The sequence below is a fragment of the Protopterus annectens genome, chromosome 2.part1 (genome assembly GCF_019279795.1).
Source record: "Protopterus annectens isolate FY-2018-M chromosome 2.part1, PAN1.0, whole genome shotgun sequence".
In the NCBI taxonomy this organism is placed as follows: Eukaryota; Metazoa; Chordata; order Ceratodontiformes; family Protopteridae; genus Protopterus; species Protopterus annectens.
The window spans coordinates 1,302,951,544-1,303,023,632 of NC_056729.1; positions in this window are offsets into that span (position 1 = coordinate 1,302,951,544).

Genomic DNA, 72,089 nt, shown 5'->3' on the forward strand with positions numbered 1-72,089 from the left:
GTCCCCACCCTTTGGAAATCTTTCTTTACTATCCCTCTTCATAAAGGTGGAAACTCCACTGACCCCTCAAAGTACCGGCCCATTGCCATTCTGTCCCCCCTCTCCAAGATACCCTCTCCGAGATATTAGAAAAATGCATTCACTCGCAGCTTCTCAATCACCTCCTCATGCACCACTTACATACCCCTACCCAACATGGATTATGTCCTCAACACAGCACCACCACTGCCCTCCTCTCTTTCACTCATATATTTGCAGAGGCCCTAGACAACAATAAACTCATTTTCTGTATCTTCCTAGATTTCTCCAAAGCCTTTGATATTGTCTCTCATCCTCTACTACTATCCAAACTTGCAAATCTCCACCTATCCCCCTGCAGCACTTGCCCAATTTAATAGTTACCTATCAGGCAGGGAACAATCTGTCAAATGGCTCTCATACTCCTCACCTTTCATTTCCATCTCCACTGGTGTTCTCCAAGGCTCCATCTTGGGACCCCTTTTATTTAACATCTTCACCAATGATCTTTACACCTCATGCAAAACATCCTCCCTTATTCAGTATGCCAATGACTCTACACTTATATCCATCTCAAATAACATTCGTGAACTACACTCCCTGACCCAACAAGCCCTACTATCCACTGAACAATGGCTCTCTCACAACGTACTGATCCTAAATCCCAAAAAGACCAAACTCCTACTTTTCCTTCCCTGTTCTCTTTCTCATCACAAAACCTCCTTTTTTATTACATCTTCTAACAATACAACTATCCAGCCTGACACCCACACAAAACTCCTAGGTGTCATTATCGATGACGAACAAAAGTTCAACCTACACATACTCGAGTGTATAAAAAAAAAAAAACAGAAACTAGGTCTGCTATATTGGAACAAAAAATTCCTAACCCCTGAATCTAGACTTACCCTGGGCCAGGCACTCCTCCTCTCCTCCCTCTTAAATGCCACCCCAGTTCTTACCAATATCCAGGCCTCCACTCTAAACAAACTCCAACAGACTTACCATAAAATAGCCAGATTCATTAGTAACTCACCATACAACTGACACCACTGCATTTCTTTAAACTCTCTTCAATGGCTTGAACTTCCCCAATTTCTGCTATCTTATCAATTTCATATGCTACGCTCTATTCTTTATAAAACCTCCTTCTGTCCATCTATATCTTCCTTAGTCTCCATCAACATCCCATCCAGGACCCTCCGTACTTCTAACCAACAATTACTTGATGTCTACCACCCAAAAAAGTCAGTAGGCAAACTACTCTACAAACACTCCCTTGCCCATACTTGGAACAAACTTCCCTTTGACTTACGTTCAATCTCCCACACCTCACACTTTAAAAATGAACTAAAAGCTTATTTTCTCAATTCCAGGACCTGCCCTTGCCATACCCCCACCTAGTCTACCTTCCCTTTATATACCCTCAAAAGGTCCATACTTAGTAACTCATTACACCTCTCTGTCCAGTGTGTTTACTATGCATTTGCATAATTTTATACAAACAAAAAATTTTATTGTTGACCTTTTGAACTATATCATTGTAAAATTATGTTACTAAGCTTCTTTTTAATTCAACTTTAACTTTATGCATGTAAGCCAACATATGTGAATATTTTTGCTATAACTGCTATTATATTAATATTGTTTAAAATTGTACTTGTTTAAAAATGTACTACTGGAGCTTTTCTCCTCGGGTCTCCACTGAAAATGGGCCACAAGCCCAGTTGAACAAACAAACAAATAAATAAATAAATAAAGTAAATATAACAACACTACTCACACCCTGTCTGTAGTTCTGGAACCTTATACAAATATAGAACAAACCTTTAAATGCCAAACAAAGTAAACGAGAAAACGAGCAGGCAACGGATTCTTCAACACTTTATTCTTGTAAGCGCTTTCACTGACACCAGTTTATCAGCTTCTTCAGACTAAATAAAACAATTGCTCCCAGTCTCCCAATTTAAAACTTTTTCATAAAGTTCAAAGCCAATGAACTGATAGCACAAAAATGATGTCATCATATACATTCAAAATTAAAGCAACATTGCCTATTTTTAAAGTTTAAAGTGCTATCTGCTATAAAAAAAAACATTTCCATTATGGGAAAAAAAGAAAAAAAACTTTTACAAACGTTATTTAAAATCTAAAATGACCATGTATGTCTAAGTCAACAAGTTCTACACCACCTAAAGAATATTAGCACTCTCATTGTACAAAAGCCATACAAAAATGCATACATATTAAACTCTAAACTCTAGTAAATTATACACCACAATATTAAAATCTGATCATGCATTAGATTCACAAAAATAACCAAACGAAAACGCTAAATGTAAAGTTGCTTTATTTAGTCTGAAGAAGCTGATACACTGGTGTAAGTGAAAGTGCTTACAAGAATAAAGTGTTGAAGAATCCATTGCCTGCTCATTTTTTTGTTTACCTTATACAAATATGTAGCTGCCCTGAGTCTGCAAGACCTCTTGCAAGAAGTATTGCTACCTGCTGTCTGTAACACTGCTGCCCACACACAGGAAGGATGTCCACAGAGGTCATGGATAGATGTTTGGGTGAGATGGTGGGCCTCATCGACCGTGGATTGTCTGTGCTGGAACATGTGGTGGGAGTTGGGCGATGGCAGCATGGACGTAGGGCAGCAACACCAACATCTGGCTTTTGATATGGACATGCAAAGTTGCTCTCATAGTGGCAGTACCAGCCCCAGCACTGCAGGGGGGAGCTGTCCACACCACACCACAGCAGGCCATATGCACATGGCTCTGGCCATTTCCAGGAGGGACCGTCATTATCAGGCTAGAGTAGCACATCGAGGCCTGTACCTGGACGTGCTCATGAAACCTCTGGCAGGGATGGTCTGCATGTCCGTGGCCAGAGGCGGTGAACTGCACACCCTGCCAGGCTGCAGCTTTCCAAGAAACTCCTGCATAGAGCAACCACATGGCAGAACTGTGAGAATGCATACCCACACACTACACAAATACACCCAGGGCAACCCCATACCTACACACACCACATCACCATGCCCATATCAGCAACTTACACCTCACGCACACACATGGTGTGAAATGTATGGCCCACTCTAGGTCTTTGGCAAACCAACAACACACCCTGTGCATATGATACCTGTGCCATATCCCTGTCATCCATAACATTGATGCAGGGACAGGCTAATATGGTTCTGATGCACACAGTGACTGTACAACAGTGTACCAATGTACTGCTGTGTAACATGTTGTCAGCAGTAATGTTTAATGCTTACATGTCAGGTAGTGTAGCTGTCCAGCCATGATGCATTATAGCTGTTAGTAACACTGACTGATTGTGGTCTCCCTAATGTTATCCATTTGTGTTGTAGGTGTACATGTGTTAGCAGGAGGATGGTCTGCTGTCATATCTCACAAAGAGTATGGCATTGTGGTGACACCATGGCTGTGTCATATCCTGGGCACAGTTGATCACATGTCACAGGTCTGTATAACAGTCACTGCCTATGCCACATGGACAGGTGACCCCCTGGGACATGTATATTCAGCAACCTAAAGTAGATACCTCCACATACACACACACACACTCTTACTTGGCAATGCTGGGACTAGACCTCTACCTAGGTATGTAGTGCTACTGATGTGTGTGGCTTTAATTGCACACACCACATAGCGTTTAGGATGAGATGCATTCCAGGTTACATGTTACATGCAGAACATCCCCAGGCATGTACAGTATAGTAATGGGGGATGTAATGGTTGTATATGGATAATACATAGTGTGACTCACCATCATATAGACATTAACAGACACATAACAGGCAGACACACATCCAAGATACCTGGGTCTATCATTGCTAACTAACTTGTCAGTGTGTGTCCAATGTGTTACAGGTAGGGTGAACACAGCACATGCATAACTGGGCTGGATTGTGTTATCAGTTACCATCATGGCTGATGGTGACAGTGGTCACCATACAGTGGAACATGGGACATGTACTGGGGGTACCATGGTGTAATGACAGTGTACACAGCACCCACACCCCACTGTTGATATTGTATGCACTGGAACCCATGATGACACTCTGACATACCCACCATCACACATTGACGAGAACTGCAATACATCTAATTGTCCATCCCAAGAGTGGTACTACAGAGAGTGGTACTGCAGAGATATACATCTAATGCACATGCCACAGGCATGTAGGTGATGCATTGTCATGCCTCTCCTATGGGCAGCAACATCACTATCTGTAATACTGTGTGGCAATGCATATTGTAATAGGAGTATGTGGCCTCGGAATGCTGTACCCTACAAATATACACACATGTACACATACACACACTACCGATCAAAGATCACTTGAGAAACAGGTCAAGGAAAGGGAGCCTACAGTGGCTTGCAAGTATGGAGAGAAATCAATCAATGATAAAAAGGAGACGCCAATAACCGCAGGTTTGATATTTAACATTTCATCTATTAATTTAACCGATGAACAAACTTTATTACTAAACAAAGGTCTATCCTTTATTCCCTCAAAGAAGGCAGACCATGCCGAAATGCTTAAAGGCTTAAGACTTTTAGGAAGACAACTGACTCTAAAACTATTTTCTCTAACAGTAATGGTAATCCTACAAGTCTTTACAAAAAACCTAGTACATATAGCCCGATTATTGATCCAATTGTTCAATCATTTATTAATGTCTGTGAAACAGAATTTAGACAACTGTTTTTTGAAGGAACCAAGTGCAAGTTTTATAATATGACTAATAGTGATATTTTAGCTTTGAATGAATTAAGGAATATACAGTCAGTTGTTATCAAGCCAGCTGATACAGGTGGAGGCATTGTAGTCTTAGATAAAGAGTTGTACCTTAAACAAATGATGCTCTTATTAAATGATACTGATACCTATCAATGTATTTCGAAGCCCATTGCTAACAGCATTATGGAAAAAGTGTCATTCTTAGTATTTGATCTTTTAATGACGGAGCTTATAGATGATGACTTGTTTAAATTGTTTAACATAGCCCATCCATTAATTCCATCAATATATGGGCTACCTAAAATACATAAGAACTACAGTACACCACCTATGAGACCTATTGTAGCAGGCCATGGCTGGTGTACTGAGCCCTTATCCATCTTCTTAGAAAATAATTTACACATTGTTCTAGATACTTGCCACACTGTTTTGAAAGACTCTAAGTCATTTCTTGAGAGACTTCATGCTCACCTGCTAACTATTGACAGTGACTACATTTTTGTTACATTAGATGTTGAGTCACTTTTTACTTGTATTCCTAATGATACAGGTATCGACATGGTTAGAGAATTTTTAACTGTTAATACCTGTTTATTAAATACTAAAATGATGTTAATATGTGCACTTCTAGAAATTTTTCTTGAAAATAACATCTTTGTTTTTGAAAATGATATATATTTACAAAAAGTTGGAGTAGCGATGGGCACAGCCTGTGCCAACACATACGCCAGCCTTGTCTTAGCACATTGGGAGCACACATATATTCTTACACCCACTAACCAATACTTTGATCATATTTTTTGGTATGTGCGCTTTGTGGATGACATTTTTTTGTTATGGAAAGGAGACTTAGTAGAGTCGGATCACTTTGTTAAATTTATGCACAATACCACATATTTTCTTAAATTTACATGTAATCATTCTGATAGCCAGATTGAATTTCTTGATGTGCTACTTACTAAATAAGTACTCAGCGATGTTTCTAATAGTATTTACAAGAAGCCCACAAAAAAGAACACCCTTTTCCATAAAGAGAGTATGCATCCCAGACGTATTTCTAAAAATATGCTTAAAGGGCAAATTTTCAGGGTGTTACGGTTGCATAATAATGACATAGATGTTAGTAAAGCTCTTACAGAACTTAAATCAGAATTTAAAGAGAAAGGACATTCAGAAAGTGATATAGATAATATTATTGAAGAAGCATGGACATATAGATCCACTAGATGCAAACCATTCTTTGATACTGCTAGTGAAATGATAGCCAAATCTTTATCTCATTCCTTAGATTTAGAGTGTCCCTACAATAGTCTAGTAATATTGATAGTTACTGCAGTATTATTAAGAAACACTGGAACATTTTAAGTGCCATTCCTAATTATATGAACATATTTGGCAATATTCCATCATTTTCTTTAGGAATAATAAATCACTTAAACAGCACCTTTGTTACAAATCTACGCACTTTACAGGACCAATTTCTAGTAGGATAGGCACTTTTACATGTAGAAATTGTTCTGCTTGTAAGTATATTTATAGTCATGCTCTTTATACATACCCCACTTGTCATTTTAAAATTTCCTTACACCATTATGCTGACTGTAAAACTGAAAATGTTATTTATTTTGCTTTCTGTCAAATATGCCATGCATATTATGTGGGGAAAACCAACAGGTTATTTAAAGATAGAATTTTAGATCATAACAGAGACATTAGAAACAGGAAAGCAACTAATGCACTAGCTACTCATGTCATGCACACGGATTATTCACATTTCTAAGTTTTTAGTTTTACAAATTATTAACAATGCTATTAGAGGTGGTGATCTAGAAAATCGGACAGAAGCTGCTGAACAAAAATGGATTCTCCTACTTAATGCAGAAAAACCTTCTGGCTTAAATAATATGTCCTCCCTGAAACCTTTCTTAAAAGCACAACCTCTTAAACACAAACATTAAATATGTATTATATACTTTCTGTAAAATATTTTTGAAATTTTTAGATAATTTTAAATATATATTTATTTACTTGTTAATCTATTATACATGAACTTCACTATGTATTGCTTTACAAAGTTTTATTCTCAGGTGCTTTTGATGAGTATTTATGTCTTTAAATGCCTAATTGTACCACATGATATATGCAGAGCACTATATAAGCAAATGGTTTTAGCTTTATTATTGTCTGATGAAGCGGCCTGTGAGTTGTGAAAGCACTTAATTTATTTTTTATTTTGTTACATATTAAAGTTTCTGCTTTGTAGGTTGTGTGCAGTTTCTATTTTTATTCTTACTTTACATTTTGCTGCACACAACTGCACTCTGCACACGTATGTTTTGCTCTTACATACACACACTTGCTGGAACACAGTGGGTAACCCATAGCTATCAACCCATTTGTACAACAGTGTTGTGCTGGTACTGTAAGGGTCAGGCAGCCTTTAGGGAGCAGAGCATAACAGGGTACATGTAATATCTGGTACAGCAGTAGCCACATCTAACTATGGCAATGGGTGTTGCGGTGGCTGTGAAGGGCATCGTGGTATTCCCAACTACAGATGTACTAACACACAGACACTGATATCCTCAGTAATGCACATGTACACATTTGTCAGTACTGGGGTGCATCATTGCAGGTGGTCTTAGGTGTGTACCTGGCTATTGTCCATGGAGAGATTGGAAGTGTAGGAGATGTGTGTACAGTGGTATTGTGCCACCTGCCATGTGCCAGCAGGAAATCTATCTAAAGACACCACTGTGGTGACCCTCAGGGTCAGTGTGACATGCATCAGCCAATCCTCTGGGTGCTTCCTGCAAATGGTCTGTGAGGTGATCCAGTTGATATGTATGCAACATGTATTACAAAACATGGTTAGTGTCTGCATTGGAGACCTGTACCCAAGCATGTTCTATTGACTGTTGCAGTGTAGTGGAGGTACCCATGGCATGCGGTGCATACAGGGTGTTGTGTCCTATCTCTGCCAGTTATAACACAGCTGGGCAGACATGTCAGTGTCAATCAAGGATAGGTTGCTTGTACGTATCCAAGCTGGATACCTGACATCTGCACATCTGTACAGGGACTGACAGACATCAGCTTGCCAACTAGCTATGCAGTAGGATGAATGTGTCGACAGACGTCTGACACCAATATGTATGTCATTACTACATGTTGGCAGCCCTCACTGACATGTGCTATACAAACATCAGTCTACAGTTAATTTCCACATGTCAGATCATTATCCAGTAGCAAATATCTAGTGTGACACAGCTCACACACCAGGGACATGATAGTGAGGACTCAGAGTCCATCTATGCATGCAGGGGTGCTTTGTTGCTGGTACTACAATTACAACACATAGAACAAACACATAAAAACATAAAATAAAAAAAAATACAAAATACAAAAACAGGAGCCCTGACTTATTGGGCCCTGGGCATGCAAGATGGTCCCTGGTACAAGAAGGATCCTGGAGACAGTTCAAGTCAAGTAATGTTCTTTTGTTGTTTAGTCCTTGCAGATCATAGTTTTCAATCTCATCTTCCTCCAAGCACTGTTCTGTGTTTGTTCCATGTGTTCTACATGTTTTGTGTTGGTCAGATAAGTATTGTTGTTTGTAAGTCCTAAAGTTTTTAACACTTTCTCCACAGGCCAGAACCAGTCCTTCTAAGGGCTGCCAAGGTCCTTGTCAGGACCCACTGAGATTTCACCACAGAGCCCAGCCTTGATCAACAAGGGGGCACACCAGTCCTTCTAAGGACTAAATGTTAATAAGTAAGGGACCAGCTTTACTTGACTAATAAGGTCCTTATTAGGACCAGCAAGAGATCTGTACAGCACAAGAAGTCCTTGTGAGGACTAAAAGGGTCCTTCTTAGGACCACTACTCCACAAAGGCTCTTCTTAGAGCCAAAAAGCCCTGTCAAGGGCTAAAACAGCCCTCTTCAGGGTTACAACAGCCCTCCTTAGGGCCAACAGACTTCCTCAGCATGACCACAGGTCCTCCACAGGACCACTTCCTCAAACAACAGGTGAGTCCCAAGCAGGACTTAAGACAGCTGAGTATTTATTAGGACTTAGACGTGAACTTCTGGGAGATATACACTATTCCAGTTAGAGTGTTCTTCCTTCTTGATTTTATACCCACTACACGGAGTGGGCTACACTCGAAGAGCAAAGAGATACCACCCAACTTGATTTCCTTTTAACATGACAAGGATATGGATATATACATATACATATGTAGCTATATGTCTAAATGTACACACGCATATATATTTTCATATATATGTATTTATACACATCTGTATAGTGGATTATATATATATATATATATATATATATATATATATATATATATATATATATATATATATATATATATACACATATATGTGTGTACATCATATATGTACAGATATATCTATGTATATATATATATATATATATATATATATATATATATATATGTAGATATCTATACATATATATCATTTTATGTCAATATATATGTAGATATCTATAACTATATGTGCATATATATCTATACAGATATATCTTTTTATGTCAATATATATATGTAGATATCAATAACTATATGTGCATATATATCTATATATCTGTATACGTGTAGACATATATAGATGTGTATGTATACATATATATGTATATATATATATATATATATATATATATATATATATATATGTGTTTGTATATGTATATATATATGTACATATTATATATATATATCCATATATGTATATATATGTGTTTGTATATGTATATATATGTACATATTATATATATATATATATATCCATACTAATAGTCTCAACTCTTGCAAGGGGATTCATAGATTCATAGTTTCAGATATATCTATCTATATATATATATATATATATATATATATCTATCTATATATATATATATATGTGCTCGTCCATCTTAACAGTGGAGAGTATTAGTTTAGAGAATAATATTAGACGTAAAATTTATTTTTGCAAGGGAAACTGTCAGACCCAATATGTTGTCTATTTAGGAAAGTGTACCTCCTGTTCAAGCTTTTATGTTGGAAAAACGGAGAGAAAATTACGTAATAGAATTTACGACCATTTATATTGCATAAAAAAGAAAGACATGAACAATGCACTATATAGACATCTAAGTGGTAGTGCATGTTGTGATTCTTTCAAATTTTCCATTCTTGAAGTGGTCAAGAATAATCCCGGGGGGGTAACATTAAGGCAATATTGGGGGAAAAAGAGATTAAATGGCAGATTAAACTCAATGCGGCTAGTCCACCAGGTATTAATGAATATATTCCTACTAAGCCCCTTATAAGGAATTAACCAAGTTATAGGCTAGTCATAAAAATAAATAGATAAACTCATATATCATAAGAGATAAAGTTTTTTATTTTCTACTAGTAGATATTTATACACTTCTGTGGATTGTGGCTTGTTCTGGGAACTGTTTTTGGTGTTGTTTCATTATAACTATATGTGCATATATATCTATACAGATATATCTTTTTATGTCAATATATATATGTAGATATCAATAACTATATGTGCATATATATCTATATATCTGTATACGTGTAGACATATATAGATGTATATATGTATATATATATATATATGTATATATATATATATATATATATATATATATATATATATATATATATATATATATATATATATATATATATATATATATATATATATATATATATATATATGTGTGTGTTTGTATATGTATATATATGTACATATTATATATATATATCCATATATGTATGTAGATATGTATATGTCTATATATCTATATAGATATATGGAAATATATATATTTACATATATGTTTATCATATGTCCAGAACCTGGAATGAACCCCTACCTCAGCACTAATAGTCTCAACTCTTGCAAGGGGATTCATAGATTCATAGTTTCAGATATATCTATCTATATATATATATATATATATATATATATATATATATATATATATATATATACATAGATATATATATATATATATATATATAAAAATGCACACACACGCACACATATATATATATATATATATATATATATATATATATATATATATATATATATGTTTACCATATGTCCAGAACATGGAGTGGAGACCTACCTCAGCACTAATAGTCTCAATATCTTAATGCAAGTGAATTCATACGTTCATAGTTTCATAGGTAGGTACTGGGCTATCGGCCCTAGGGCCTATACAAGCCTAGCCAAACAAGTACCCTGGCTTTCGCCACCCTTGAAAATGATTTTTCTGTGCTCCTGTCGAGCAGAGCCACAGAGGTGATCCCCGGGGTGAATTTCCTATTTCCCATCCAATCATCAAGATGTTTCTTGAAGAGTGCTAATGAGGAGCTTTGTTTGATATAGATAGGTAGTTTGTTCCAGAGTATGGGAAGTCTCTGGGACAGGAATCTATCCCTCCAGCATGTTCTGTTTATTGTGGTGACAAGGTTTAGGTCTTTAGAGTGTGTAGCTTGGAGGGATTAGGATTTCTTTAAGTTGAGCATGTCCAACAGCTCTGGGTTTGACATAGCTTTGTATGTTAGGCAGAGATCGCCTCTGAGTAGGCAATATGCGACAGAGTAAAGATGGAGTTTTTTGAGACGGTCTGCATAGGGCATCTGTTGAGGCCAGTAATCCTTTTCGTGAGGTATTTCTGAGGCCTTTCCAGTTGTTGTAGATATCTTGTGATGTACATACTAAAAGGGGTGTTGTACTCTATAATGGGTCTAATGAGTGACGAGTAGAGGGGAACAATGACCTCTTTTTTTCCTGGATGAGAAAACTTTTGTGATGAGGTGTGCCACATAGAAGGACTTCCTGACTACTGAGGCGATGTGATTTTCAAAGGAGGGACTACTGTCCACCTGTGTCCCAAGGTCTCTTATCACACATTTGGTGTTAAGTAGACTACCACCTATGTGGTAGTTCATGGGTGCAGAGCTTTTACCAAAGGGGATGACAATGCACTTTTTGGCATTGAGCTTAACACCATGGGTTTGACACCAGGTATCTGTCTCAGTGAGGCCTTTTTGTAGGATGTCCACATCATTAGGAGTTTCAGTTATGGCTCCTAGTTTGCAGTCACCTGTAAACTTTGTTAGCCAAAGACCTTCTGTGTTAGCCTGTACTTCAGAAAAGTAGATACCAAAGAGGAGAGGACCCAGGACTGAACCCTGTGGTACTCCACTTGTCACTGGTCTGAAGTCGGATTTGGAGTCTGCTACTTTCACAGTGTGGTTCTGTCAGTGAGCCAGTTGGCAACCCATCTTGTGACATAGGTATTTATACCTAGTTTAGTGAGTTTATCTATAATTCCAGAGTGGGGGATGGTGTCAAAAGCCTTGACGAGATCTAGATAGGCTGTGTGAACCACCTTACCCTCATCTACTGCTTTGGTGACTGCTTCAAAGAAATCAATCAAGTTTAGGAGACATGATCTGCCTTTTACAAACCCGAATTGGGTGGGGTCCAGAGTTTGAAGGTTACCAATGTCTTTGTTTGTAAGTTCCATGATGATACATTCCATGGCCTTGCAGACCAGGCTCATTAGGTTAATGGGCTGGTAGTTCCCCGGGTCTGTGGTGGCTCCCCCTTTGTGGAGTGGGATAACCATCGATGTGCGACATTCAGTGGGCACAAAGCCTGAGGTGAGGCTATGATTGAACATGGTGCTTAGGTGGGGTGCCAGTTCATTCTGTAGTTCATGTAGAACGCAGCCTGGGATGTTGTTAGGTCCCATGAATGCTGTGTTCTTGGCTTTGCAGAGTGTGGTTTTTACCTGTGCAGCCATGATTACAGTAGCTTTGCATTCTTCTGGTATAGAGATGGGCCCTTTAGGGGGTGAGGGAGGTGTAAAGTTAGCACTGAACCTATCTTCCATGATGCTGGCAATATCAGTTGGTTCTGTATATTTAGTGCCATTGCACTGTAATTCAGAGCAGATCTGATTTTGCTATTGAGATTCTTGACACATCTAAAGAATGTTTTGTGGTTGTCTTTAGAATCATTGGCAATTTTGTTTTCATAACTAGCTTTGGAGGATTTTATGAGGGATCTCAGCTTCCTACTGAGGCTGACCCGGGAGTTCTTCCAGTCATGGGATTTTATTCTTTTTTGCAACAGTTTCTTTCTTCTGTTGTAGAGTTAGTTTATGGCAGGGGACCACCAGATTGGCTTCCTTTATTTGGAGGATAGCATCTTGGTTCTGTTAGGGATAGCATGATCCATGCACTCGTATAAGTGCGTATGAAGTGCATTTGTGTGGGATTCAGCAGTCTTACCTCTATTGTCCTTCTGCATGGGTGTTGTGACGTTTGCCACTTCTGTCTTAAGAAGCATGAAGTTGACTTTGGAGAAATTTTTTACAGTGGTTTCCCTAATGGGAGGTGAGGGTGGGATATGGATGTCTAGGCTGATTAGCTTGTGGTCAGATCTGACCAACAAGGAATTGACCTCTGGTATGGAATACCAGTCGCCCATGTTGGTAATGACCAGATCTAGGGTATTGCTGCCCCTGGTGGGGATGTGATTAATTTGATCCAAGGTGTTGGAATTTATGAACTCCAGAAAATGTTGAGTAAAAGAGGTGGCACATGAGTAGTTTCCCAGTTAATGGTAGGGTAGGTGAAATCGCCCATTATTAGGGTATTGGGTTGTACCCTAAAATTTTCCAGTGTATAAAGAAATGAGGAGTGGGAATCCTGGGGCATAGTGGGGGATCTGTAGCAAGTTACAATTTGGACTGTGGTCTTGCCCAGAGTTAGTTACACTTGGATAATCTCGGATGCATTATGCTGAGCAACTAGCCTGGAAGTGTGGATATTCTTAATGAATATGGACACAACTCCACCTTTAGTGTTTCGGTCCAGGTTAGGTGGCCAAAAGGTGTGGTATGAATTATAGCCTGGTAATGCAGAGGTGCTCTCTGGAGCCTTGAACTCGGTCTCTGTCACTGCACAGATGTCAATGTTCTCCATTTTAAGGAGTGCCTGGAGTGAATGCATTTTGAGGTTTAGACTGCTAGCATTGAGTAGCATTACCCTCAGATTTTGCTTGCTTGTACCTGTTATGGTGGTGAATTTGTCATTTGAACCTTGCCTAAAAAGGCAATATAGGGGTGGCAAGAGCCTTACCCAGTATCCGGAATCCTAAGGGCGACAGGTGCAGGCCATCTCTGGCAAAGCATTGCGGTCTGCTGATCATGTCATCCCAAGCAGACAGATACTGGATCCCCTTAGAATGACACCAGAAACTTAGCCAATTGTTGAAGTCAATTATTTTGTCCTTGTACTATGGTATCATTCTGTGTGATGGCAGGATGCTACTCAGGGCTAGGGTCATACCTGCCTGAGCTACAAGATCAGAGCGTTCCTTCATGCCTCTTTTCATGCAGTCCAGGGAGGTATGGCTCAGGTCATTCACACCAACATGGACAGTGACAGAGTCACATTTGTACTTGTTCTGGAGTGACCCGTGTCCATGCATTATGTGACAGATCCTGCCATCCGACAGGCAGCTGACAGTTACTTTCTCCTTGTTTAGCCTGGTGAGTAGAACATCAGTGTGCCTAACAGGGGTCCAGGGAAGTGAATAGTGTGGGAAGAAATAGCCAGGGAATTGTTATGGCTAGGCTTGTATAGGCCCTAGGGCCGATAGCCTAGTACCAACCTATGAACCTATGAACCTATAGAGTCACCTATGACTAGAGTTTTGGGTATGTTGTTATGCTTTATAGGCTGTGGTTGAGTGGCACACTGAGTTTGTGGGCTATGTGTCATTTGGGTTGTGTTGGGGGGGGTGGAGCTTGCATGCGTTTCTGCTTTGGAGGTCTCTGCTGCTTGAGCAGATTTTTATTGAGAGCTCCATGAATGTAGGTGTGTGTATTGTGTTGCTATGTGTGTGTTTTGGTGGTGTTGATTGTATTTGCAATACACATACTGTCGACAATCACCATAAGTACATGGACCCCACTACTGTACAAACAACTACAGCATGCCCAGGTTATGCCCTCAGAAATAACCCCTGGATGTCATGTATGTATTGCAGATATATATATATATATATATATATATATATATATATATATATATATATATATATGTATGTAGACTGTTGCTACTGTAACAGGGGTTGTCTTAACAGACATGTTGTGTGTGGGAGGTCACATCTGCTATTGCCATGTATGCCATCGGTTATTGACAGACATCCTAAGGACATCATAGTACAATACTACTGATAGCACAGTAATGATCCTGTGGACTACAGCAGAGATATGACCAATATATGTAGACAGTCTGGTACTCTCTGGTGAGTCCAGAGATATACACAGATCCCCTTCATGTGAGACATGTGGACCAAGCCTGACAATGTGGATGTTAACAGCCATGTACATGGGTATATCACGTAAATACTGGACTACATATGCCCACACAGTTTATGCATTCATACACTACTGTTTGTCCTGACACATAATAAATAGTGGTGCAGAGATCACATAGCCACATATTACCCAGTAGTTAGTGACATACATCTGTACATAATCCCACTGCTTTGTCAGAAATACACAACAGTTATGGTGGTCCGGCAGCAGTACTTCATGCAAATATCTGGACAAAACATCACACTGGGTAATTACACTAGGCTGCTAGGCATGTAACAAAGCACTGTGCAAACTACAGCCAGACTGCCACAACACTGGCCTACATTTCGTATGGGGGAATACAAATGTACCTGCAAATATAGCAGGCTCTACAAGCATGTCACAGCACAGAGTAATAGACACTTGTGTGAAAGTGCATACCGACAACCAATGTGAACAGAGCCACAGCCACATATGCTACGCAAGCTTAATATTACACTATATGGTCTGCCTGATCAACACCATCCTCATATGTACCACTCACACACTAACCCTACATATACTGGGTCAAGACACAGTGTCGTCCAATGCCTGTCTGTGGTATGGGACACGTGTGTGTGTTTGGCCCTACAAACATGTGAGCTGATAGGGTACCAGACACTGGAGCAACATGTAACATTAGATAGAACAGGAACAAGAAAAATGACATCTACCACAGTCTGTACACAAGCCAAGCTACGTATTTGCAATATAAATACTGTCGACAATCACCATAAGTACGCGGACCCCACTACTGTACACACAACCACAGAATGTGTAGGTTATGTCCTCAGAAATAACCCCTACTATACATAACATGTCTAGTAGTCTGATATCTGAATGGCTTGTTATCAGGTATGATGTCAATAAATAATGGTGTACAGAACATATGCACCTCTTACTGCATGACATATGTACAAAGGATGACAAACTTGTGGCTGGAGCCACAAACACAGAGCCAATATATTGGCATGTTGCTGTGATACCCTCATACATTTACTACTGTAACAGGGTTTGTTGTGACATATGTCTTATGAGGGATGTGAAGTCAGTAGCTGTTATGGCTGTTACTATGTACTGACTGCAATCCTCAGACTATGCTTCTGGAGTTCTAAGATAGCTGATCTGTGAGTAACACAAGAATCATAAGACTCCAAACCCTGCCCAGTCCGCAGATAACCCTACAGGTGGGAGTTTCCTCAAACACATAATGCTATCATGACAGGTATTAAATCATGTAGGCCAGCCATATCCACACGAACCCTGTTAAACCAATATTACTCCAAATGCAGAATAGCAACACTTACATTCTGTAGTCATGTCTGGAACATTCTCCTCCTGTTTTTTGGCCTGTCTCCACAGTGTATGTTGTTAGAGGTATATCCCAATATCATCTGTGATGTTATTTGCCAAACACTGACATGAGGCCCTGCTCACAGTGAATGAAAAGGCCCGACACCCACATGATGTTCCTAGGTATTGGAGTGTGTTTTCATGAAATTGGCTATGGGAATGTTACCACAGCTGTTTAACATGCAATCAGCTAGTGGGGGACTGTAATTCATGCAGAGGCCATCAGATGATCATGAGCATCACTTACAAAACACAAGCTGCTGCCTAAGCAAAGCAGGTGTGCTTCTCCATATCCACCAGAGAGGGAGTGAGGCAGACAGAGACAAAGTAAGATATGGAGGGGGTGGGAGACTAAAACCTAAGCATATTTGTGTCACACACTTACCAGTACAAGGTTTCAAACCACTGCTTATGTATTGCTATCACATGCCCATACAGTTAATGCATGCGCCACAGAACTTACATGTTGAGGAGCTGTCCAAAGGTTCATCTGATGATGAGTGACATCTGCAACAGTGATAAAGGAGGGATAAGGTAGGTGTAGTACACATGCCTGTCCACATGAACAGGTGGCAGAGTTGACACAGCCACACTCTCTCAGGGACTCACACACATTATCACAGTTGGCAGGGTCAGGATTAGACTTCCTGACTAGCTAGTTTGCCACAATACAGTTATATGCAGGTATCACATGCACCACAGGGGTTATCAGGATGATATATGGGCAAAGGGTATGTGAAGGTGTCTGACATCAGAAGGTATGCTTCAGTAGGCCAAAGGGAGGTGTAATGAGTGTGAATGGCACACACACACACACACACACACACACACACACACACACACACACACACACACACACACAAAGACACAGGTTGCCAGTACTGACATGCATGGGTGCATTGCTTCACAGGTGTGTAGAGGTTGACTGTGCCAGAATGCTGTACAAGGCTAGGTAAAGGGTATACCTTGGCCTCAGGCCACATGAAAATGGTCTGCAGTGTGGCTCAGGGGAGTAGTGTCTGGATTGGCCCACACAGGTAGGTATTGTATTCACCATCCAGTCATCTGGGTTACTTTTGTGGGTGGCCAGTGCTGTGCAATGCTTGCCATGTACGTGTTCTATAGTCCATGACATGGACGGTGTCTGGGATGTGCACACATCCCGCATGCATGTTCTGTGACATGTGGAATTGTACCTGGGATGTCTGGGGCATGTTGTGTACACAGATTGTTATCATCAGATGTGCCATTCCTGGCCTTATTTGGTGGTAACTGGCAATGGACACCAGGTTGACCGTGCACCTACATTGACAGCATGATACAGGTATTCCCTGGTGTCAGTGGCATCTGTCCATACAGGGCATATGTATAAGGCATGGTATGTCCTTTGTGGGTTACATTTGCTGGCACTACTGTTGTTGCAGGCGTCCAGTGGGGAACATAGTAAAGGAATACTGTATGCAATTATGTGCCTGTTGTAGTGATGTGACAGTGCAATTATGTGCCTGTTGTAGTGATGGGACAGGGTGCCATGCCCTCTGTAGTCCACTGCAATCACACCATGTTTACTATCTGAAGGTAATATGCAGGAACTACCAACATAGTGGTTGTTGCCTAGCCGAGTGTGTTTGTGTATGAGACATGGGTTGAGACTGTTCTCTGGGTAATACAATGGTTTCCTAAATTGTTCGCCAGGCCTTGATGTCACATGTAGGGGTATGGATTGTCAACCCCAGCCTCTCTGTTATCCTTGTAAGGTGGACGTTGTGACATATAATAGGCCCGCCATATAAGAAATTTGCAAAACCCACTCCACAATGAGTCCAGTTGTTATACACTCACAGCCACCTCCACACAGGATACAAGTGACAAACACACACCAAGTCTCAAAGTTGCCAAGTCTGGGATTGGAGCTCCTACCTAACTAGTACATTACTCTACAGCATTACGCAGTTGCAGCATGTGCCACAGAGATTACTGGGCTATCTTTTCCCCAAAGGTGTATGTATTAGTGAGTGACATCAGCAGACTTGCCAAAGAAAGACAATGGAGTTTGTAGTGACTGTGAATGGCCTCGACACTATTTCTCCCTACACACACAAACAAACACACAAACAAACATCCACATTTGCCATGTCTGGGAATAGAACTCTTACCTAGCTAGTATATCAAACTACAGCATTACGCAGTTATAGGATGCACGAGAGATTACTGGGCTTTTCCTTCCCCAAGGGTGTATTTCAAATTGAATGACATCAGCAGACTTGCCAAAGAAGGGACATGGAGGCTGTAGTGACTGTGAATGGTCTCAAAAGCATTACTCCCTACACAGGCAAACAGACAAACATCCATACTTGCCCATGTCTGGGAATAGAACTCCCACCTAATTGATTTATCACACTACAGCATTACACAGTTATAGGATGCACCACAGATATTACTGGGCTATTGTTTCCCCAAAGGTGTATTTCAAAGTGAATGACATCAGCAGGCATGCCAAAGTAGGGTATTTGAAATTGTAGTGAGCTTGACTGGCCTAAAAAGCATTGATCTCTACACAGAAAAACACACACAGAAAATTGCCACATCTGGGATTAGAACTCCTACCTAACTAGTACATCACACGACAGCATTACAAAGTTATAGGACATGCCACAGAGATTACTGGGTTACTACTTCCCCAAAGGTGTATTTCAAGGTGAAGACATCAGCAGGCTTGCCATAGTAGGGCAATGGGGAGTGCAGTGTGTGTGCATGGTCCATAACCCATTCATCTAGAGGCAGACACACAACACTCAGGCACACACAGGTTAATATTCCACAGGGACGTGTATACAACTGCTCGATGACTACTGACTTGTACAATCATGTTACACAGTTAGCATAAGCACCACAGATAATAGAGTGCTGAGGGATACCAGAGGCAAATGTCTACGGTGATTGACATTTGCACATCTTGTGGTTTTAGCCAATTGGATATGTGCTGGGTGGGACAAGCCTCATGATGGAATGCTGTTTGTCACTGTCACTCTCTTCTACACATCTATGTATGTGTATTTTTGGCCTATTATAGTGTGTTGTCCTTGGATATATGTGTGTATTCCTATCCAATGTGTGTGCAAAGCATGACTGGTGTGTACTGAGGAGTGTATGCACTAACATATGCAACTGTCAGATATATATGGTCCACTGTTGTTGCCAGACATGGGCTTCATTTCTGTAAGTGTGTGAGCATACCCAGTATGTCCTTTCAGTCTTTTGTTGTCTGCCATGGCCTTCATTTCTCTAAGTGTGGGAGCATGTCCAGTATGATCTTCTGTACTGAATGTTTGAATCCATTCCAGGTAGATTGTACTCCAGTGCAGACTTTTGTGTTCTACACCTATAACTAGCAAACTGTTTCTGCAAGATATCTGTAGATTGGTTGACAATATGGGGTCAAAATGGGCAAAGGATAGTAGGTTACTGTAGGTAATTGTATCTGTGCTGCTTCTGCTACATGGTCCTGGTGTTAGCAGGGATATTAAGACATATGTACTGTTATACACTGTGATGTTTTATGTCATCAAGTACTGTCAGGTATATATATTTGCTTGCAGTGATGTCCTGGGGAACACAGGGTGAATGCAACTGTGTCCAGTATTGTGGTCAGCAGCCTACATATTCTTGCAAAATCATTCCATTGTGGAGGGGAAGCTGCAGGCACTTGCTGCTGGGTCTGTGTACGTGGTTCACCACCTTGGTACAGTGGTGGCAGAGGATCCCATGCTTGTACATCCATCGATGTGACAGTATGGCCATATCCTGCTGTGGCCATACCTCACAGCTGTACAGATTCACACAGGTTACCCAGAGGCAGGGTCATAATTCTGGATATTATCCCTCCACATTGTGGCTTATGAGCAGGTTTGTAGCCACCCATTCTTGTGTTTGCAACCAGGGATAGTATGTGCACATGGCTGAGTTTTGGATTTCACACACTCCATGACGCCCATGCTCCCACACCCCTCTATTATTTTATCCTCTTCCATACATTATGCAAACATTATCTATGTTCCCCATAGTTATCACCTCATCCCAGCAGTAATTTGGTGTTGGTCCACAATTCATGCAGTAGGACATGGTGGACATGTTACTGTGATTTGTCCACATGGCCTTGCATTTGGGTTTTATGGACTGTGTTATGTTGTTATTTGGATGTCCATGACATAACATACATTGGAAGTACAGGTGAGACACAGGCCTTTGGCAGAGGACTTTAGGCCATTTGGTAGTGATGCAGGCCAGCTGTAGGAGGCCGTTGCATTCTGTCACTCCTACAGTCCCATACTGCAATACACAATATTCCCCTTGGGTGACAGGGTAGGTGTGCAAGGTGTTCATGCCAATACTTTCTGTCAGTATTAATCCAGTGGTGTGGATGCTGGCAGGGTGCTGCTTACAGCTAGGGACACACCTGCATGGGACACCTGCTCTGCATGCTGCATTCTTTCGCTATTGCCATACACAGGTGGGGGTCATATTGTACTCATTCCCAACAGCAGACCGGAGAGATACCTGTGGATGGTGGTGGGGTGAGTTGGGTGCATTTGTGCTATGGACACTACTTGCATCTGACTCACAGATATGAATGGGGCATTCCACTTATGCTGGCTTTTACAGGGATATCAGCTGTTTCTTAATACTTCATTCCTATGACCTTTGTGGTCTGCCAGTATTTGGCCAGACAACATCGATATTCCCTACTGCAAGCCCAATTAATGTGCTGCAAACCTGTATGTACAATTCCAAGGGTGTGTCTATTTGACAGTTACATATTACATACTGTCTGTCTGGGGTACTTCCCCGTGTACTGCTTGTATATCTGGGCCGACATTCATGCCATGTCCATCTTTCAGATGGTCACATATTAGTTCCAAACATTTACTATGGCTTACTGCTGGAATGTGTTTTGCTGGGAAGCATTGTGTTTAGCACTGCAGTTGTGAGAACTTGGCCCTGTCATCGGCAGCACTGAGCAATGGCCACTAGGACAAACCTCACCATTAATACATACTGACCACTCTCACACAATATTCAACACACACCAACCTAGCACACACAGACCTGCATCTTGTATACATGCTACAATCTATCCTGCTACCTTGGCCAGCTAAGATAAAAATAAATAAATAAACTGTAAGCCTGTTTCCTACCTTTCCTGTAACTAGTGTAGTCCAGATAAAGATTTGTTGTATCCAGGACTGTATGTAAGCTTCTGAGCTCAAGCCTTTCTGTGTTGGAGGGAAGCATTCTAGCTTGTCAGTGGGAGTGGTAAGCACTATGTAATCTGTCTACCACATAAAGAGTGGTTCTGGCCCAGAAATTGTAATTATTAGCTGTCAGGGCAATCTTTTCCATCTCTCTCAACTTTCTGATTTGAAAGCCTGCATTTGCACTTGTTTCTTTCCTGTAACTAGTCTAGTGCAGATACAGCTTATTAGCTTTAGCACTTGAATTTGCTTATTCGTGCTCAGCACTTATTCAGAAAATGTTGTAAGCACTAAATAAGCTACTAATTAGTATAGCACTCAACCTTCCTCATTACCTAGAGAAAAACAGTTTTTGCACTTACTTTTTTCACTTGCTTATTGAAAAGCAGCTCTTGTACTCACTTTCCTCACATATCTAGAGGAAAATAGTTTTTTATTCAGGCATGTCCAAGGGTTAGCTCCCACTGTTCTCTCCTGTCTATCTGATGAATCTGGGCATCTTGGGCTAATGTAGAAATTGCCTCATGTACACAGACAACCCTCTCCTCCTACCACTCAACACTACAACCTGTGAGAGATGCACTTATCTAGCCAAACTGGAGGTAAATCTCTCTCCAACCAAGACTGAACTTGACATTCAAGAGTAGAAGGTAAACACATGTACCACTCCACACATCACATAGTCTCACTAAATCTACACCACCGAAATCCACACATAGAAACACAAAAACATTTGCGGAGGCTCTCATTAATAATCTGCCCAAGCAACAGAGACTTCCAAAGCAAAAACACAAGCAACTTCCACCCCCGTGACACACCCAAATGACACATAGCCCACAGACTCAGTGTGCCACTCAACCACAACCTATAAGACTAAACAATGTATCCAACACACTAGTCATAGGTGACTCTATAGTCAGGCACACTGATGTCCCACTCACCAGGCTAAACAAGAAGGTTACTGTCAGCTGCCTGTCGGGTGCCAGGATCCACCACATAACCCACAAACTCAGGTCACTCCACAACAAGTACAAATATGACTCTGTCATTGTCCATGCTGTGGTGAATGACCTGAGATGTACCTCACTGGACTACATGAAAAGAGACATGGAAGAACTCTCCGATCTTGCAGCCCAGGCAGGTATGACCCCAGCTCTGAGTAGCATTCTGCCATCACCCAGAATGATACAACAGTACATGGACAAAATGATTGACTTTAGCAATTGTCTAAGCTTCTGGTGTCATTCTAAGGGGATCCAGCATCTGTCTGCTTGTGATGACATGGTTGATAGAGATGGCCTGCACCTGTCGCCCATAGGATTCCGGATACTGGGTAAGGCTCTTGCCACCCCTATTGTACCTTTTTTTAGGCAAGGTTCAAATGACAAACTTGCCACCGTAACAGGAACAGGCAAGAAAAAACTGAGGGTAATGCTACTCAATGCTAGAAGTTTAAATCTTAAAATACACTCACTCGAGGCACTCCTCAAAATGGAGAACATCGATATCTGTGCAGTGACTGAGACCTGGTTCAGGGCTCCACAGAGCACCCCTGCACTACCAGGCTATAACTCATACCACACTTTTTGGCCATGTAACCTGGACTGGAACACCAAAGGTGGAGGTGTGTCCATATTCCTTAAGGATATCCACACCTCCAGGCTAGTTGCTCAGCATAATGTGTCCGAGGTTATCCAAGTGCAACTATCTCTGGGCAAAACTTCAATCCAAATTGTAGCTTGCTACAGATCCCCCACCATGCCCCAGAATTTCCACTCCTCTTTTCATGATGTACTGGAAAATATTAGGGTTCAGCCAAACACCCTAATAATGCATGATTTCAACTACCCCACCATTAACTGGGAAAACTACTCGTGTACCAACTCTTTCACACAATGCCTTCTGGAATTCATAAACTCCCATGCCCTAGATCAACTTATCCACACCCCCACCAAGGGTAACAATATCCTAGACCTAGTCATTACCAACATGAGTGACCGGTGTTCCACACCTGAACTCCTTGTTGGTCCGATCCAACCATAAGTTAATCATCCTTAATATCCACATCCGCCCCCACCTCCCATTAAGGAAAGCATGGTAAAAAAATTCTCCAAAGCCAACTTCACGCTTCTTAAGACAGAAGTGGTGAACTTCATGACACCCATGCAGATGGACAACACAGTTACAACTGCTGAATCCTACACAAATACACTCTATAAGCACTTACACGAGTGCATGGATTGTGCTATCTCAAACAGAACCAAGATGCTATCCTCCAAAAAAAAAAGCCAATCTGGTGATTCCCCACCATAAGCAAACTATACAACAGAAGGAAGAAATTGTTGCAAAAGAGAGTAAAATCCCATGAGTGGATGAGCTCCCTGGTCAGCCTCAGTAAGAAGCTGATATCCCTTATAAGATCCACCAAAGCTAGCGATGAAAACAAAATCGCAACTGATTATAAGGACAACCACAAAACATTCTATAGCTATGTCAAGAACCTCAATTGCAACACCCAGATCTGCTCTGAGTTACAGCACAACGGCAAAAAATTACAGAATAAACTGATATTGCCAACATCCTGGCAGATAGGTTCAGTGCTAACTTTACCCCCCCTCACCCCTAAAGGGCCCATATCTATACAGGAAGAATGCAGAGTCCATGTAATAACAACTACACAGGTAAAAGCTGCAATCTCTGAAGCCAAAAACACAGCATCCATGGAACCGGACAACATCCCAGGCTACATTTTACACAAACTTCAGAATGAACTTGCTCCCCACCTAAGCACTATGTTCAATCATAGCCTCACATCAGGCTTTGTGCCCACTGAATGGCATAGAGCAACAGTTATCCCACTCCACAAAGGGGGAGCCACCACTGATCCTGGGAATTATTACCCTATTAGCCTGACGAGCCTGGTCTGCATTGCCATGGAACGTATCATCATGGAACTCATAAACAAAGACATTGGGAACCTCCCAACTCTGGATTCCACCCAGTCCGGGTTTGTGAAAGGCAGATCATGCCTCCTGAACTTGATTGACTTCTTTGAGGCAGTCACCAAAGCCGTAGATGAGGGTAAGGTGGTTCACACAGCCTATCTTGACCTTGCCAAGGCTTTCGACACCATCCCCCATTCTGGAATTATAGATAAACTCACTAAACTAGGTATACATCCCTACGTCACAAGATGGGTTGCCAACTGGCTCACTGACAGAACCCACACTGTAAAGGTTGCACACTCAAAATCTGACCTCAAACCAGTGATGAGTGGAGTATGACAGGGTTCAGTCCTGGGACCTGTCCTGTTTGGTATCTACATCTCTGATGTACAGGATAAAACAGAAGGCCTCTGGCTAATGAAGTTTGCAGATGACTGCAAACTAGGAGCCATAGTCAAGTCCCAAAATGATGTGGAAATCCTACAGAAGGGTCTCGCTGAGACAGATGCCTGGTGTCAGAGCCATGGCCTCAAGCTCAATGCCAAAAAGTGCATCGTCATCCCCTTTGGTAAAAACTCTGTACCCATGAAGTATTACATAGACAGCAGTCTACTTAACACCGAATGTGTGATAAGAGACCTTGGGACCCAGGTGGATAGTAGTCTGTCCTTTGATAGTCACATTGCCACAGTAGTTAGGAAGTCCTTCTATGTGGCACACCTCATCATAAAAGGGTTCTCATCCATAAAAAAGGAGATCATTGTTTCCCTCTACTCAACACTCATAAGACCCCTTATAGAATACAACGCCCCTTTTGGAATGTACATCACAAGACATCTGCAGCAGCTGGAAAGGCCACAGAAGTACCTCACAAAGAGGATTACTGGCCTAAAACAGATGCCCTACACTGACCGTCTCAAAAAACCCCAGCTTTACTCCGTAGCATATCGCCTACTCCGAGGTAATCTCTGCCTAACATATAAAGCTATGTCATACCCAGAGCTGCTGGACATGCTACACCTAAACAAAAATCCCAATCCCTTTGAGCTACATGTTCTATGGACCTAAACCTTGTTACAAAGACATGCATCTGGAGCTTTTCTCCCTGGGCCTCTGCTGAAAATTGGCTTTGTTCCAAGTCAGACTTTCCCAATTAACAAATGTAAAATAAAATAAATAAATCACAATAAACAGGACATGCTGGAGGGATAGATTCCTGTCCCAGAGACTTCCCATACTCTGGAACATGCTACCCATCTATGTTAAGCAAAGTTCTTCATTAGCACTCTTCAAGAAAAATCTTGACGAGTGGATGGGAAATAGGAAATTCACCCCAGGGATCACTTCTATGTCTCTGCTCGACAGTGGCACAGGAAAATATCTTTCTTCGGTGGCATAAGCCAGGGAACATTGTTGGCTGGGGTTACATAGGCACTCGGGCCAATAGCCTAGTACTCACCTATGAACCTTTGAAACCTATGCACCACTGTTATTATACCTGCACATACATGTTACTACATTTCTACATAGGACTGGCGGGGCACACTTAACTCTTACTACATTTTTACATAGAATTGTGTGGGGGGCACAACTGACTGTTACTACATTTCTACACAGGATTGGGGGGGCACACCTGACTGTTACTACATTTCTACATAGCATTGGGAGGGCACACCTGATGCTAGTACACATTTGCTATGACTGTACTGGTATTTCAGGTAATCCATTTCATTCTGTATTCTAACCTATCATGCTGACTACAGGCATATAAGTGTACTACAGATGTTAGCTTTGATTGATCTAAATTTTAGTTTCTGACTTCATATCCTTCAGAACTAATATCCCACTGCCTGACCTGTTGTAGTCTGTCTGTGTAGGTCTGAAGGGGATGTTCTCCATAGCCATCAATCAGAGGCCTTAGCACAGCCTTTGTTTGTGTTTGTCTATACTTGCCCTGCTGGCTGAGACTGTTGTTGGGTCTGTGAGTCTCCCTGACTGGCATGTGTGTGTCCTATGGACACACATGTGGCCCAGCACATTTCCTGCAGTGAGTTTTGTCACCTTGTCTGGTACTGGCTATTATGGTGACACCAGTATTTGTTACAGATCTCATGCTGCCCCTATAGGTGTCTACTATCTACTGGCATCCCATTCAGTCATCCGATTCCCTTGCATGCTCACATCCATACCATAGATACAAGTAACAACACATACTACTCCATTCGGCAGGCAATTGGTAGGAAATGTGACTTACCTTGTGGCTGTGCCAGTATTGAGGATGGTGCTGGAGGGCTGACTATGTCTGATGCACATAGTACACTCCCTATACATGGTTAAGCACAGGTAGTGTCATGTTTGGCATCCATTTTACTGTATGTGTGAGTCAGAGAGAGGTGTCATTCCCTAGGTCCCTATCATGCCAGTGTATGTGCTATGCATTGCCTCTTTGCCAAGGCCTGGCCATACTGGGCATGCCTCCTTCTGCCTACTGAGCCAGGCTCAGGTTGTTCCTCCTCTGAGTCACTCTGTGCTTATGCAGGCCTTGGCAATGGTGGGGGGCTGTGTGGCCCTGCCCCATCCTGTTCCTGCTGCAGCTGTTTCTGCAGGATCATATTGTATAGCATGGCACATACAATGACAATTTAGGTATGTGCAGCTGGTGAGTACTGCAAGGCTCCACCAAATGTGTCCAGGGAATGGAACTGTGACTTGGGCATCCCAAACCCACACTCTATTTTGATTCTGGTCTGTGTGTGTGTGCCTCATTATGGAGTTCTTGTTCGGGTGTGTGTGCATTTCTGATGTGTGTCTTCAGCCACGGCTCCAATGCTTAAGCAGCATCCCCCACTAGGTGACTGTAAAGGATGTCCTCATTGGTAAATCTCTGGTACAGCTGTGTCAGATGCCAGATGTGGGAGCTTCCACGGCAGCCAGTACACACATTCATTATAATGCACTGGGCAACATACACGACTTGGCAGTTGATGGTGGGGACGCCCTTGCAGTTGATGTAGACCCTACCCCGCTCACTGGGTGGTGCTTTGATGCATATGTGCATGCAGTCTATACCACCCACTACTTCAGGTTATTCTGCTATTTGGTGGAAGAGACACATATTTGTGGCCAATGCCTGATGGGTGTTGGAGAAATATACGTGCTCACTGGCATGTGTTGACATGGCATCCAGGAACTGGTGGAGTACCCTGGATCCTGATGGCTGTGAGATCCCCATGATATCCCCAGTTGGCCTTTGGAAGGTACCTGCGGCTAGTATTCATAGGGCTACACATACTTTGGTATCTACTGGGATGGGTTCCCCTCTGTTAGTTCTGTATGTGAGGTGTGGCCAGCACAGTTCAACAATTTGCTATAGGAGGTTCCTGTTCACCCTATAGCACTCCACTATCTCCACTCATGTAGCCCCCGGTAGGTTACCCCGCGTCTGTGCACTCTTCTCGTTCTTCTCACTGCGGGTTGGTTAATGGCATTCTCATCCTCACCACCCTCAGCCTCTTCCACATGTTGATTTATGATAGCTGCTGCAGCCCCTATCATTTTGTTGTTTTTTATTTGGTAAAATTTCCCTGCTTGTGTACACCGGTGGTGTAGAGTATGTGGGAAAACCAGAGGGTAAGGTGTTTGCATAGTTTATAGTGGTGTGCTGGGCTGAGCTGGTCTGCTGCATGTTTAATTGGCTGATTCTGACACATTTCACCTGCCAGCTATGCTAGTTCTCCTTGATTACCTTCCTACTACTGTTTTCCCTTCCCATTGCCTTCCTGTTTAAGCCCAAGGGTACGCCGCACAAACACAGTGCTTAAATGTGCACAGAGCTGCTATTTCATGGTTTAGGGTTTTTTTTCTTTAAAACGTGATGTGTGGCACACACACCCGCTTAGGCAATGTAAAGAGTGTTAGGCAGCCAAAGACACACCCCCTTGATTAGCTCTGCTAAGCTAAGGGCAAATCTGAGCCACAGGGCTCCAATAAGCTTACAGTATGCCTGACACACTCCCTCTGATGTTAGCTAACTCTTAGGCTTGCCCCATGGTATTTCTGCACTTACACGGTTGGGTGCTGGCTAGTACTGAGGGGAAATCTGGGATTCAGTATCATTCCATATCACAATAGAGGTATGACTGCCGAATCCTACACAAATGCACTTTATAAGCACTTACACAAGTGCATGGATCATGTTACTCCTAATAGAACCAAGATGTTATCCTCCAAAAAAAGGAAGCCAATCTGGTGGTCCTCTGCCATAAAAAAACTCTACAACATGACATGACATGATTGACAGACCACGATGCTTTGCCAGAGATGGTCTGCACCTGTCGCCTCTGGGATTCAGGTTACTGGCTAAGGCTCTTGCCACCCCTATAGTGCCTTTTTTAGGCAAAGTTCAAAGAACAAAACCACCGCCATAACAGGTACAAGCATGCAAAATCTGAAGGTAATGCTACTCAATGCTAGAAGTCTAAACCTCAAAATGCACTCTCGAGGCACTCCTAAAAATGGAGACCATCGATATCTGTGCAGTAACTGAGACCTGGTTCAAGGCTCCAGAGAGCACCCCTGCAGTACCAGGCTACAACTCTTACCACACTTTTCAGCCACCAAAGCAGGACCGAAACACTAAAGGTGGAGGAGTGTCAATATTCACCAAAGATATTCACACCACCAGGCTAGTTGCCCAACACAATGCGTCTGAAATTCTCCAGGTGCAACTAACACTAGGTAAGACTGCAATCCAAATTGTAGCTTGCTACAGATCCCCCACCATACCCCAAGATTCTCACTACACCTTTCTAAACATACTGGAAAATATTAAGATAGAACCAAACACCCTAATACTGGGTGATTTTAACTACCCTGCCATTAACTGGGAAAGCTACTCATGTGCCAACACCTTTGCCCAACGGTTCTTGGAATTCATAAATTCCAACGCCCTGGATCAACTAATCCATAGTCCCACCAGGGGCTCCAATATCCTAGACCTGGTCATTACCAACATGGAAATCGATGCTCCACACATATGGTCACCCTCTCGTTAGTCATGTCTGACCATAAGCTAATCACCCTTAACATCCACATCCCACCCCCACCCCCCAGTAAGGAAATCTCCATAAAAAACTTCTCCAAAGCCAACTTCATGCTACTCAAGTTAGAAGTGACAAACTTCATGATACCCATGCAGACGGGAGCTGAAAGTTCAACTGCTGAATCCTACACTAAGGCACTGTACGAGCACATCCACTCATGCATAAATCGTGCCATCCCAAATAGAACCAAGATGCTCTCATCCAAAAAAAGAAGCCAATCTGGTGGTCCCCTGCCATAAACAAACTTTACAACAAAAGGAAGAAACTGTTGCAGAAAAGAGGAAAATCCCAGGATGCAAAAAACTTCCTTACCAGCCTCAGTAAGAAACTGAGATCCCTCATAAAATCCTCCAAAGCTAGTTACGAAAATAAAATTGCCAAAGATTCCATAGACAACAACAAGGCATTCTATAACTATGTCAAGAATCTAAATGGCAATGCTCAGATCTGCTCTGAGCTAAAACAGAATGGCATTAAATATACTGATCCCAAGGATATTGCCAATATCCTGGCAGATCGATTCAGTGCCAACTTCACCCCCCTCTCACCCCCTAAATGGCCCATCTCAATACCAGAAGATTGCCAAATTCTGGTAATAACGGCCACACAGGTAAAAAATGCACTCTTCAAAGCTAAGAATACAGCATCTGTGGGACCAGATGACATCCTGGGCTGTGTACTACATGAACTACAATATGAACTGGCACCTCACCTAAGTGTCATGTTTAATCATAGCCTCACCTCAGGTTTCATGCACACTGAGTGGAGCACAGCTACAGTTATCCCACTCCACAAGGGGGGATCCACCTTGGATCCCGGAAACTACCGTTCCATCAGTCTGACAAGCCTTATCTGCAAGGCCATGGAGCGTATTGTCTTGGAACTTAAAGACATTGGCAACCTTCAAACACTGGACCCCACCCAGTTTGGGTTTGTGAAGGGCCGATCTTGTCTCCTGAACTTGATTGACTTCTTCGAATCAGTCTCCAGAGCCATAGACAAGGGTAAGGTGGTCCACACAGCCTCTCTAGACCTTGCCAAGGCCTTTGACACCATCCCCCACTCTGGAATCATAGATAAACTTACTAAGCTGGGCATTAATCCCTACATCACCCAATGGGTTACTAACTGGCTTACTGATAGAACCCATACTGTAAAAGTAGCCGACTCCAAATCCAGCTCCAGACAAGTGACAAGTGAAGTACCTCAGGGTTCAGTCCTGGGACAGCTCTTGTTTGGCATCTACTTCTCTGAAGTACAGGCCAACACTAAGGGACTCTGGATAACAAAGTTTGCAGATGACTGCAAACTGGGAGCCATTATTAAATCCCCAAATGATGTGGATACTCTACAAAAGGGCCTTACAGAAACAGATGCTTGGTGCCAGAGCCATGGGCTCAAGCTCAATGCCAAGAAATGTATAGTTATCCCCTTTGGGAAAAAACAATTATCCGTGAATTACCATATAGGTGGCAGTACACTAAAAAGTTTGATAAGAGACTTAGAGACACAGGTGGACAGTGGTCTCAGCTTCGATAACCACATCGCCACAACAGTCAGGAAATCCTTCTATGTGGCACACCTCATCACTAAGGGCTTTTCATCCAGAAAAAAGGAGGTCATTGTCCCACTGTACTCATCGCTCATTAGACCCATTGTAGAATACAATGCCCCATTTGGTATGTACCTCTCAAGACATCTGAAACAACTGGAAAGGCCACAGAAATACCCCACTAAAAGAATCACAGGCTTAAAGCAGACGCCCTACGCTGACCGCCTTAAAAAACTCCAGCTATACTCTGTCGCATATCGTCTACTCAGAGGCGATCTTTGCTTAACATACAAGGCCATGTCAAACCCAGAGCTGTTGGACATGCTACACTTAAAGAAATCCCAATCCCTCAGAGCCACACGCTCCATGGATCTAAACCTTGTCATCACAATAAACAAAACATGCTGGAGGGATAGGTTCCTGACCCAGAGACTCCCCAGACTCTGGAATAGATTGCCCATACATGTCAAGCAGAGTGCCACTTTGGTCCTCTTCAAAAGGAACCTTGATGATTGGATGGGAGAAAGGAAATTCACCCCGGGGATCACGTCAGTCGCCCTGCTAGACAGGGGTCCAGGGAAGTAAATAGTGTGGGAAGAAATAGCCAGGGAATTGTTATGGCTAGGCTTGTATAGGCCCTAGGGCTGATAGCCTAGTACCAACCTATGAACCTAAGAACCTATGAACAGAAGAAAGAAACTGTTGCATAAAAGAGTAAAATCCCATGACTGGAGGAACTCCCTGGTCAACCTCAGTAAGATGTTGAGATCCCTCATAAAATCCTCCAAAGCTAGTTATGAAAGCAAAATTGCCACTGACTCTAAAGACAACCACAAAGCATTCTATAGCTATGTCAAGAATCTAAATGGGAACACTCAGATCTGCTCTGAGTTACAGCATAATGGCACTAAATATACAGAGCCAACTGATATTGCCAACATCCTAGCAGATAGGTTCAGTGCTAACTTTACCCCCCTCTCACCCCCTAGAAGGCCCATCTCTATACTGGAAGAATGCAAAGTTCCTATAATCACGGCTGCACAGGTAAAAAACACACTCTCCAAAGCCAAGAACACAGCATCCATGGGACCTGACAATATCCCAGGCTGCATTCTACACGAACCAGAATGAACTGGCACCCTACCTAAGTACCATGTTCAATCATAGCCTCACCTCAGGCTTTGTACCCACTGAATGGTGCACTGAGACCGTTATCCCACTCCACTAAGGGGGAGCCACGACAGACCCTGGGAACTACCGCCCCATTAGCCTGATGAGCCTGGTCTGCAAGGCCATGGAACATATCATCGTGGAACTCATAAACAAAGACAATGGTAATCTCCAAACTCTGGACCCTACTCTGTTTGGATTTGCAAAAGGCAGACCATGTCTCCTAAACCTGGTTGACTTCTTTGAAGCAGTCACCAAAGCCATAGATGAGGGTAAAATGGTTCACACAGCTTATCTAGATCTCGCCAAGGCTTTCGACACCATCCTCCACTCTGGAATTATAGATAAGCTCACTAAACTAGGTATAAATCCCTATGTCACAAGATGGGTTGCCAACTGGCTCATGGACAGAACCCACACTGTGAAAGTAGCGGATTCCAAATCCGACATCAGACCAGTGACAAGTGGAGTACCACAGGGTTCAGTCCTGGGTCCTCTCCTGTTTGGTATCTACTTCTCTGAAGTGCAGGCCAACACAGAAGGTCTTTGGCTAACAAAGTTTGCAGATGACTGCAAACTAGGAGCCATAATCGAAACTCCTAACGATGTGGACAAACTACAAAAGGGCCTCACTGAGATAGATACCTGGTGGCAAAGCCATGGCCTGAAGCTCAATGCCAAAAAGTGTATTGTCATCCCCTTTGGTAAATACTATGTACCCATGAACTACCACATAGCTGGTACTCTACTTAATGCCGAAAATGTGATAAGAGACCTTGGGACACAGGTGGACAGTAGTCTCTCCTTTGATAATCACATCGCCACAGTGGTCAGGAAATCCTTCTACGTGGCTCATCTCATCACAAAAGGATTCTCATCCAGAAAAAAGAGGTCATTGTTCCCCTCTACTCATCACTCATTAGACCCATTATAGAGTACAACGCCCCTTTTGGTATGTACCTCACAAGACATCTACAACAACTGGAAAGACCACAGAAATACCTCACAAAGAGGATTACTGGCCTCAAACAGATGCCCTATGCAGACCGTCTCAAAAAACTACAGCTTTACTCCATCACATATCGCCTACTCGGGGGCGATCTCTGCCTAAGATACAAAGCTATGTCAAACCCAGAGCTGTTGGACATGCTCCACTTAAAGAAATCCCAATCCCTCCGAGCTACACGCTCTAGGGACCTTAACCTTGTCACCACAATAAACAGAACATGCTGGAGGGATAGAGTCCTGTCCCAGAGACTTCCCATACTCTGGAACAGACTACCTATCTATGTCAAACAGAGCTCCTCATTAGCACTCTTCAAGAAAAATCTTGATGATTGGATGGGAAATGGGAAATTCACCCCGGGGATCACTTCTGTGGCTCCGCTCAACAGGGGCACAGGAAAATAATTTTCTTGGGTGGCGAAAGCCAGGGTACATTTTTTGGCTAGGCTTGTATGGGCCCTAGGGCTGATAGCCTAGTACCTACCTATGAACCTATGAACCTATTCCCCTCATTTGCATAGGATTGTCTGCTAATGAATAGTTACAAGTCCCACACTGAGCCTTCCCCTTTAGCAACCACCATTCACTGGCCATGTTGTCTTCTGCCTGCCATTAAGCATAATGGCAAAATAGTGATTTTGGATACAATGCTTATTTCATTTTTTTTTTTTTCGGCCCGATCCCATTTGCACACCACTGCTCTACACTTAAACAGACAAAATCAGCTAAAAAAAATAAGTTTTATTTTTATTTTAGCAACTGTTTTCCATGCCAATGGTCATATATTTGGCCATTGCCATGCTTTACACATACTATACACCCTTTATTTGGAGCTATCATGGCTCCATTTTGTAGTGTGTGTTCATAAATTTTCCCTGAGTTCTTTCAATTTCTCTTTTACATTTTTTATTTCTCTCATTACACTGGCATCTTCCTTTACTAATCTGCTTAAGTAACTTGATACTTTTCTTTTCCTTCTAAAAAAAACTTTGCTTATATAACAATTCTTGTATTTTTCTTGATTTCCTTCAGATAATTATTTTTCTTTGTTAAAGTACTTTCTATCATTATGTTCTAACATCTTCCAGTGATCATCATATGTTCTTTTCCTTTTCTTTCTCTGCTTTTCTCACATCATATTGCCACTGTAAAAAAAAAAAACAATTTTCTTCTACTTTTCCTTAAATGCCATCCACCATTTAGATCAAATTTTATAAAATGTTCTCATAGCAATATGATCTTTCCATGCTATATTACTATCCTGTTTCCTTCATCATTCCATGCTTTCTCATTTACTCATTTTATTCCTTTGCATATTTTTATATATTCCTTGTTTTTTTTATCTCTAGCCATATTGCAAGATGATCAGAAAATCTTGTTTCAAACTGCCCCCCTTCTCATACAACTAAACCTTCTGGTACTATAAAATAATATATTTCAGTTTTGCACATATCCCTTTTGTAAGTCTGTGAATTTTTGTCCTAAAGTCTTAACTTACCACATCTTATAACTTCTAACATTTTTCTTATACCATTTGCTTTCATTTTACACTTGCCTCTTAAATCACAATTAAAGTCTCCTGTTATTGTAACATTTGTATTTATCACTACATAATATAAAATCTGATGAAATAAGCTTTCCATTTCTTTACAATTAACATAAGTATGTAATGTTATTATAATCGTTCTTTCCATTTCAAATCTATAATGGCTACTCTTTACATTTTGCTAAATTTAAATCTAATAGCTTTACTATATTTCTACTAAATACAGCTATTCCAGAACATCTCTCATTTCCTAAATTCCAGATTATCTTTCCTACCTATAGTTTCCCTGTTTGTAATCTTTCTTCATTTGTTAAAATATTGTGTCTTCTAGTATACTTACATCTACATGTCATGTATTACACTACTCCAAAATCCCTGTTCTTCTTATTATATCAGGTGGCACACTGGAGTATCAGAATGGTACTAAGCTATCCATATACTATACACAGGATATCAGTGAGATTAGGAATATTTATTTTAAGTATTGAGATATACTGACTGTTGACCCACTAATTCGCAATAAAGTGGGTGACACACCCAAGTTTATATACAAGAATCATATGAACCTTCAGAGAATTCTCTGTTACCCTGATAGAGATAGTAAGTAAGTACATAATTCTATATCAGCTTCTACCAAACCTTGTAGGAATTGTAATTTTTGTTATATGATAGATAGTACTGCAACTTTTATACATCCTGTTAGCCAACAGTATTTTAACTTTTATGTTATGGCGACATGTGATACAGAACACATTGTTTATTTAGCCTTCTGCACGTCTTGCCCAGCACTTTATGTGGGCAAGATGAACAGAAGGCTTAAGGATAGAATTAGAGAACATCAATATAATATTCGCATTCAATCAAATAAAAATGTCCTCTCAAAACATGTTTTAGAAACATCTGTACAACACAAGTTTAAGTTTTTAGTTATACAGGTTAACACACCTATGATTAGAGGAAGTGATGTTATGAACTGTACAGAACAGAATGAGACTAAATGGATTATTAGGTTAAGATCAGATAGGGAGCCTTGGTTGAATGATAAAGTTCCCCTGAGACCCATGCAGTTTTATTTAATATGAAGAACCTATTAGAGATTTTATTATATTTTTTTAGTATGTTTTAAATGAGTTATTTTCATGTTTTTATATACAGGATTGCAATGGCTAACAGTTTATATTGATTAATTACATCATGTAATTATTTTTCAGGATATGATGTCATTGTTAATAAGTATATATATAGGGCATTTTGAAAATATACAGCGTTTTGGCTTGAAGAAGCCCAGTAGGGTGAAAGCGCTTGCCACATCTGTTTATCTGTCCAATAAACTAGAAATTTTATCTATTTGGTGAAGTGAAGACTGCTTTATCCTTTTGGTGAAGTGAAGACTGCCTTGCTTTGTACATTGCTTCTACTACAGAGATTTGTTGATGTGGATTTCTTATACCTGCCAGCTTACACTCCTGTGTTTTGTTTTTATCTGATTACTAGGTTAGCTTTCAAGCCTATCCAATTTCCCTTCAAAGGTGAGAATCAAACACTGTACCTTGTGTCTGTGAGTCAAACACCTCAACAATTATTCTAACCCCCAAACATTTGCCATATATATATATATATATATATATATATATATATATATATATATATATATATATATATATATATGGTTCCTATTAGAGAATCCTGATAAGTTTTGCTGAAAAAAAAAAATAAAATAAAATATGAAAAAAAAAAATAAAAAAAAAAAAAAAAATGCAAAATGAAAAAAAAAAATGAAAATAATACAAAATGGACATACTCATAGCGGCATGGTGGCTTAGCTGTTGTTAGCCCTGTGGATGTGTGCTGGGTTGTTAGGTCGGGTGTTGGTTTTATGTTAGGGTTTTAGGGGGTTTGGGTGATAATAGGGAGAGGGGTTAGGCATGTAAATAATAGTGACAAGTAGGGGGTAGGTGCTGGGGGTTAGTAGGTGAGTTAGGTTTAGGGTTTGAGGTTAGAGGTCAGTGTGTGGACCTTAGGGTTAGAGGGTAGGGTTAGGGTCAGTTAGTGTAATATCAGTATAGTTTGTGTTTATGTTTTTTTATTTGTGGATTTTGTTGTTTTATTTTTTTTTTTTTTCAGGATTTTGGCATTTTTTGTTTTGCATTTTCAGTATTTTTGTTTTTCAGCTTATAGTATTGGGATTATATTAGGATATATATATATATATATATATATATATATATATTCTCGTTCATCCATTTTTTTTTCTTTTGTATATATCCCATTAAATGTTCTTTGTCTGTGTTTTACCATTTTACTACCTCATAATTTATGTCTTCTGCATGACTTATTTCATAGTCTTCTATGTCCTCTTTAATATTTTTACTTATCTATTTTTGTCTAGTTCTACGACTTGTGAAGTGTCTTCTCTTAGTTCATTTTCTTCTCTTTCTTTTTCATTTTGCTTACTCTTATTTTCATTTTTCAATCCAGTTTTGCTGCAGTTATAACATTTCAATTCATATTTTTTGCATCATGTCCCAGTCCTCCCAAAATATGAAATTTTCTTTTGTCACAATTACTTATCAAATGACCTTCTTTTAAAAAAAATGTTGATTTGTCTCCAGTATTGTAAGACATCCCTATTCCCCTCCATATTTACCATGAATGGTATATGTATATTTTGTCTTTCTATTTTTAACACAGTATTACAATCTTATCCACCAGTCCACAAACCCTTTTCATCATACACATTTTCAATATCCAGTACTTCTTTAAATAAAGTTTTCAAATGTCCTTTGAAACTTTCTCTTTCTACCTCTGTTCAAAATTGTATACGATTTTTTTTTTGTTTCCCTGTTAAATGATTTTATCACATAAAGATTCTGTGGGTTACAATCTTTCTTTTTCCATATTCTATAAAAATAATTTCCACTGAGAAAACAGTCTCAAATATAATGGCACAAAATGTCCTTTTCATAATAAGAATAAATTCTTTAACGTCATGTGCCTTTATACCCAAAGGAGCTATTAAATTGTTCAGCACTTCATACCTGTCTACGTTTTGTCTTCTTTACTTTGAATCATTACCATGTACTTTCATTTTTCCTTTTCTTCTGTCTTCTTTTCTGCCACTCCCCTTCTGTCTTCTTTTACTTTCTCTACATATGTTGCTTTTCCAACTCATCACTATTCTTCAGGATTATCTCTGCATCCTTCTTTTGGATCTTCTCCATAGTGTACGCACAGGAAACATCTCCTTCATTTCCTGTCTCACTCTGCATCACCATTTCTTTTAGTAAATGATCCTGTGACCCTCCAGAGTGGAAGGTTATAAAGATACATCCATCATTTTCTGACTTATCTCCATCAAACATATTTCTTTGCAACATCTCCTCAGAATCTTGCACATATTCTCTGGTCTCGATATTTGCTATCATCTTCATTTCTCTCACCTCTCCATCATCTCCTGCTATCTCCATCTGCCTCTCTGTTTCTACAGACTGTCTGTATGCCTGGAATGGAAACAGGAAATGCTCCTAGAAAATGGGTCCCAGTCACAACAATGACAAGTAGAGGAAGTTCCCTGATGCCCAGGCCAAAGTTTCCCCTAGCAGTATAAATGCCACCTCAGGTCTCCCCTATAAAGAGGCTACTAGCTTGAAAGTAAGAATAAGGAATGATGCATAGAAAAGTAGGTTATTTTTGCAGGTTGTATCTTTCTTTAAATGATTGAACTATAAATGTGATGAGCAGATACGTGTCTCTAACTTAAATAGGTAACCCTTTAGCATCTGTATAGAAAGACAATGAGGTTCAAAGGAACTACTGAGGTAAATGAAAATGAAAAATCTTATTCTTAGTCATGTGTAATAAAGGGGTCTATATTGAATCAGCAAACACTTAAAAAAGAAAACGCTGATTCATCGACCCTAGTTAAGCGAAAGCTTACAATCCCGAACACTCGGAACAGAGTTTTTTTTTTCCCAGGGAAAAAAAATCTCTGTTCCACAAAAAAACAAAAAAAAAAAAAGAAACTTAAAACAGTATATAATTTGGGGGGCTGTGCCCCCCAAACCCCTACTTAAATATAACAACTCCGAGATCACACCACATTGGAAGAAATGGCAAACACTGGAAAGTGGCCCAGTGATCTTTTCCCTGGGAAAAATAATCACTGTTCTGAGTGTTTGGGATTGTAAGTGTTTGCTTACATAGGGTCGATGAATCAGCGTTCACTTTTTTAAGAGTTCGTTGATTCAATATAGAACCTAATAAAGCTGGGCTTTGGTCTGAAAGAGTGGCTATGTTGGATATTTTATTTTTGAAATTAAAACTTTGATTGCAATTGTTAGATGTGCTGTAGTCATAAATAAATGTGATAAACTTTAAGCTTCCTTTAGTTGCCATGATACTTTAGATATTGTCTGTTCAAGGGGATTGTGAAAATGAATATCATCCAGAAGAATGCTGAAATAGCACTTTGTAAAGGTGATTAAAATTCCTTGAAAGTTAAGATTTCTGCTAGCTATTTCCTTATAAGAACAACATTATTTAGAAAAAATTTCTACCTTAACATTTTAAATGATATGTACAGTAGGACTTTTTTGGAATCTAGCATTTTCATGTTAATTTTTTGCCTGATTTTTAGTATGTGTGTCAGAATTATGTGATTGTTGATTACTGATAAGTGTATACACACCTGAATATCCAGTTAAACAAATTCTGATAATGTGCCACATACAGATTGTTAACTCTTATAGTAGCTAGCACCCTCTTTAACTTAACCAAGTTTTCATTGTTACAATGTCTTTGATTCTTTAAAAAACTTCTGCAAGGATGCAAAATAAGCCCTACAAGCAAAGGTTTGGATATTTATTTTGTCAAACTATTAGCTTTGCAGCTAGGCATAATAAATGTATTCTAGAAACAGCCTATTATTTATTGTGTTACTTGTTAGCATATTCTAAATATTAAGTGATATAACTATACTTATAATTATGTCCTAAATTGTGAATGCAGTGAGTAATTTGAGATCAGCCTACTACTGCAGTAAACATAAAATAATTAAATAATAAATAGCAAAAGGCTATTGTTTATTCTTTCAATCTGTCCATGTACCTATTATCTCCTCAACTTGAAAAAAAAAAAGGATTTAGCTGCAATTTTCCCACTCAGGTATTATAAATAAACTCACACTACTAGGCATAAATCCATTCATCACCAGATGGCAGCCAATTGTTTCACAAACATGACACATGGTTGTAGTGGCTGAATCTAGATCCAGCAAGAGGACAGTTACTAGTGATGTGCCACAGGGCTCAGAGTTGGAACTACTCCAGTTTACAATATACTTCTCTGAAGTCAAGGATAATCAGCAAGGCCTATGGATGACAACATTTTCCCAATGACTGCAAGCAAGGGCGATCAATAAATCCCCCAATGATTTAGATATCCTTCAGAAGGGTCTAGATCTGAAAACATGGTTGGTACCAGAATCATAGCCTAAAACTAAATGTGAAAAAATGGATTATCATCCCTTTGAGAAGTCAAATAGTCCTGCAAACTGCAATATCAATTCCACACCCCTAAGAGTAGAATCAGAGATGAAAGATCTAGGTACATATATAGATATGAGCCTGCACTTTGACTGCCATGTGTCTACAGTGGTGAGGAAATTTTTCTATGTGGCACAATTTATAAGTAAAGGTATGGCATCCACGTCCAAGGAAATTCAAGACCCTATGTACTCAGCCCTCATTAGACCAATAATTGAGTATAATGTGCCATTTGGAACTTACAGCAGCTGGAGTACCCTCAGAGGTTTCTAACAAAGAAAATCAGGGAGTAAACAATATGTCCTAGCAAACAGACTAAAACCTCTATCCCTTTACTCTGACTACTGCCGACTACATAGAGTTGACCTCTGCCTGACCTACAAAGTATTCGTAAATCTAGCCTTGTTAGAGCTGTTACACATCCTCAAGTCAAACACTATGAGGGTCATCAAATCTAGGGATCTAAACCTAGTCAGCAACTGTAACAAAATATGCTGGAGAGACAGATATGTGTCTCAAAGAGTGCCCCTTATTTTTAACTGGCTTCCTATTCACATTAGGCAGAGCCAATTACAGGCACTTTTCAAACAGAAATTGGATCAAGGGATGGGGAAATCACAAATTCACACTTGGGGCAGCACCTATGTCCCGTGTAAACATGAACAATCTGTAAGATACTCAAGGCATAGGCACAAATCCATGTCATCCTTTAGCCCCTAGGAGGCATATATTGGGTAAAATTATATTATATTGGCTAGGCTTGTAAGGGATCTTAAGCCATTAGCCAAGTCATTTCCTATGAATCTATGAACCAATGAATCTGCTTCTGTTTAAATGCCTTCCCTCACATTTCTTATTAATAAACTTCACCAGGGATTTTGATGAAGCAAAAGCATCTTTGTAAACTCAACATCATAGAAAAGCAGTGGTAAAGATGTTTCTCATTAACTCCAATCTTGTGCCATCTCAGTTACTATGGTTAGAAATATATAGCATGCAGACCAAGAGTAACTTGACCAGTCCAGCAAACAAAAATCTGTTTCTATGTGTTTTGTTACAATCGATAATATGTGATGTTGACTACTTTTTTCCCCAGAGGAAACATTTCTGTTGAAAGTGTGCTGAATATTTATACAGAGATCCCCCAACCTATTTGATTGTCATGCCACCAGCAAAGGAAATCATATTCCATCTCTTATACATCTGCAGAGCCTCAAACACCTGCCGTCCCAACAAACAATTTGATTGAGCAGCTCTTTGATAATATTTATCATATTTTCAATTACTGCATTTGGGTGATGATTCACTTGTTTGATTTCAAAAGTGAGTTACAGACAGGGAAATAATATTTTAATTTCCCCAATGCTTATGTAATACTGCATTTTTTGTTAAAAATTGTGGTGAAATAATTTCACACAAAACTATTTTTCTTCTTTTGCAGAAACTATCACTGTCTTTAAAAATGCTTATAATAATTGGTTTCTTAGCAGTGGCAAGAAAGGTTAAGAAATTCACTTGTCATTATGTTACAGAAGGAACATGCATCATGGTAGTACTAGTACACTTGACCTGACAGGTTCTACTGGAAGGTGAACAGATTGGTTATAGATAGGTATGTGGGCAAGTATGATTACGTCTATTATAACAAAGGGGCACATAATAGAAATATAGAAATGCTGCTCTTAATTTTCACACTATTTTGCAGTTCTATTGCTCTTCATTTATTTATTTATTTAACATTTGTTGACCAGGAAAGTCCAACTAGGACAGAGCCTATTTTCAGCAGAGGCCTAGAGAGAAATGCTCCAGATGCATGTCTTTGGAATGTAGGAGGAAACTGGAGTACCAACAGAAAATGCACAAAATCGCAGGAAAGGCATCCAAATTTCCCACAGAAGACACCCCAGTTGAGAATGGAACTGGATAACCTATTACTGTAAGGAGGTAATGTTCACCACTGTGCCACCACTACTACATGGTTTAAGTTACCTTGAGTTATCTCAGAAGCCTACACAGCACATAAATAAATACTAAATATATACTCTGCACTATGTAATGTAAATGCTGCTGTCTTCAAATCTACATTCAGCTTGTCAGTTTGAGAAAAATGTGTGTGTGTGTGTGTGTGTGTGTGTGTGTGTGTGTGTGTGTGTGTGTGTGTGTGAGGAGGAGGCTGTGGGTCAGCTACATCATTCAGTGATGCAGTAGGTATTATGAAAGCCAAATGAAGATATTTTGTTTTCTTTTTCCACAGCTTTCAAGGGCTACAACAGGATGAAGATTTGTTTTTTCCTTAGCCTGCTTATGTATGCTGTCTGGCTCCTTAAATAAAATTCACATAACAGTGCACTTAAGAATATAGGCATTGAGTCCTGGATTAAACTGGCAAGCTCATAAAGAATACTAATATAATATAGACAAATGTTCTGCTTTACACCTAATGACATTTGAAACACTTAAAATGCAAATGCCTTGCATACTTACATAAGGCATTTTCATTTTTATATATTTTGACTGCATACTAATGTTCATTAGTCCTATTGTGAAGCCTTTTATTAATTTTCCTATATTGAAGGCTTCATATGCACAGGGTTTGCTGCAACATCCTTCCTGTAATTTGGCCTGCATAACATTTAGTTTGAAAAAAACATTTTCATCTTTAGATGTTTAAAACCTGAATCATGTGCCATATGTAAAATAAACTTTATAAGGAAAACTGATCACTATAACAGTCAAATCTCTTGAATGCTACAGACAAAATGTATTATAGAGTTATGTTATGCTGCAACATTTGAAAATCTTTTAAAATCAGATTGATTATAATATGACATGTATCACTTTCACTTGCAACTAACTAAAATAGTAAAACAAAATGTGTTAAAGGTCATGTTTTGTCAAGTGCTTTCTGTAAGTATTTGTGGCAGCCTGACATACTGGAAGGGAAAGAATATCAGTGGTTTGTTATATTAACTGCTACTTGTTTCCTAGTACTTAATGAAACTGTTAGCATTAAACAATTACATAAAAGGAAAGTACTTCAGCAATAGAAGATTATACATTTCTGATTGTTTAGCTTCTTATTTGTAAGCTTAATTTGTAGCTGGCTCTAATTGCTTTAATTATTTTAGATGATTATAAAGAATTTAAAATAACTGTATTCAGTGCTCTGAAAGCAACAGTTTGATGAAATAAATATTGCAATTGTGCTTACTGCTAATTCTGTAATAATAAAAGTTAATAAAGATTAAAGTGTAGCTATCATTCAAAGTCTTTTGGATTAAGCACTTGGGCTCAGACCAGTTGTTTTACATTAGGAAGTTCTGTGGCCTGCACTGTGGTGGCAGGATAGGTAGCTTACATCCTTCTAAGTTGGGAACTGCTGATTGAGGGCTCAGTGTCTGTTATTTTAAAAGTGTATTAGTTCTGGTTTAAGCACTTGGGCTTCAGGCCAGTTATTTTACATTAAGAAGGTTCGTGGTCTGCACTCTTGTGGGAGGAGAGGCTGGACTCTGCCCTTCTGAGCTGGGAATTTCTGGTTTGAGGCTTATAGTGCCTGCATATTTGAACTGTTTCTTACTAAATTGGTACACCTTGTTTGCTGTAGCATAGACTAGATCCAGGCCTGCTGAATCTATCTTTGTTTGTATAACTTGAGCACTAATCCAGGCATTCTTTAAAGTATTCAGTTGTATTTATTACTGCTTGGTAGTAACTTGATTAAAGTGTAGCTATCATTCTAAGTCTTTTAGATTAAGTGCTTGGGCTCAGACCAGTTGTTTTACATTAGGAAGGTTTGTGGCCTGCACTGTGGTGGCAGGACAGGTAGCTTACATCCTTCTAAGTTGGGAACTGCTGATTGAGGGCTCAGGGTCTGTTATTCTAAAAGTGTATTAGTTCTAGTTTAAGCACTTGGGCTTCAGGACAGTTATTTTACATTAAGAAGGTTCATGGTCTGCACTCTTGTGGGAGGAGAGGCTGGACTCTGCCCTTCTGAGCTGGGAATTTCTGGTTAAAGGCTTATAGTGCCTGCATATTTGAACTGTTTCTTACTGGAATTGGTACACCTTGTTTGCTGTAGCATAGACTAGATCCAGGCCTGCTGAATCTAGCTTTGTTTGTATGCTTGTTTGCATGTTATTTCCCTGAAACGCTAAATCCACCTAAAACGCGGCTTTTCAGCACTTCTGTGGATCTCTAGTGACATCTGCATTGCTTACTGTACTTATTTCCTTGTTTCACTTGAAAGAAAGTTACTGTTTGTCATTTTTGCATTTAAGTTACCTGTAACACATTGCATTTAAGTTACCTGGCATTTGCTCACTAAAGCAATTATATAAGTCAGCACTAAAAAATTAAAAGCACTACACCATCACAAACTCCCCTTGAGTACCTTGTTCCCCACTGGCCCTTTTTTTTTCAATTATAAAGAAATTCCCAGTACTATTCTAGCATGCCCAAAGGTCAGTTGTCAATCTCCTCTCCGGTCCAGCTGGTGAATCTGGGAATCTTGAGGCAATGTTACAACTGCCTCATGTACACAGACAACCCTCTCCTCCTCCCAACAAATTCCAACACATGTGAGAGATGCAACCATATAGCCAAACTGGAGGCTAAGCTCTCTCAACTCAGAACTGGTGAAACCTGTCAGGAGGAGAAGGAAACCGCACTCACTACAATTCCAGTCTCACATAGACCTACCACGACAGCAAACCAAACACATAACACACAAAAATCATACTCGGAGGCTCTAAATAAAAATCTGCCTAAGCAGCAGAGACCTCCAAAGCAGACACCCAAGCAACCGCTACCCCAAAACAAAACACGTGCAACACATAGCTCACAAAGCCAGTGTGCCGAACAGTCACAGCCCTTAAGGCTAAACAACACACCTGATACACTTGTAATAGGTGACTCTATCATCAGGCACACTGACGTCCCGCTCACCAGGCTGAACAAGGAGAAGGTCACAGTGAGCTGCCTGTCGGGCGCTAGGATCTGCCACATAACACAAGCACTCAGGTCACTCCAAGGCAAGTACAAATATGACTCAGTCATTGTCCATGCTGGTGTGAATGACCTGAGACGTACCTCCCTGGACTACATGAAAAGAGACATAGAGGAGCTCTCTGAGCATGTGGCCCAGGCCGGTATGACCCTGACCTTGAGTAGCATCTTACCCTCACCAAGAATGATGCCACAATATGAAGACAAGATGATAAATTTCAAAAATTGGCTTAAGTATTGGTGCCATTCAAAGGGGATCCAATGCCTGTCAGCCTGGGATGACATGCTCGACAAGCCACGATGCTTCGCTCGGGATGGCTTGCACCTGTCACCCCTGGGCTTTCTGATATTGGCAAAGGCTCTTGCTACACCCATAGTGCCTTTTTTAGGCAAGGCTCAAAAGACAAACCCACCTCCATAGGTATCACAAGGGATAAGAAACTAAGAGTAATGCTACTCAACGCCAGAAGTCTAAACCTCAAGATGCATGCACTCAAAACTCTCCTTAGCATGGAGAACATCGATATCTGTGCAGTAACAGAAACCTGGTTCAAGGCTCCCGAGAGCACCCCAGCACTACCAGGTTATACCTCATACCATGCTTTTTGGCCCCAAAACTTAGACCGAACCAGAAAAGGAGGGGGAGTATCAATATTCGTCAAAGATACCCACACCTCCAGGTTGGTGGCACAGCACGAAGCATCAGAGACTATCCATGTGCAACTAACAGTGGGTAAAACTGCCTTCCAGTTTATAGCCTGCTACAGACCACCCTCCCAAACCCAGGAACCCCACTCGGCCTTCCTGAGGACACTGGAAAATATGAAAGTCTCTCCAAACACCATTATATTGGGCGACTTCAACTACCCAAACATAGACTGGGAGCATTACTCTAGCTCCAACACCCTAGCTCAAAGGTTCCTAGAATTTATAAACTCAAATGCTATGGAACAACTTGTTACCACTCCCACAAGAGGGAAAACATACTGGACCTGATCATCACCAACATGGGGACTCTATGCTCCAGACCAGAAGTGTATCCCTCACTGGTAAGATCAGACCATAAACTAATCTCACTGGATATTCACATCCCGACCCCACCCCCTGCCCAGAAAACCACAGTGAAAAACTTCTCTAAAGCAAATTTCACACTCCTCAAAACCGAGGTGGAATCCTTCAAAGCCCCCGGGCCTGTGGAAAATACGGCCCAGACCGCAGAATCCTTTATAAACGCATTCTATGAACACCTTCAGGAATGCATGCATCATGCAATCCCAAATAAAACCAAGACCCAATCCTCCAAAGGCAGACGTCCTGTCTGGTGGACCCCAGCCATAAACAAACTATACAAACAGAAGGAGGAAGCTACTACATGATAGAGCAAAATCCCAAAAAGGGAAGGCATCTCTGATCAGTGTTAGCAAAAAACTACGGGCACTCATAAAATCGTCTAAGGCCAGCTTCGAGAGAAAAATTGCACAGGACACTAAGGATAATCACAAGGCTTTCTTTAGTTATGATAGGAACCTGGGTGGGAATTCCCAGATATGCTCAGAATTAGTCCAAAATGACAAAAAATACACCAAACCCACAGACATTGCCAACATCCTAGCTGACAGGTTCAGCGCAAACTCCCCCCCCCCATCCACACTAAAAGGGCAAATATCTATCCCAGCAGAGTGCTGCCCCCCTGACATCTCAGATGCTCAGGTAAGAGCCGCCCTCTCCAAAGCAAAAAACACAGCATCAATGGGACCAGACGGTGTCCTGGGCTACGTCCTACATGAACTCCAAAAAGAGCTAAACCCAAACTTAAAACTACTGTTCATTCTCAGCCTTACTACAGGATATGTACCCAAAGAGTGGCGTACAGCAACAGTGGTCCCTCTCCACAAAGGTGGTGCCTCAACGGATCCTGGAAACTATCGCCCTATAAGCCTTCCTAGCTTGGTCTGCAAAGCTATGGAAAGGATCATCATGGACCTCATAAAAAAAGATATTGAGGACCTACAGACACTGGATGTTAAGGGCAGATCCTGCCTCTTAAACCTGGTCGATTTCTTTGAAACAGTCACCAAGGCCATTGACGAGGGGAAGGTGGTCCACACAGCCTACCTGGACCTCGCAAAAGCCTTCGATACAATACCCCACTCGGGCATTATAGATAAGCTCACCAGCTTAAATATAAACCCCTATGTCACTAGATGGGTTGCAAACTGGCTCAAGGACAGAACCCACATGGTTAGAATTGCTGGAGCCATGTCAGACTCCAAGCCAGTTACAAGTGGCGTCCCACAAGGCTCAGTCCTGGGACCTCTCCTGTTCGGTATATATTTCTCGGAGGTACAGGCAAACACGGAAGGACTGTGGCTGACCAAGTTCGCAGATGACTGCAAACTGGGTGCTATAATTGACTCTCCAGCCAACACAAGCATCCTCCAAAAGGGCCTCATAGAAACAGACAACTGGTGCCAGAGCCATGGCCTCAAGCTAAACGCCAAAAAGTGTATAGTCATCCCCTTTGGCAAAAACAAAGTGCCCACAAATTACCACATAGTTGGTAATCCATTAAGTACGGAAGAAATAATTAGGGACCTGGGGACCCACATTGATAGCAATCTCTCATTTGACAACCACGTGGCCAAACTGGTTAGAAAAACATTTTATATAGCCCACCTAATCATGAAGGGATTCACATCTAGATCAGGGGAGGTCATCGTGCCTCTTTACTCATCCCTTATCAGGCCCATAATTGAGTACAATGCCCCTTTTGGGATGTACCTTACCAGACACCTGCAGCAACTGGAAAGACCCCAAAAGTACCTCACCAAGAGGATCAAAGGCCTCAAACAGATGCCATATGCTGCCTGGATAAAGAAACTCCAGTTCTACTCAGTGGCATACCGCCTGCTCAGAGGCAATCTGTGCCTGACGTATAAAGCCATGTCCAACCCGGAATTAATGGACATGCTGCACCTCAGAAAATCCAAATCCCATTGAGCTATGCGCTTGAGAGACTTGAACCTCAGCACTGAAATAAAAAGGACATGCTGGAGGGACAGATTCATAACCCAGAGGCTCCCTTCACTCTGGAATAAAATCCCAGTCCAGGTTAGGCAGAGTCCCTCATTGACTCTCTTCAAGAGGAATCTTGATGAGTGGATGTGGGATCGTAGGTTTACCCCGGGTATCACTTCTGTGTCACTGTTAGACAGAGGCACAGTATACTAACCTCGAAAAAGGGCATAGCAAAATTCATTTTAAAATTGGTGGCGAAAGCCAAACACACTCTGGCTAGGCTTATAAATGCCCTAGGGCAGATAGCCTAGTATGAACCTATGAACCTATGAACCGATAAAAGCAGATTTTTTTCTGATATTCTGACTGTTTTATTTAATGCATCTATCTGCTGCTGTCTTACTTGGGAAGTTGTAAAGAGCTGCATAAAACTGTACCCTTATGTGTATGGAGCAAAGATATCGAGTAGCCTGCCTGGGCCATTTTTCAGGGTGTTATTGAAGGCTGATTAAGTAATTGCCATATTGTTTCTCAAAAAAACAAAGAAAGTGGTTTTACTGGTGCCAAAAGCTGCCCATATGCCGAAGTGAAGGAAAGAAGAAGGGTAACAATTGTATCACTGAAACAGTCAAAGGTACCTACACATTACCTTTGCTTGATTTGACTGCATCAGTCTTAACAGTTACAGCTGCATGATTGGAGAATGTACAGTGCACGCATGTAAGCACCTAATGTGGGGAAACCACCTGATACAGATATCAGTGCTTCTGGAAAAACTGACCTTGCTGAATACAACTCTATACATAGATCCATCAACAGTGCAAACACCCATAGTAAAAATAGTACACACCAGCTGACACACAAGTGTCATAACACATTGACAGAATACAACTTAAGTGAACAACAGAATTAATTCAACACACAACAGATACTTTAACCATTGGTGCAGAACTTCCGTCTTTTTTGTGCTATGCCATTGTACATATGCCTACACTTTTCTGACATCTGAGCAACTGTTGCCTTTCTTGAAGTTAATTTCACACCAAGCTCATGCCAGATATCTATATTATAAAAAGTCAATTGTGGTCCTGAATCAGTATATGATTATAATCTATAGGTAAATGAGAAAAGGGGTCACCCTCTGACACCAAGTGGGTTGTCTTCATTTTGAGAAATGATATAACAATTACACTCCATTTCAGCACCTGAGTAGTACACAGCCAAGTGTAAACAAATCATTACATATATTTATGCTTTAATGGAAAACTAAGGTTGATCAACATTCATCATTAAGTCAGTTGCTATATGAAAATTATAAAAATATGTGGGAGACGGAAATCCAAAGAGAAACAAATATTTACTGTTTGGAGTAATGCAAAAGTATATATTATGCAATTTTTGCATGTAGAATTGATAGCAATCAGTGGTAGAAGGATACAGTCTTGCTATAACATGTTTATAGAAAAATGTTATATTTATCCATGGGAAGATTTGTCTGTAGGCTAGTATTAATTAATTTGCTTGCTAATGCTTTGATAACAGCATGGCTGAATTTGAGGCCCTCCTACAACTTGAGAAAAATTCATAATTGTCTAGTTTCTGAAAAGGACTTTTAGTGCAATGACAGCACTCACTCTTAAACAAAATTTAACACCTATCATACATTCAGGCCTTGGATAAATGTGGGGTATTATCTGTATTTGTCAGAAGCACCATTACCTCATGTCAAATTACTAACAACCCTAACTTGGAGTTCCTAGAGATCCAAATTACCCTGAACAAATCCAATAATTACTTCATTGTTTGCTACAGATCTACATCAATGCCCCTCCCCCCAAAAAAATATCATGCAAATTACATTATGACCATCGAGAAATTAAATATCAAAACAAATACCTTCTCATTAGGGGACTTCAATTACCCAAGCATTAAGTGGCACACATATACCTCTAAAAACAGATATTTATTTATTTATTTATTTATTTATTTAACATTTGTTTGCCAGAATAATCTGGCTGGGCAAGTGCCCTTTTTCAGTGGAGGCCTGGGGAGAAAAGCTCCAGAGGCAATAACAAATTACAAAAATAGAAACATACGTATAATATAATAGCAAATAACAAATTACATAGGGCACAGAAGTTACACTGAGGTACACAGACTAGAATATGACATAATTATACAGTTGTAGATGAAAGCAGATAAGTAAACAATCAATAAAACAAATAGTGAAGGAGTATTAAAATGAATGCCAAATAAATAAGTGGTATAAACACCCAAAAGTGGAGGAAGAAAACTGAGTAAATATTGATGAAGTAAAATAAACAAGAGAGGCTGAGTAGGGTAGGGAAGAGGAGAGAGTTGAAAAGAGAATAGAGGAGGGAGGATGTTATCTATACTTTGCCAATGCCAATGGACTATAGTAAATTGTAAAACTATGCAATACAGGCTATAATATCCTTGACCTGGTCCTTTACCAATGTAGCCGTTGTCAGAATCCTACTCTGCATCTCCTCCTCCCTGGTTTTACCTGACCACAAATCAGACATCTACTCTGTCAGGACTAGTAGTATAACCCTGCCACCAAATGGGACTTTCTTTAGGGACTCTTCAATGACAAAACAACATCATCTTGAAGTTCTATTCAAAATACTCATCAATCACCCACGAATGAGCCCAAATAAAAGGTTACGGCATTCATTGCCATCTTTTCCAGCACTTGAATAGCTGCAGTACCTGTCTGCACTAAACACAATAGTAAGTTTAAGAATGAGCTTTTCTGGTGGAAAGCCAATATTAATAAGCTATATAACAAAAGAAGGAAATGAATGAAAGTTGTAACAATTTTTCTACATAACAAAGTCCCCATATTCAATACAATATTCTAAGATTCACCAAAATAATAATTGCACCCCTTAGGAGGAAAAGAGCGTAAAACAACAATTTTAACAGTACTAGAATCCTCATCCATAAGAGGCCTGACAAAATTGCAAACAAGTAAAATACCACAACACCTGAATAAGTCAAAAAAATGGCATAACCTAATGAAAAAAAATAAGTCAGTACAGACAGGAATCAATACTACAGTGATTTACGAAATCACAACACAACAGAATTTTAAGGTGTTCTGGTCATTCATCCACAAACTACAGGATGCAGGAACAAAAGCAATTCTAATTCTTCATCTAACACCTCTACAGTTGAGACTGATAGAAAACTGAATTCATAATTCATAGACAGCAGATCTGCCCTTACCAAGGACATGTATCTTACTACTACTGGTATATTCAGAACTTTCCTACCGCATCACCCTTCATCTAAAATTATGTTTTGACTTCCTATATAAATAATATTAGTTTACAAGCTCAAGGCATACTCACCCTCTGCTGATAATCTTTTAGCAGAATACCTTAAGATAGCTGCTGATGTCTTTGCATATCCAGTTTCAATATTAGGCTGATGCAAGAATCCTAAGTTCCATCTGTCTGGAAAAGTATTACAATACTCCACAAAGGTTGCAATTAAGCAAATATTTTCAGCTTTTGACCAATTGCTATCCTAGCTGCAATTTCCAAAATACTAGATAAATGCACTCATAAGCACCTGCTTTAATAACTCCTTCAGCAATAAATTGTTACCACTGCACAAAATAGTTTAAACTCATCCCGTAGCACTAGCCTTCCTTGACACCATCTCCAAAGCAAGGGACAATGGTAAATTTGCCTCCTCCTTATTCCTTGACTTGTTCAAATCCTTCAATACAGTATCAGCAGTATTCCAGAGTGAGCTCCTACTTCAAATGTCTTTTCTTGGCCTTTCACAATCTATTCCAAATGGGTCAAGAGCTATTTGTCTTGACAGTAATTTGTTAAATGTCCCTGCACCTTATCCCCAATGTTTTATTCTTGATATATTTTTATGAATACCTTTCAGATCTCTTCCCAACAAGCCACCCATATTATCCTCATATGCTCCTCTAACTGCCTTACCCAACTTTAGCTGATAGCACAAGAAGCCTTAAACTCAAAACAAAATGGCTCTAAAAAAAACTACACTGCTGCTCAGCCCTAAAAAAATATTAAGCTACTCCTGGTTTTCCTAGATCACATATCCCAGATAACATCAAGTGCAAAATTATTCCTCTAGGCAACACAGAAATTACAGTTGTCTCCCACACTAAATTGCTGGGAATTGCTACAGATGATAATCTGAAATTCAACCTTTACAATCTAAATAGTATTAAAAAAAAAGCTTAAAAACTTTTCAGGACTAAGTTTTTTTTTCAAATTTTATACAAATAATAGCTAACATATGTCTCCTACATTTACTTGTATATAGCATGCATATTTTATAACCTTCATACCTCTCTAAAAACTAAATTAGAGCAGTGTTAAAATACAGAGACAAGATTTGTAGTCAACAAACTTCATCAAGTGATTACTGTTTTGCAATTAAGTTACAAAACTGATTAGAACCATCTTACCATCTTATATATACTCAATTAGTCAAAGGCCCCAACATAATAAATACAGCTTCAGTCTGCCCAACTCTCAGAACTGTTCTCAAATCTTTGCCTATGATCACTGACAAAAAACTTCTTTAATTCTATAAACTATATAACTTTACTGGACACTGCATAAAGTCAATCTCTGTGGCTAAAATCTGGAACTATATCCCAAAAACACTCAGGGCATCATCAAACATCTACTCGTTTAAGTCTCCGTTAAAAATACTGCTATAAAGTTCTTGTCTCTGATGTTCATAGAATCATCGGGCAACCTATGTTCATAGGTTAGTACTAGGCTAACTGCCTTTGTGGGCCATTTTAAGCCTAGCCATTTACCCCATCTGAGAATCAAACCCTGGACCTTGTGTTTGTAAGATGAACACCTTAACCATTATGCCAACCTCCCACCTTTGCTTTATACTGGGCTATATCTTGTATAACCCTTAGGATATATATTTAAATATTTTTGTAACTGTATATTCCTGCTAAAAAGATACATTCCAGTGCCTTTCTGTTTACCTTGCTACTGTTTTTTAACCTGTTCTTTGACTTTTCCCCCAGACCCCACTGAGGCATTCGTTTAAAAGATTTTGACGTTCTAACTACTAAACAACAGCACCAGCTTGAACTGAATGAAGGCTGTGTCTCTGACTTCTGCCCCTTATGATAATCAGACTTCTAGAGTCCCTCCCTCCCCTCTTTCAATGCTATTGTGTGTTGTGTAACCTGTTTAAGTACTTTCCCATCCAATGTTTTCTAAATATCCATTATATTAAGTGCACACCAAGCAAACCAGTATTGCACTTGAGTCTACTATTGCACTTGAATAAACCTGCCTTACTGCAAATTATCTCCCGCTCATTTTCCCAGAGGTCTTATCTGCCTGTCATCCTCACTGCACTCTGATGGGGATGGGGACCTGAGTTAATACTGCTCCATCCTCAGTAGATAAGAAATGTATTTTATTATTTTATACTTCAGTTAACTGTTTAAGAGTGCTGTTTTATTTTTGCTTTATTTGTTGATTTTGCACTTATATTTTGCTCCCTGTGAGAGAAGGAGCAGACTACACTGATGCCTAACTTTTTCTGGTAGAGCAGTGAGCATCTGTGCTTGACGTTCCATATTTGTATGATTGCTATTCAAGGTATCTACCAGGAAAAGTCTGCAACAAGCCTGCAAACCCTTGCATCAGCAGGGTCAAGACTGGTTCACCAAACAGGCTGTTGCCTGCTTCTCATCTTGGGATCAGTTCAACTGTTTTGATTCTCATGACAGAAGAAGGAAAAGAGCATTGTATCCCAGCACAGCAAAGTTGTGGTGAGACCAGCACTAGTAGTAGCCAGGCAGTAGCCATTCAGATGACTCCTATCTTTTCATCATTCTTGACACACTGATTCTTTCTTTCTTTTCTAACTTCTGAATATCTGTCTAAATTGCTTTTCAATAAATCATCAGGGTGTACTTATTAGTTTCCCCTCAAGTGTTTGGCCATGCATATAGAGACACAGACATCTTGAATTGACATTTTTCCTGTAAAAGCACCACTGAAATTTCACCAATATTTGGTTGTACCCAGGACAACTAGTTTGCAGTGACTAGAACTGTCCCCAGAGTGGCAAACCGGATACTCCTGACATTACTTTATATTCTCACCACAACTGCCTAACCAATACAAAAAGGTCTGTTGCCATGGCTACGAGTTTTCCCACCATCTCCATTACCAGCTTAGTGTATATGGGCATCTTGAGGAAGTGTAGTAACTGCTTCATATTTACTGACAAACAGTTAATTCCCAAATAAACTGATATGGTATGTGACAGACATACTTACACAGTCACTCAAAGCAAAGATCTCACATAAAAGCACTCCTGATGTCAATAAGGTTATTTGTAGTACACGTGCTGTACCCATCACACGCAGTTCAAAGCAGACACAGAAACCCATATGTGCTGAGGCTCTGAAATGTAACCTTCCTAAACCCCAAGGACCTCCTAGACAAAGTAGACATAACAAACACCCTCAGCAGCCCTGAATGCAGTCTTTCAAAAACACCCACATCAATACATACAGTAGCATCTCATGGACCCTCTACTTCTACACCCAAAAGGCAAGCCACCACACAATCTAACATTCTGGACAATGGAGATTCCATTGAGAGACACACTGATGTACCTCTCACCAGGCTGAGTAAGGCGAAAATCACAGTCAGTTGTTTATCAGGGGCCTGGTTCCGACAAATCATCCATGCACTCAGGTCATTAGACTACAAGTACCATTATGACTCTGTCATAGTCCATGTGGGTGTGTATGACCTGAGTCATTCCTCCCAAGACTACATGAAGAGACAGATATCATGGAGTTCTTGGAATATGTATCCCAGGCTGGTATGAGCCTAGCCCTGAGCAGCATTTTATCTTTTCCATAGATAATGCCACAATATCAGCAAAAGATGACTGACTTTAATAACTGGCTTAGTTTCTGGTGTCATTCTAAGGGGGGGGTGCAATATTTGTCAGCATGGACGGCAATGGTCAACAGACCACACTGCTTTACAGGGATGGTCTGCACCCCTACACTCTAAGATTTAAAATATTAGCTAAAACATTGTCCTCCCCCATAGTGCCTTTTTTTAGGCAATGCCAAACTGAAAGTACTTCTGACATGACATATCAAAACCAAGAAAATCTAAAAGTGTTCCTGCTCAATGCTAGGAGTCTAAACCAAAACAAAATCCACTCCCTAGAAGCTCTCTTGACCCTTGAGAATGCTGACATAGGTGCGATCACTGAGACATGGTTTAAAGCTGTGGAGAGCACACCAACAGTGAAGGATTAAAATACCGTCACGACTCCACACATTTAGACCAGCAACTACACGGACTGGAACTAAAGGTGGACAAGCTTCCATTTACATCAAAAGTAAATATACAACAAGGCCTGTACAACATGACAATGCACTTGAGCTTCTCCATGTTCAAATCACCATAAGCAAAATCTAATACCACTTCCTTGCAAGCTATAGGCCCCCCTCTATGACCCAGGAAACCCATACCATGTATTTAAATTTATTGGAAACACTCAGCATCCAACCCAATATCATATTCATGGGTGACTTTGATTACCCCACTATTAACGTGGAATCATATATTACACCAATCATATAGGTACAGAGACTCCTGGATTTTGTAAACACAAACTCCCTGGACCAGACTGTCAATACACCAAGCACGGGTGCAACCATACTGGATATGGTCCTCACTAAGATGTCAGAGTGTTTCACACCCATTAGTGTAATGTCTTCTCTGGTAAGGTAAGACCACAAAATGGTCTCCTTTGAAGTAAAAATAAAACCTGGAATCCCAGCTAACTGGAATATCCAGTAACTACCCTAAGGCTGACATCCTAAAAATAAGGGATAACTTGGCAAAATTTCAAGCCCCCACATACCTTGAGAATGCTGCTCCCTATGCAGAACTGTTCACAGAAACCTTATACAAGCATGTTAATAGCTGCATAGAGGCAGCTGTACCCACCAGGAAGAAGTACAAAACTAACTCAAAAAGCAGGCCACCCTGGTGGAATCACAACATCAACAGGCTGTATAACAGAAGGAAGAAAAAACAGTAAAAGTACAAAACTCCATAAAATCAAATATATTGGAAAACACAGACTGCATGTTCTACTCTATAGGACTTCAACATATAGCTCTAGCACAAATAAAGAGAGTTTAAAGATTCCTCTAAAACATGATCACATGACCCACTCTTCCAAATCCCAACAAAGTCACATGTACCAAAGAGCATTATAAAGTGCATTATGAACAAAAAACATTTAAAATAAATTATAAGAAACATCGAAAACATTGTTGCATGATATAAATATAAATATGTGAAGAATAGCATAATTATGAATATTTGGAAAAATAAATAAATAAAACACATATCATGCAGCCCTAATAAAATTACTCAGTATATATATATATATATGTATATATATATATATATATATATATATATATATATATATATGTATATATATATATATATATATATATATATATATATATATATATATGGGTCTACTTCTTTTGACCTAACTTTCATTTGCCTGACACTCATTTTCCTGACCCCATTTGACTGAAATTTAATTTGCCTGACACTTCATTTGCCCGACACTTCATTTGCCCAACAAGTATTATTAGCAAGAAAATGGAATATGCCCCCTTCCCCACTGTAGTGCGACCCTAGAAGTTAGAATATATAGTTGGGGGGGTGTGGGGGGCACATGATATTGATATGATATGATATTGTTTACTGTTGATGTAATATTGCTTAGTAAATGAAAAGTAAGTGTGAGGCTTCGCCCCCCACACCGCCCATTGTATATATGTAGATTGACCGGAGCCATGTTTACATCAAAGGGTCACAACATGCTTTACTTGGTCAGTAGAGTGCACTGTTGTTACATTTTTTTCCAAGTCCACATGTAACACTATTTTTACCATTTAAGACAACAAGCCTGTGGTTTACATTAATATTTACAGATGATAGAATTAGCTCCAAAATTCTATCTGGCTAGGCTGGCAGCCTTCACCTATCTTCACCCTATCTTCACACCATCTATAATGTTCTAATTTTTTTCAAGTATCCATTTAATTGCATCGCTTTACATGTTAAATACTGATATGAAACTATTTTATACAGTTGACCATGCTGAAAATCTTTAACATTTCAAGATGGTGTCAGGGTGCTAACTCTGGATACTTAATAGATAGAATAGGGGAAAATGTATTATTATTATTATCATCTCTTTTATTAATAACCTCATATATCAGATTATTAATGAATGGAATAGGGTACCCTCTCTTGATAAATAGAGATTTTAATAAGTTGCATTCATCTATGAAATGGGAATCCATGCCTACCATTCTAGTGGCCCTTACAAATTGGGCATTCACAACAGCATGTTTTTGTGTTGGGGGATATGCACTAGTGTAGTCTAGAAAGGTATTAGAGTGGGTAGGTTTTCGATAGATACTAGATGTATGCAAATTATGAGTCCTATCTTTTTATAACAAGATATCCAAGTAGACTACCCTTTCTTCCTCTATCTGGGATGTGAACTTTACAATTCTGTGTTGGTGTTAATATATTCCAGAAATACTTTCATTTTTTTTCTTTATCATCCTTCCACACTACAAAAATGTCATCCAGGTATCTGACATAGAGGCTGCATGAATTCTCAAAAGCACTCCCCAATAGGAACTGCCTCTCCCACTGTGCCATAACAATATTAGCATTAAGTGAGCCACAGGAAGATCCCATAGCCACTCCTTTTTTTGTAAAAACAGTTGAACTTTAAATAGAGTATAATTGTTCTTAAGCACAATTTCTAAAAGGGTTTCATACAGGTTAACTTCATCCTGTTCAATGTCTTTTACATGTAAAAATGCACAAAAGCATTGGATGCTTAAATGACGAGGGCTGTGTATAGATCTTGGTGGTAGAAATTCTATTACCAGTGCCTGTGTGAAGTTTTTAGACGAGAATCTTAAGAAGCTGTTACTGCAAGAACCACAAATATGTATGGATTCATGGGATTTTATTAAAAGAATTGATATTCTGGAATTTAATGAATAAGATATATTTATAACTATGGATGGAAAAGATCTATATATGGTTATCCATCATCATTTAGGCATTCAGGTATGTGCCATGCATTGAGAAGCATTTCAACCTTCACAAATAATTAAGCCACAGTATGAACAAAAGATGATTAACTTCAATAATTGGCTTAGTTTCTCATGTCTTTCCAGTAGGATTCAATACTTGTCAATATGACAGAAAATGGTTAACAGACTGTTGCTTTGCAAAGGATGGTCTGCTTTGGTCTACTCTAAGCTTCTGAATATTGGCTAAAACTTTATCCACCCCGTTACAGCCATTTTTTTGAAAAATGGCAAGTTGACAAACCTACCGATATAGCAAATAAAACCCAAAGAAACCTAAAAGTGTTACAGCTCAATGGTAGGAGTATAAATAAGAAACTGCACACCCTACAAGTTCTCGTCACTCTTGGGAATATATACATCTGTGCAGTTAGTGATACATGGTTTAAATAAACAGAATGTACTACATCAAGGAAAAGCTTTGGTGTCTTCCAGACATTTAAACCATCAGCTGCACAGAACAGGACAAAAGGTGGAGGAGCCTTAGTCTTTATTAGCAACAAGCTTAACTCCATGTTGGTTAAATAGTGTGATGCCCTGGAATAGTGCAAATCAACATCGACAAAGTCCCATACCATATCCTAGCAAGCTGTAGGTTCATAGATTCATCAGTGAATAATAAGTTAACTGCCCTGAAAGGCAATTTTAAGACCAGCTAATAATCTGAGATTAGAATCAAACCCTGTGTTTTATGTTTATAAGGTGAAGAGCTTAACCATTATGCCAAACCCACCTCTTTAGGTCACCATCTCATGTACCTTGAATCCCATCACTCATACATATACCTACTGGAGACACTCACCATTAAGCCATATACCAATTTGTGGCAGACTTGAACTACTCTTCTATAGACTGAAAAACATGCACTGCCACAAACTGCAGGCACATTGAGCACTGAATTCTATTAAAACAAATATCCTTGACCAGAAAGCGTGAACACCCACCAGAGGTTCAAACATACTGGACCTGGTACTCCGAAATATGGGAGAGAACTGCAACCCCACTCACGCATAGACACACACACACACACACACACACACACACACACACACACACACACACACACACACATATCCGCACTGGTGAGGCTGGACCACAATTTATTTATTTATTTATTTCAGTTTGATTACCAGGGAAGTCCACTGGGCCAGAATGTGTCCATTTTCAGTGGAGGCCCGGGGAGAAAAGCTCCATAAGAAACACAATTAGAGGTTACAAAAAATGCCAAATGCAAAGGTAAAATACATGTATGAATTCATACAAAACAGGTATAGTAAAAGAATAAATTGTCATTATACATGCAATGAGACAAAGGTTGCAGGTTTTTACATTCAGAGCAATAAGAATCAATTGTCAAGAAATAGGCATCAGTGATTACTTGATAGTTGCATTATATACATGCTAGGAGTCAAGAGAGAGAAATTGAATGATCAGAAGGTGATGGATTAGGTTTGTGTTAGGTAAATAGAAAAGGAGAGGATGTAGTGAAGTTAGGAGCAAGAGTTTAGTAGGCTCTATGGGGAAATTTATTTGTATTTATGTAGGGTGAAAGCAGGAGCATTTACGTTTGGAAGATAGAAATGAGAAAAGTTGGGTCTTGAAGGATTCGGGGTCAGGTATTGTCCTAAGTGAGGGAGAGAGAGAGTTCCATTAGCTGTTACCTTTGAAATAAAATAAAATGGGCAACCCCAGTAAACCATATAATAGTTAGGTACTATTCCAAAGAAAATTGCTTCCTATTAAGCAATAGTTAATGACAATTCACTGCCGTCCCATCCCCATGTTCAGAGCAATCGATGCAGAATTGTTCACTGAGAACCTGTACAGCTATGTAAATGGCTCCATAGAGGCTGGCATACTAACTGGAAGTAAGCCAAAAACAAACTCTTGAAACAAGCTCCATGGGTAGAATCCTAACCTTAACAGGGTATATAACAAAAGAAAAAAGTCATAGCTAAAATCAGGAAGAGCAACTCCCATGATGATAGGACCACTATAATAAACAACACAGGAAACTAATGGGACTAATTAATACCAACAAGGCCAGTTATGAGGTCAGGATAGTCTCACCAGCTAAAGACAACCACAAGACCTTATGCAGTTTTATAGAAAACCTCAAAGGCAGCACACAGCAGTGTGTCAAACTTGTGGTCAACCGTGCTACCTTCAATGAACAAAGCAGCATAGTGAATTTTGGGGCTGAGAAATTCAGCTCAAACTTCACCCCCCACTCTCCCCTGCCTCCCCTCATGAAATACCTACTAGCATAAACCTTCCCCCAACTATTGGCATGGAGCAGGTCTGGGCAGTAATTGCTAAGGCCAAAAACACAGCCTCAGTGAGCCCCATCAATATCCTGGGATGCCTCCTAAATAGCTTGAAACATGACCTATCAGATCCACTTGAGTCACTTTCCATCTCTAGCCTCAAAACAGGGTTTTGTACCCATGACAATGGAAGACTGCAGCTGTTATCCCACTTCACAATGATGGACCATCAGTCAAGTCCAGAAATTGTAGACCCATTAGTATGACTAGTCTAATATCCAAAACTGTGGAATGAATTATCATGCAAATGATCGATAAAGACATATGCAACCTTAAGACACTAGATACAACACAGTTTGGCTTTGTCAAGGGAAGGTTGTGCCTACTAAATCTGGTGGCAAAAGATGGCTGGAAATGGTTCATACTGAGTATCTTGACCTGGCCAAGGCATTTGACACAATACTCTACTTGGGCATTGTTGACAAACTCAAGAGGTTAGATTTGCACCCATATGTCACCTACTGTATAGCCATGGCTCGCAGACAGGATCCAAGAAGTTAGAATTGAGGAGGCCACATCTACAAAGAGACCAATTACAAGTGGAGTACCTCAGTGATTGGTCCTTGGACTGCTACTTTTTTTGCATTTACTTCTCTGAAGTCAAGGCCAGTGTCAGTGTCTCTGGATGAGTAAATTTGCAGATGATTGTAAATTAGGTGCATTCAATTAATCCCACACTGACACAAATGTTCTCCAAGAAGGGCTGACATAAATAAACATTTGGAGTCAGAGCCATGGACTAAAACTGAATGCCAAGAAATGCATAATAGAATCCCTCAAGAAGTCATCCACCCCTGGTAACTATCATATTGCCATCACACCCCTAAGAGCTGATCCAATAGTCAGGGACTTGGGGTCACACATAGACAGTAATCTAGCCTTTGATCATCATGTGTCTACAGTAAATGATTCTATGTTGTACAACCTATAAACAGAGGTATGGCATCCAGGTCCAAGGAAGTCATTGTTCCACTGTATTTGGCATTCATCAGACCTATCATTTAGTACAATGCCTGCTTTGGTATGTACCTAACTAGGTATATCCAACAACTGGAACGTCAACAGAGGTTCCTCACTAAAAGAATAGAGAGAATAAGAAACATCCTATGCAGACCACCTCAAGGCCCTATCCCTGTACTCTGTCTCCAACAGGCTATTGAGAGGAAATCTATGCCTGGCATACAAGACATTGTTAGCCCCCCACTCTGATGGATCTCTGATATATCTGGAAAACAAAAATACACCAGAATTACCCCTTCTAAAGATTTAAACTTTGCCTGTGATATAAATAGGACCTGCTGGATAAACAGGTATGTATCCCAGAGAACACCCCATCTCCGGAACAGGCTCCCCATCCATGAGATGCAGAGTTCCTCCCTATCCAAATTCAGGTTGTAACTTGGACAACTGGGGAATAGGAAATTCATTCCTGGTTTTGCACCTATGCTTCTAATGGGCACAGGTATCCTGTAAATGGCTCATCTCCAGGCCCCTGCTTACACTTATAAAAGGTACCAGAACTTGTCAGAGATTTGTGATACATAACTAGGCTTAAAAAGGCCCTTGTGGTCATTAACCTAGTAAGCACTTATGAACCTATGACCAACAACAATGTCTTGATGTTCCTTCCCACTGGATGCACTAATCACCATCCTGCTTTGACTCTTGATAGATAAACTCCAGCAATGATAAACAAAATGCATGCCATGGCAGTAAAAGTGGTACCACCTGGTGTATGGCCATTCACTGCATCCTGTATATTACTGGTTTGGTCATTTTTGTTCATACCATTAGTCATGCAATTGGGTGCAGGCAATGATGCAGTGACCTGAATAGCAGTTGATGTGCCACTTATAACATTAGTATACCTGTTGGCTCTACAACAGCGTGGGCATCCAAATTAACACTCACATCTGTAATGTAGATAATAGTAACCTCTACATCCATGATTACTAAATAGTGATAAAATACACAATGCTTCACTACAAGGTTTGACAGACATCTCTCTCTCATGACACTATCTGTTACATGCTTGAGGATCCATCCAGTAAAGGGAAGGGTGCAAGGTAATTATATTGTCCTCATGATTTCAAGAAAATTTAAAAGATATTGCATGGATGGCAAATAAAGTGCAGCTGCCAGCTCTCTGTCCTGTCTTTGGCTATAACATCACTAATTTCCTGATGTTCATGCATTAGCACATATAATTTTGATTTTAAGTTTCTGTAACAGTGATAAAGCAAGTTCATAAGGTACACTTTCAGGAAAAGAAATAAAATACTTACCTGGTTATTGGGGTAGACGACTAATCAAAGTTTCATCACCATGTATGATCTATGTGAGTCTATGACTACCCAGTGGTGTCAGAAATAGTTCTGTGTTACTCAGGGAGGAAGGCAGTGACTTATTCTATTTGCATACTTAGCAGCCTCTTTGTGTCTAGCCACTGACATACATACTCATATGGATTTAAGAGAAGTGAAATGAACATGAAATGAAATTGATAGAAATCATTTGTTTTAGATTCTAGCAATTGAGATAGACAGTTAAGAATTGTGCTGATTAATGAAACTGATCGATTTGTTACAAGAAAGATCAGTTTATATAGCCATCTTGCACAATTTGAGCATCATTTGGTTTACTGATTATCTTGCTTAATGTTCTGATTGTTCTGATGGAAACATTGATTTTGCTGGCTAACTGTTTAAATGTTATGTACACCACAATTTCTTTGTTTTAAAATATAAACATTTAAAAAAAAGTTGCAGGAGTAGTGATGGGAAATGGTATGATCCCTAGGTGCTTATATATTATTATGGCACAATGAGAAAACCTTCATGATTATAAACTTTTAGATTTGTTAAAACCTATTGTCAATTCATTTGAATTATTTTTTTATTTTTTGCAATATTTGAACAACTTAATATCATTTTGTGACACAATGAACTCTTTGATCCCTTTCTGAAGCTGAATGTGTTGCATCATTCAGAAAGCAAATATTGGCATACTATCATCTAGAATGGCACAAACTGTAACATGGCTTTACAAGCATTTAGAGAAAAAATAAACGTGGCTACCAGCTATTATCTTGAATACAAATATATATATATATATATATATATATATATATATATATATATATATATATATATATATATATATATATATATATATATATATATATATTTCAACTGAATATTAAAAAAAAATATTGCTAAGGGTCACATAAAGTGTAGAAATATAACTAAGGTTGGGCAAATGGGATGGTTGCCCTAAGTGCAAGATGCAAAGGAATGTACACACGTGTCATTTGAATATATGCCATTTATTACCCCTATATCAACTTGATTGTAATCTTTTCACTGTTGTTTTATTATCAGTTTCATTCGATGTAATACTACTCGATTTTTTTTCCCCGTTATGTGTATTAATATTTTCTTTGTATGTAATTTTGTGGAGCTTTTTTCCCCGGGCATCCACTGAAAATGGGCTCATTCCAGACCCAGTGGACTTTCCCAATTAATAAATGCAAAAGCCACAGCCACATGAATATTGTGGCTTTATAAATCAATGCCAATACTGTATTTGTGGTCACTGCAGAAGTATTTTATAGTGCAGCTATAGCAATTTATTTACATATATATATATATATATATATATATATATATATATATATATATATATATATGGGTCCACTTTATAATTTAGAAATATTGAAATCCCAAATTTCAGTATTTTGAAATTATATACTCGAATCACAAAATCAAGAAACCACAGAAGCGTGAAATTCAAAATCCCAAAGCTTGGAGATGTTGAAATAGTGCTTCTGGTGGTGCGGTGTTTCAGTAGATGGGTGTAAGTTTAGGTATGTATGTATGTGCATGTGTTTTGGTTAGGGGCTTTAGTGTGTGTCAGTGTGTGCTGTGACTGTGATATGTATGTGTGTGAGGGAATGTAAAATGTGTGGGTGTGAGTTTTCTTTGTGTGTCTGTTTGTGCGATCTCAGAGTTAGTATATTTAAGTAGGGGGTGTGGGGGGCACAGCCCCCCACATGGGGGGGTGCAAGGGGGCTTCCCCTCCTGCTTATCTGTAGTGTAGGATTGTATGTTGGATTGTGGGGGGAAGTTGCGTGTATGTGTATGTGTGTGCTGTATGTGTATTGTAGGTTCGGGATTTTAAATTTCGCAGTTATGGGGTTTTGGGATTTAGTGTTTTCAGCTTTGTAAGTTCGAAATACTAAATTCGGGATTTCAGTATTTCGGGATTACAAAGTGGCCCTATATATATATATATATATATATATATATATATATATATATATATATACACACACACACACACATACACACACACACACACACACACACACACACACACACACATATATATATATATATATATATATATATATATATTTTTTTTTTTTTAATGGTAGCCAGGTACTAATTTGCATGACTGCATATGTTGCACAGGACACCAGAATACCTATCTAGAGAGATTGTAATAACTAGCAGGCTTACAGTAAACAATGAGTTTTTTTTAAAGAAATGCAGTAGCTTAAACAAAAATTTCTTAAAAGAGGTTATTCCTCCAATTTTTGGAGGGCAACATTGGCTATTAACAATGAATATAAAAAACACCTGTCCAAAAAATGAAAACAAACTCATAACTAAACAAAATAAAGTTTAATAAGAATTAAGTGCTTTCTTCAAGCATGTAGCACAGACTTATTCACAATTAAAAAGTCACTGAACAATACACATTTAAAAAAACTTTCACAGGGTGTCACATACTAGGTAACCACCAATTAAACTTGTTCTCTTTTAAAGGACAGAAGTAAAGAAGTAATAAATAGTATTTTTAAAAAAATACATGAATGCGTTCTCCAAACTTAAAACTCTAAAGTTGTAGTCATAAAAAATAATAAATATATAAACATCAAACAAGCATACAAAACATTATAATATACAAAATTACTTTTTTCAAGTAGTGAAAACACAAATTTGTTTCCAAGCTTTGAAAAAAAAAACAGAAAAAGCATAAAAAATTAAACCATTAAACCATATATGAATATAACTTCAAAATGCTGTGCAGGGATAACTTATTCTGACCTGAAAACATGCAAGCATTTAACCTAAGCTGCCATTTTAACACTGCTGCCTCAATTCAATCCATCCAAGGACCCCCTGGGGTTCTTAGTAACATAATCTATTCCCATGAACTCAAATGTATGCCCTGTTTTTTTTTCAACATGTTTATTAAGTGCATTATTAACATTTTGGTTTCTAATGTCTAAGGAATGCTCATAAATGCGATCTTTAACCCTTCTTTGGGTCTTCCCCACATAAAAACAGCTTCACAATCCACTAAAAGCTACGTAAATTACACCCATTGAATTGCAAGTACAGTGAAATGATGTCTTAACCATAATGCTATTGACACAAACAGAACTCATATCTGATAAAAACTTGCACTGATTGCAGGAATCATATTTAAAATTATGTAGCCTTTTTTCAGTGGTTTCATTCAAAATGTTACCTCTTTAAAGTATTTCCTTAAATTCTCTACATTTTCTATAAACAAGGTGAGCACATTCTCCAAGTACTTCAGTATATCCACTAAACTAAGTAAAACTCTGCCACAACTTGCCAACGTTAAAAACACCTAAGTATTTATTTAAGTGCTTTTCGTTTGACTGATAAGCAAACTTCTTCAGAAATGGTATGAAAATTTTAAAAACAGTATAAATAGGATCAAGTGAGCATTTTTAACAAATCCTATTACAGAACAACTCACATCTTACATTCCTTAAAGGCAAACGATTAAAAAATGTGTATTAATGTATAAAGCATATTTAACTAATAAAATAAAAATGTTAAGCATAAATAAAACAAACAACCGACTACCTCATAAATATAGCATATACTATTACAACTCAAATTGCTATCCATAACACTATATCAACTAACTATACTCAAAAGGCATAAACTTGCAGCACAAAAAAACTAATTAGTGCCATATTATACATACTTAGGCAATATATGAATACTGAGCAAAAAATAATAAATGCTAATAATAATAAATGGGTTGGGAGGGTGGCCTAATGGTTAAGGTGTTTACCTTACAAACACAAGGTACAGGTCCTTCAAAGTCTCACAAAGGGATAATTGGCTAGGCTTAAAATGGCTCCTAGGGGGCAGCTAACTTAGTACCCTACATCCACTCTATCATCTCTGCAGACTTTTAAATTTCAATACACTGCTAATAGAACAGGTTTCATTCAAACCTGGAGAATGATATGCATTCAGCTTAATTTGCCAAACTAGCTCAAGTTCTTCAAGCTGCAAAGGCATAGGACCACCCCTAAGATCTTGTTGTACCTGATCAATAGCCAAAAACTTGAATTTGTGTTCACTGTTTAACTGAATATGTTTGGCTAGGGCATTATCCAATTTCTTTTTACTTATAGCATAATTTTTTTCACAGAGCCTACGCTCCGTTTTGCCCACATAAAATGCAGGACAACATTGACACCTAGCTAGATAAACAACCATTCTAGAATTACAGTTAAACCTTAGTTTTATTCTTTATTGTAACCCATTAATAGTAAAAAAGTTTACTACTTCTACTAATTTACAATAGTTACAACTTTGACATTTATCCATCCCTGTAATTCTGGGCTGAGTATGATGTTGTTGCTCTAATAAATTCTTTAGGTTCTTACCTTTCCTAAAAATTACACTAGGAAAATCCCCCATTTTAGTGTAAATTTTAAAATTCATTTTAAATAATTCCCAATTTTTCCTTATGATATCAATACAAAAATGACTTTGTGTGGTGTATGTAGTAATAAAGCTTGTACGAAAATATTTAGTAATTACTGTAGTATAATTACTATTTTTATCCATAGACACTGAATTTAATACACTAGGCTGTTCAGGCATTATATATTTAATGCTTAAAACAGGTTTATACGTAAAATTAGTTCTCTTAAGTCTAACCTCATCAATTAAACCATCTAACAGGGGCTCTGGATAACCACAATGTAAAAACATGCTTTTCAAAAAATAGCATTCATCTATAAATTATTCTTCCTGACTAACTATACGTGAAGCCCTTACCAACTGATCCTTGACGACTGACCGCTTCTGGTGGTAGGGATGACAACTTGAAAAATGTAGGAATGTATTGGAATATGTACTCTTCCTATGAATTTTAGCTACAAAACAACCCGATTCTCCATTTTTAACTAGCCAAGTATCTAAATATGCTATTGCTTCTGTATCAAATGAAGATGTAAATTGCAAGAATTGGGTTGATTGATTAAATTGTTCAAGCATGTTGTTGCTAGCCTCTAGATCACCATTTAGTAAAATAAAAATATCATCTAGGTAACCTGTATAATAAACTATACAATTGCTAAGACTAATGTTTTTAAACACAAATTCAAATTCCCAGTAAGCCATAACTAGATTTGCTATGCTCGCCCCACAGGGTGAGCCCATAGTGACTCCAACCTTTTGTAAGAAGAAGTCATTCCCTAACATAAAGAAGTTATTTGATAGTAGAAGGTCAAGTAATCCTGTCACCAGGGAAATTTCAGTGGCAGGGGCTCGATTTTTCCTAAGCATTAAACCCACCCACTCAATTCCCAAATCGTGTGGTATACAAGTATATAGGTCTTTCACATCTACAGTGAGAAAATTATAATTCTCATTAAACTGTAGACTTTCAATTTTCTTTAAAAAGGACCATGAGTCCTTACAAATTTGATCTTTGTATATCAAATATTTCTGTAAAATGAAATCTACTACCTTAGCACAGGGATAGGTTGGTGAACCACGACCATCAGCTAGGGGTCTTATAGGTGGATTTACCACACTTTTATGAATCTTCGGAATTCAAAATATGTATGGGTATCTAGGATATGATGTCGACATGTAATTATAGATGTTCTGTTCTAACCTGCCCTCTATAAACATGTCCTCAATACAATTTTTAATAACACTGTATGCTTTGTTAACTTCTGAGCGAGAGCTCGGTTCATAAGCATAATTATCCAACAATGCTACCATACGTTCATGATAATCTATATTGTCAAAAATAACTAAGCCTCCACCTTTGTTGGCTTTACATATACAAATATCTTGTGACTTGATGTAATCTAAGTATTCGTGTTCGACCCTACTTGCATTAGAAAATACATTAGTCTTAAATCCATTTCTAATGGCTTGTCTAATATCTAATTCACACATTTGCTCAAACATTTGTAACAATGGATGCAGTGGGGGGTTAAACGTACAAGATATATACAATTTGTCAGTACATGAATAATTATGCTTATGAAATGAGCTCTCGCTCAGAAGTTAAGCAAGCATACAGTTTTATTAAAAATTATACTGAGGACATGTTTATAGAGGGTAGGTTGGAACAGAACATCTATAATTACATGTCGACATCATATCCTAGATACCCATACATATTTGGAATTCCAAAGATTCATAAAAGTGTGGTAAATCCACCTATGAGACCCGTAGTTGGTGGTTGTGGTTCACTAACCTATCCCTGTGCTAAGGTAGTAGATTTAATTTTACAGATATATTTGATATACAAAGATCAAATTTGTAAGGACTCATGGTCCTTTTTAAAGAAAATTGACAGCCTGCAGTTTAATGAGAATTATAACTTTCTCACTGTAGACTTGAAAGACCTATATACTTGTATACCACATGATTTGGAAATTGAGTTGGTGGGTTTAATGCTTTGGAAAAATGGAGCCCCTGCCACTGAAATTTCCCTGGTGATAGAATTACTTGACCTTATACTATCAAATAACTTCTTTATGTTAGGGAATGACTTCTTCTTACAAAAGGTTGGAGTCACTATGGGCTCACCCTGTGGGGCGAGCATAGCAAACTTAGTTATGGCTTACTGGGAATTGGAATTTGTGTTTAAAAACATTAGTCTTAGCGATCATATAGTTTATTATACACGTTACCTAGATGATATTTTTATTTTACTAAATGGTGATCTAGAGGCTAGCAACAATGTGCTTGAACAATTTAATCAATCAACCCAATTCTTGCAATTTACATCTTCATTTGATACAGAAGCAATAGCATATTTAGATATTTGGCTAGTTAAAAATGGAGAATTGGGTTGTTTTGTAGCTAAGATTCATAGGAAGAGTACATATTCCAATACATTCCTACATTTTTCAAGTTGTCATCCCTACCATCAGAAGCGGTCAGTCTTCAAAGGTCAGTTGGTAAGGGCTTCACATATAGTTAGTCAGGAAGAAGTATTTATAGATGAATGCTATTTTTTTGAAAAACATGTTAGTACATCGTGGTTACCCAGAGCCCCTGTTAGATAGTTTAATTGACGAGGTTAGACTTGAGAACTTATTTTACATATAAACCTATTTTAAGCATTAAATATATAATGCCTGAACAGCCTAGTGTATTAAATCCAGTATCTATGAATAATAATAGTAATTATACTACTGTAATTACTAAAGATTTTTGTACAAGCTTTATTACTACATACACCACACAAATTCATTTTTGTATTGATATCATACGGAAAAATTGGGAACTATTTAAAATTAATTTTAAAATTTGCACTAAAACGGGGGATTTTCCTAGTGTCATTTTTAGCAAAGGTAAGAACTTAAAGAATTTATTAGAGCAGCAATGTCATACTCAGCCAAGAATTACAGGAATGGATAAATGTCAAAGTTGTAACTTTTGTAAATTAGTAGAAGTAGTAAACCTTTTTACTATTAATGGGTTACAATATAGAATAAAACTAAGGTTTAACTGTAATTCTAGAATGGTTGTTTATCTGGCTAGGTGTCAATGTTGTCCTGCATTTTATGTGGGCAAAACGGAGCATAGGCTCCATGAAAGAATTTATGAACATCAATATGCTATAAGTAAAAAGAAATTGGATAATGACCTAGCCAAACATATTCAGTTAAATAGTGAACACAAATTCAAGTTTTTGGCTATTGATCAAGTACAACAAGATCTTAGGGGTGGTCCTATGCCTTTGCAGCTTGAAGAAACTGAGCTAGTTTGGCAAATTAAGCTGAACGCATATAATTTTCCAGGTTTGAATGAAACCTGTTCTATTAGCAGTATATTGAAATTAAAAAGTCTGCAGAGACGATAGAGTGGATGTAGCATTCATTATGTTTTGCTCAGTATTCATATATTGCCTAAGTATGTATAATATGGCACTAATTAGTTTTTTGTGCTGCAAGTTTATGCCTTTTGAGTATAGTTAGTTGATATAGTGTTATGAATAGCAATTTGAGTTGTAATAGTATATGTTATATTTATGAGGTAGTCAGTTGTTTGTTTTATTTATGTTTAACATTTTTATTTTAGCAGTTAAATATGCTTTATACATTAAAACGCATTTTTTAATTGTTTGCCTTTAAGGAATGTAAGATGTGAGTTGTTCTGTAATAGGATTAGTTAAAAATGCTCACTTGATCCTATTTATACTGTTTTTAAAATTTTCATACCGTTTCTGAAGTAGTTTGCTTATCAGGCAAATGAAAAGCGCTTAAATAAATACTTCGGTGTTTTTAACGCTGGCAAGTTGTTGTGGCAGAGTTTTACTTAGTTTATTGTTTAGTGTGCTGCTTTAGTATATCCACTAAAGCAAGAAAAAAATATTCCAGTTTTTCTTAAGGGAAGCAATAATGGTTTTGTGTTCAGATGTATAAGTGGTAACAAAAGCTAGCGTATAGTCTTTATCCAAAGTATTCTAGTTA